General features: G+C 41.1%; 1 long non-coding RNA gene across 1 annotated transcript; it reads right to left on the reverse strand.

Moving 5' to 3' along the window:
* Positions 1 to 17,590: 17,590 nt before the first annotated feature.
* On the reverse strand, positions 17,591 to 30,881 carry LOC133275773 (uncharacterized). Its single transcript, XR_009745680.1, has 3 exons — positions 30,648 to 30,881; positions 17,974 to 18,223; positions 17,591 to 17,725 (listed from the first exon to the last, which is right to left on the reverse strand). It is a non-coding gene; the product is annotated as an uncharacterized LOC133275773 (long non-coding RNA).
* Positions 30,882 to 72,089: the final 41,208 nt, after the last annotated feature.

Raw genomic sequence — 72,089 nt, forward strand, 5'->3', positions numbered from 1 at the left:
TACAACAGTCTCACTTACTTTACATCAGCAAGTACTTTCAGCTCCAAGGACTGGCACAGAGAGAAGAGGAAACAGGCACCCTCAGAAGCATCTTCAAGCACCTTCATATAACATGTTCCTGTGATATGCCAAATCCCCAGGTCTTCATGGCCTGCAGAAATGGTTTCCCTTAAGCACAAAGGGCCATAATATCTACACCCCGTAGTCTGTCTGCTTTTGTCACTTGAATGGGCTTAATTTAAAAAAAAAACCAAACAAAAAACAAACCCAAACCCAAAACACATGAGTGTTATCTCCTTTTCCCCTCAGGTGAGGCAAACAAAGCCTGAGCTTCCTTGGCGGAGGCTGAAGGACAGGCGGTGCCAACCCCAGTTGGATACGTCTTGCCACCTCGCTGAGCAATACATCAAAGCTGACTGACCTGCTCAAGTTACTCCCAGAAAACTAAACTACCTTGTCCCTTTCTAAATACAATTGGGATGAAAAAGGTCTATCTGCCTGCCTTTGAAAGATTACAGTAAAAAATGGAAAATTGGCTCCTTTTATACTGCTTTTATTATTTGGCTAAACTGCTACATTTCTTCCAGTCCTGACTGTGAAGAACAAGCATTTGGTCAGTTAAAGAAGCATGGAGTTATCAGACCCTGTAACAAGAAAACATTAGAAAGCTGCTACTCTCAGTCCTAAGCATGAAGATTCAGATTGCAAAGTCAATGTGACCAAACACAGCCATGCGAGTAGATAGGAGGTATCTCACAAGGGGTTCACAAACTCACAGCTGTACAAATAAGCCTGGTATCTTCCACAAACACTTAACATCAGCAAAGTAACCACTACTTACTGTTTCATGTTGCCAGAAAACAACTGTACTCCCTGGCAACTCTCTAGAAATCCAGCATACCCCTTCTCAGGTGCTACAGCTCCATAAACTGCCTGACCTTTTCCTGCTGCAAGGTCTGTCCTTGCCCTGTGTCACTAAGCAAGCACCAGTGAGATTACTCAATCACTCTTGATCTTACGTTTTCACATTTTAAACAGTTTACTGATAGTACTTTTGCTGTTTCTTTGGAATAAGCACAATTTTTGTCCCCATTCTTCTTTTAGACAAATCATCCATACATGCTTGGGATGGTGCAGGAACTGAATGGGTTAACAGTTAAATAATGAGCATAAAATAATACAAAAAACATACACAATAAACTGGGTGTCCAGGCAGTGAAAATCAGCATGGTTTCATTACAATTAATGGGATTGAAAATTAAATCTTTTTCCAAATAACATAATAAATTCAAGAACACTGAAACATACACTAAAACTCTACGTTACCCATGTACAGCCCATGATCTTGTCCAGACAAAATTACACAAAATGAAAACACAATCCTATTGAAGTCAGCAGAGTAGTTTTTATTCTTTGTAACTGTTACTTACAATTTGCTTCTCTCCACTGACATGTATTTGGCCCTAGTATAAAATAAAAGCAAGAAATTATAGGTGGCATAAATGGGATCATGACTGAATACTCTGTATCGTGACTCAATCTCAAGGTAAGTGAGTGGGAAACTTTTTGCCTAACATTTAGGGACATTGCAGTAAAACTGACCTATAGAGTCACCAGGAAAGCTTTGTCTGACTTTACTGGAGCTCCCATTTGCTTATTTAATTTAGATCAATTAAAGTTATAGTAGGAAAAGGTTCAAGTCTTCAGCTGAACTTCATTTTTGTTTTAATTCATTAGAAGCTGAAATCCCTAAGCAAAACTCAGGACTTACTATGAAGGCAGGAAACAAACACTATTGATCTGGATTTTGCTGTGGTTAGGAGAACAAACAGGGACTATATGAAAACACAGATATGGATAATAATGCTCTTCTACATTAATGCATCATTTCAGTGCATTTCAGTTTATAGAAGACATTTATATGGACCTGTCATTAAAAATAGCCCTGTGGGTCATGCACTTGGCTACTTTGCCTTCTAGAAATATGCCAGTTAACTTAAATGACCCAGTTCTGGTCTAGTAAGTTCCTGGAGTCCCATGTATCCTTATACAAGTAAGCAGAGAGACTTGAGTCTGAGTGAAAAGGAAACAAACTGTTCTATAACCTGCTATAATGTGATATAATTATAATTAATTATAATTGTAATTGCAGTTGTTGTTTGATAGTGCCTGGTTGGAAGAAAGTCTAGTTATTCCACCCAAGCTGGTGAAGTTAGTGAGGGTTATTGTACCCATTGAATGCATCTGAGCATGATCAAGGATTAAAAGAATTTTATAAATTTTTTTTTCAGAAGTATTGATCAAACAACTGGGGTACGAAGTTTCTTCTAGGGACTCAGAAGACTAAACATTTTGCTGTTGGATTTCTCTTAGGAAGTGTGGGCCTAGTAACTCAGTTCACAAAGGTGAATTGTCTCCCTTTGATATGATATACCATAGGAAGAGAAAAACACAGAGGTGAAAGGTGTATCTCATATCTTTCCCTGAACTAACAGAAAAGTTCTAAGGAAAAATGTCCATGGGCACAAACCAATTAATTTATCATAAAAGAATCTGCATCTATCAAAGTGCTAACTGAAATGACTTTGGTAGTGCCTGTGCAATCCTCATTAGAGGATGCTCCACAGGAGACAGAAACTGGCTTATCAGTCAGTTTTGCCTCTGTGCAGATATGAACAGCCTCATGTCACAGATGATAGTGCATTTTTCATTTTTGACCAACGACCTTGCAGTATACTCGTTTAAATGGTGAAATGTATTTATCAATGTGCAGTACAGCCTAGATTAAAAGAACTGACATAAATATTATATATTACAGAAAGTTAACTATATCATGAAGTCATACAAATATGTAAAGATAAACTATTAACAAAAGAAATGGGAAAACTGCCATTATTGCTAATACATACTGCAGAACATGAGAATATACATGCATAGACATATCCTCTGTCAATATTGAAAGCCAAATCCTGAAGTGCTCCCAAAAAGGATCTTTAGGGGGTTTACAGAAGTGCACTGAAGCAGAATACAAGCCAAAATGTATTTTAGGCAAAAGGAAAAAGGAAAGCAACTAAGTTAGTTCATTATTTGAGCTGAACCCCATCTAGTATTTTAAATCTTTAATACTGGTAAACCCCCATTTCTGCACTAGTCCTCTTTCTGTATAGGCTGACACAGTGTTTTGTCACTGGCCACAGACTATTCATTCTGGGGTTTGATTTAAAGGCTGCACAACGTGCAAGGCAGTAGAGAACTGTTCTGCTAGAAGCTGACATTATACCAACCATCCCATAATGCCATAATTTACACTTGCAAGTCTTGGCAGTTTCTTATCACAGAGACAGAGTCCAGAAGAATGCTTTTTTTTTTTTTTTTTTTTTAATTCCCTAGTTTATTTACTTGGTTGATTTGTGAAAGAGTATCTTAGGATCTTTTTTTTTATAGGTATCTTTTGGCTTTGTACTGCAGCCACAGGTTAAGTGCTCCTTTAAAGCCTGAAAGATGGACATTTTTTACCTTGCTTGTTCCCTTAATGTAGGCTGCCCTTCTGATGCTCCTTTAGATTGCATTTCTGTCACAACTGACAGAAGGGTGTAAGAAGGAAAGAAAGCAGAAAGAACCCCGCAAACTGTTTCTTATTCTAAGTACTCCTATGTCACAAAGAAAATAATCACCATAGCTCCCAGTATGGGAAAACCTAAAATCCAAGACTTCTCTAAGATCCGCTAAATAAGAATTAGGGATAAGGATTTTCATGCAGTTTTAGAATTGAGACATAGGCAGAAATTATATGAACCAAATTGTTGTGGACTTCCTGTGATGCCTGATCCTTGATTCCTCATGTGACATGAAAACCTTTCATTCACTGAATCATAGAATAGTTGGAAAGGACCTTGAGATCATCAAGTTCCAACCCCCCTGCCATGGGCACGGACACCTCCCACTAAACCATGTCACCCAAGACTCCAGCCAGACAGGCCTTGAGCACCACCAGGGGTGGAGCATTCACAGCTTCCATGGGCAACCCATTCCAGTGCCTCACCACCCTCACAGTAAAGAACTTCTTCCTTATATCCAATCTAAACTTCCCCTGTTTAAGTCTGAACCTGTTATCCCTTGTCCTATCACTACAGTCCCTAAGGAAGAGTCCCTCTCCAGCATCCCTATAGGCCACCTTCAGATACTGGAAGGCTGCTATGAGGTCTCCAAGCAGCCTTCTCTTCTCCAGGCTGAACAGTCCCAACTTTCTCAGCCTGTCTTCATATGGGAGGTGCTCCAGTCCCCTGATCATCCTCATGGCCCTCCTGTGGACTTGTTCCAACAGTTCCATGTCCTTTTTATGTTGAGAACACCAGACCTGTACACAATACTCCAGGTGAGGTCTCACAAGAGCAGAATAGAGGGGCAGGATCACCTCCTTCGACCTGCTGGTCACGCTTCTTTTGATGCAGCCCAGGATACCGTAGGCTTTCTGGGCTGCAAGAGCACACTGAAGCTGGCTCATGTTCATTTTCTCATCAACCAATACCCCAAGTCCTTTTCCACAGGGCTGCTCTGAATCTCTTCTCTGCCCAACCTGTAGCTGTGCCTGGTGTTACCCTACCCAGGTGTAGGACCTTGCACTTGGCTTGGTTGAACTTCATAAGACTAGCATTGGCCCACCTCACAAGCATGTCGAGGTCCCTCTGGATGGCATTCCTTCCCTCCAGCATATCAACCAAACCACACAGCTTGGTGTCATCGGCAAACTTGCTGAGGGCACACTCAATCCCACTGTCCATGTCAGTGACAAAGATGTTAAACAAGACCGATCCCAACACTGATTCCTGAGGGACACCACTCGTCTCCAACTGAATGCTGAAGTTACCACAACTCTTTGCATGTGGCCATCCAGCCAATACTTTATCTACTGAGTGGTCCATCCATCAAATTTATGACTCTCTAATTTAGAGACAAGGATGTCATGGGGGACAGTGTTGAATGCTTTGCAGAAGTCCAGGTGGATGACATCAAGTCTTTTGCCCCTATCCATCAGTTCTGTAGCCCCATCATAGAAGGCCACAAGCTATACTTCAGCTATACTTCTTCATCTATACTTCTTTAGCTTACCCTTTAGCCAGTAAAGAACTGTGTGCTTCCAATTCCAGAATCATATCTTTCTTCCCTATTTTGAAGTCACCAAAAATATGCTGCAGGCCACAACTGCTTAATAGAGGTAATTCCATTAAGTACATAGGCAGAGGGGGGAAAAAAGCAAATAAAGGCATTTAATCTACAACTTGACACCTTTATAAATCGTCTTGAAAAAATGCTAATCACACTGGTTTATAACTCACTTGTCTCTCAGCTTATGACCTATTAAACATCATTATGTCCCCTAAAGTCTTTTCCAGTTTCTTATACTCTTCACTCTTCCCCCCCCAGCCCTCTGCCTGTTGTAATAGTACTCTTCTTGCTCCATCATTCTTTCTGAGACTCCTTCCTTTTTAGCTTTGGCAGAACACTGTTTTTTATTGTAGTTCCTGTGATCTGTGTCGGTGCTCAGAATGTCATCTTGTTTCTAAAAAGACATAGCAGCTTGAAAGTGAAGATTTCTGCTCACTGAATTATTAATGTAAATGATTTAGAATTTATCTATATAGGGACTGGAATCTCTTCTTTCCCTTTTCATTCAATATTCATGAAGGAACACAGGTGCCCAAATCCCTAAGATGTATCTTACTAAGCCAGAGGACACAGTACCTAAGACCTGATGATCAAGTCTCCCATTTGTGGGTTTAGATCTACGTTTGGGCACTACCTCTCACTGGAGACCACCTGAACAGGGCATAAACTGCTGGGCAACATCACTGTCACCTTTACAGCAGGAAGGGGGACTCTCTCACCAAGCTGTGTAACAGGCAGAGGAACAACAGGACGTGTTTAGCAGACCAGATCTAATGTATGCTGCTGCTGTCTTCGGAACACCCCTGTCAGCTAGAGGAGTATCTGCTTCCTCAGCACTTGCAGAAGTTGACAAAGTGAAGTGATGGGGAGGCAGCGGCAGGAAATGACGTAAAAGGAGATACAATGGGGGGCGGGTACCTCTGACGACTGATTCAATATACAAACCTGATGTGAGGAAGTGCAGTTCCTTCATTCCAATTCTAACACATTAACTTTGAAGCAAAGAGAGGCAGGCTCATACGAGAGTAAAATTAAAATAAGAGGTTAGGAAGAGATTATCCCTATTAAGCCACGGACTGGATCTTGTAGAGCTTTCTTAGTACCAAAACATTTGTTTCTCTGATAAGTATGAAAATACACAATGCAAAAAGCAGCTGTTACTTACCTTTAAATGTGGCAAAATAGTTTAAATAAAGGGCAAAATCCTGTCCATTCCTTTTATTGCATTAGAAAAAAACAGTGTGAACAGGCACAAGATGAGAGCAGACAGAAACAATAAAATCAGAAATAAAGATGGCGTTTTATTGTGCTTGGGTGGATGGTGAATTATACTTCTGAACAATATTTCACCAACTCAGTGTGTCCTGGTTTGATGGTAAGTAACCCCTTCTGTAATTGTTGTTGAGCCTTTGCCAAGTAGTGCAAGAAAATGTAACAGTAATAATGACCGGTGTAAAACTCTTCCAATGACCATGTAAAGACCAAGACTGAGGTATCTAATAGTGCTGTAATGATTGCATAAAGAATTACAGCCCATTAACGACTATCCTGGGACACACCGCATACCATCAATAAAATAAGCCACATGACAGCCTTTTCTGAGTGCCGACAAATGAGTGACAGAGGCAAAGGTCAAGAGTATTTTGTAGAGTAAGAGATTTTCTGGGCATAAGAGTATTAGATCATTTAGACTCACCACCTGTATAACACACAGCAAACAACCTTACAGCATGGCCCTGGAATGCATCCAGGTATCTTGCGTTAAGTATATGCATAGCCAACGAGGCACCAAGTCCTGCTTTGAAGTCACTGAGAGAGAGAAAACCTGACGTTTCCTTTGGTATGGTGTTTCAGTGATAACATCTGTGCAGTCTTGCCTCTGAACTTATTCGGAAATTTCTAAGGATCTCTGTGTCTCTCTTTATGCAGTTATATACTTCAGGAAATATGCCAGAATGACTAGACACATTTAGACCTTATCAAAGGGGAAGAGCCAGGGGGAACAGGAATGTTAATTGTTAAAAAGAAACACCGATACTTACTTCAGAATTCATTTGTCTTGGAGAGATCAGTCTTTAGAAGGTGACACATCATCCCTGGGAAAATGTTCTACCAAAAACAACAAAAAAAAACTAAAACAAGAAAAGTGACTATTTTGGTATAGATGCTTGAAGGGATATAGTGAGGACATTTTCCAAATCAGGCAGGCAAGGGCTCTGAGTTTTCTACAGTCCCACCCTAGATTGCTTTTCTAGTCTGTGAACTACAGCAACCTCCCAGAGAAGCAAGAAGCTGTTTTGCCATTGGCTAAGGCAAGGGATCCCAGTTCCCATAAGAAACAAGCTGCAATGCAGGATGGGACCCACTGTCTCCTTCAGCATCATCAGGTGAAGGTGCTTTCCCTCCATCATAGGGCGTGCTCCATTTCAAAAGCCAAGACAAATTCCTTGTAGTGGGGAAAAGAATGTGAAATTATTAATATAAGACACCAAATAGCCTATAATTAAATATATGTCTAATTAAATGCATATTCACTTACAGAAACACACAAATCTGACAATAATGAAAATTCAAAGAATAAAAATTAGGAAATAGTTTAGAAATTCAGGGAAAATTCTGCACACAAAAATTACAATCACACACAAAGATGAGTGATATCACACTAAAGTCTGTACCATTGCAAGACCAAATTTCATAGTATTTTGTCAGTTCTCTGGCCCTTGGGGGAGGAGGAGGGTAATGTCTGCATTGCCACTCTTCTCCCTAGCACAAGTACATGCACAGTGGGCTAAATGGACTCTACCTGTTCTGGACCCCAAGAGACTTGCAGGAAGAAAATGGGAATTATTTAATAGCCTGACTGCCAGTAACAAATATGCCTGGATCCCAACTTCTCACAGAGTATCACTGCTTCCTTGCTTATAGTTAATGAGTTTTCCCCTTGCGAAGATCTCCCAAGGATATGGAACACAAAAGAGGGAAGTTAGTAAGCTCTCTGCTCTGCCCACAGTTGACAGGTTTTCAACCTTGCTCCCCTTTGCTTTTTTTCTAATAGAGAGCAGCATATGGCCACTTGTTCAAAGTCACCAGGAGTCCCAGCAACTGTGGTGTTATTAGTCATTTAATAACGCTGATGTATATCATGGGCAAAGTGGGGGAGTTTTGGTGTTGATGTGCTTAATCTTCAGAGAACTAATTAAGACTCCCTAGAAAATGGCTTTCTAAAGTATTACTTAATAGAGGGGAAAAAAGGAGAAAAAAGAAGAAAGAAAGAACCCCCCCCCCCCCCCCCCCCCGTTGAAAACTGCAATAATCAGATTAGCTCCTGTGATATTCACATACATTCAGAATGCAAAAAAAGGGAAAACTATTGCAAATAGAGAGTCTGGGTGATTGGATTGTCCTAGGACATACATCTAAATCCTAGATTATGCACAAGAGACAGTGAAATGAGACTGTCAGCCCCATTCTTATATCATAAATAACAAATTAACATTTTTCTTCCTATTAATTTCTTTAGAAAATAGTTTTCCAGACAGAAAGTAAAATCAATTTTGGTTAATAACAACAGAATATAGAAACTGGACAGACCACAGCTTTCCTCTTACTGCTGGGCTACAGAATGTACAGAACAGAAAGATGACAGAAAAAATCATCACATACACTTAAATCTTTAGCTTTTCATAGACTCATAGAATAGTTAGGGCTGGAAAGGACCTTAAGATAATGAAGTTTCAACACCCCTGCCAAGTTTCAACACTAAACCATGCCAACCCGGCCTTGAACACTGCAAGGGATGGAGCATTCACAGGTTCCTTGGGCAACCCATTCCAGTGTCTCATCACCCTTACAGTAAAGAACTTCTTCCTTATATCCAATCTAAACTTCCCTTGTTTAAGTTTGAACCCATTACCCCTTGTCCTATCACTACAATCCCTGATGGTGAGTCCCTCCCCAGCATCCTTATAGGCCCCCTTCAGATACGTTTGTCTAGAAACATCCTTCATGGCCCCACCATTTCAATCCACAGAAATACTCCTGTCTTGAATGGGCTCTCTTCAACCTAAGCTGCTCTTGGGACACCTGGTTTTCCACTTCTAGTGTCAACACTAAGTACCCTTTTTAAGGAAAAAAAAACAAATGTATCAATATAACCTTCACACACATATGCACACGCACATATTTTGTAAATATACTGAAGATCCATATGGAAATATGAAACAACAAAAGAAAATTATTTGTAGAGAGAGACATGCTACACTATGACATTTTATACAATCTTGATTGACAATCAAGGAACCATTGCTAACTATGCCATGTCACCTCAGTGTCCACAAATCCAGCCCAGTAGCTCTATGCAGCAAAAAAGTCTAGCTTTCAAAAGGTTAGCCACCAAATGCCCTCTACAAGCCTAAGCTGAGAAGTGTTCACAGAAACCAAAGATTTAAACATTGTGCTGAACTTCTAAACACCACCTGAACTTCAATTAAAGCTTATCAGAATCAGAATGACTGTTGGATTTGCTTGCACACAGGAGTAAATCACAGATGACGAATGCTCCAACATGCAGACTGATAACTTGATTTGCTTGGACAGTTTCTCCGTAATAGCACTCTATAAAAAAGTTTTTTTTTGCCAAAGCACCATAATGTATTGTCATAACTGAGAAAAAATTAAGGACAGCTTTACCTGCAACAACGTCCAGGAGAGCTACCTTTTAGCTAGCTAATAACATTAAGTAATTGTGATAAAGCTCTATAAATATGTTTATCCACAACAGGGATTTGAATGTTTATTCATCAATTGGGATCCTGTCACAAATTACTCAATGTTCCAAGAGCCAAGTCAATAGCCGGATCATTGGTAATAGTAAAGAGACCTCCTGGTTGTGGAAGGATGCACTCCTGACAATGATGAGCCATCTGACTTTGTCCTGGGCTAGATCAGACTGTAAAAAGTACATTTAAGAGAGAACTTCCAGAACTAGAGCCAGCTCTTATCTCAGGGTTTGTATTGTATTACTAAAAAAAAAAAAAAGTAATTATTGTAATTAATTATCACCCATGAACAATCATTAAGGATAATAATTTAGGTAAGTTACATTTCACTGATTTCAAATTTTTTCACAAACAAAGAGTGAAGTAAGGCTTATTGTAAATATGGTTAATTGACCAGATTTAAAAGGGAAAACTAGAAAGTGTTTGCTCATAGACACCAGGTAGTATATGAGCAATATGTTCAATTCAGCACTCTGCTCACTGATTCCTTTCAAATCAAGTATAAGGCAGGTTTGATGGAAAATAGTTAATTTTATGTATAACACAATATTTAACATTAAGGCAGAACATAAGACTCCTTGTGGTTATTAAACTATCAGAAAAAAAAAAAAAAAACCAACCCAAATTTGACTGAGGTCTAGTGAAATGGTAGAGTTTGATAATTTTGAAATATCTGATTCTTAGGAAGAGGACAGATTTTGAAACTGGAACTTAGATGTTCTGAATCTAATATACAGAAACTCTTTCATATAAAAATATGCTAACAGAAGTACACACTAAAGTATTTAGCTGCATATATCTGTGAACTGTTATACTGCATTTAATGCATATTTAACAGACAGACACAGCATGTTTTGTTACTGTACACCTCCATTTGAAGCAGGAAATCTCATTTGACCTGTCTCCTGCCTAACACAGTTGCATCCTAATGGTGTCAAAATGTGAAACAAAACAAGGATGAGTAAGAGAAGAAATAAAAATAAACACTGTTTGAAATACCCCTGCAACATATGGACATTGCCTTCAGCTTCTTGATTATTTTCTTGTTGGGGAACACAACATGATGAAAATTTTATTTGGACCATGTCTTACTCTTGAGCTTAGTGAATAATCTGAAATTTAGAATAAAATTTCCCAAGCTGGGAAGATGTTTTGTATCGATTTTTAATACCTGTCCTTTGGTGAAGTTAAACCTTGGGAGCTCATTGTGATTAGACATATAAAGTTTCCTTGTCTTGAACATCAGTGCCATTATACTTTGTATATTATTTGTAAGTTAGAGAAGTAAGAAAAGAACCATTCCAAGGGAGCAAAATTCCAGTTTAAGTATAGGTTTGTGAACAGTCACTTAGTTATATGAATTATACAGAAGTCATGGATACTCTGAGTGTAAATCCAGGTGGGACCGTACCACTAATTTATGAATGTGTGGCACTACTGAGAGAAGAAAAAACAAACCTAGAGAGCTGACAGCCTTGTAAAAGTGTTCCCGTAGTGGCATAAGCTTTTAGCAAATAAATAAATCATACCCCATTTTTTTGTAAATTGACCTGTAAGTTACTGGCAGCAAATCAATAGGATACAAATGAAAACCAATAATACAATAGCAATGCTGTGTATTATCTTGGGCCACAGATGCAAACTTACAAAACAATCGATGTGATAAAGAACCAGTGCTGCTACTCTTTTACAAAGAAATGACAAAATAACATACTGATTTCAAAATGTGGTGGCTGTAAAAAAAGCCCAAACCTCTGTGCCAAAGAAAAGATAAACACAAATATAAAACATCTCCTTGTTTGTTTGTTGCTTTTCCCCCTAGACTTCCATTAATTTGAACTGGAATTAAAGGGAGCAATGGTTGGTTGGTTGGTTGGTTGGTTGGTTGGTTGGTTGGTTGGTGAAAAAGCAAGCAAGCTCATGTACCATCCATTTTAGCATTAGGCCAAGAAGCTCACTTGCATATAACAGAAATATGAATACTGGTAGTTTCCATTAATTATTTATGTGCACTTATTTTATTTAGTACTTAAATTTAACTGCTACCTCCCTCCATTTTTCTTATAGCTGTTGAGCTTATTTGCAGCACAGCATTTGTTAATGAAAATAATTTTTTATTTGTTAATTCGAGCAAAGATGGTGCTTTGAAAGAGGCTTGTCCTCCACCTGCAAAGGCTTGCCTCATTTATAGAATGGACATGGTGAAGTAGGTAGGAAGCTACAGGTAGAAGAAGGTCCTGGGAGAGGAGAAGGGAGAAGGAGCTGGTGAGGAGCTGGGTAGCTGTGCCTTCAGGACTGCCTGTCAGAGACCTGGATAAATTGCTACAAACATTCTGTGAATTAAGGACGAAAACTCCTGAAGGCAGAGGTATAGGATTATGGTATGGCTTCATTACTAAAAGAAAATAAGACTGGCCATAAGCTTCACTGAATGAAATCTAGAATTAGTAAATTAGTTTTCTGTGTTTACCCCAACTGTGGTATGAAATAGAAAATTAAGAGCAGGAAAAGGAAGTGGAAACTCCAGAGAAGAGGGAGAAGAGTGGCTACAGAACCTGCCTGCTGATGAGGAAGCACAGAGATTGCCGTCACCGGCACATCCCCAGGAGCATCAGCTGTGGCTGCGAGTCCCACAACTGCAGGCCCTGAGGGCAAAACACCAGAGGCTGATGGGCACACAGTCAAGTGTAGGAGGATTACCTGCATCTCTGAATTAATCCATTCAGCCATTCCGTGATACACATTCATACACACAGGAGTAAAGGACATTCTGTTTGAAAGCTTCCAGAAAAGAAAGGTTACAGTGCAAGCTGAGTGTCTGCATCTGTAGCTGAAAACAAACATCCTCACATGCTGCTATTTTACAGGCACCATGTGTGACAGCAAACTGAAGCCTAAGAGGCAATACTTTACAATGCCAGGTTCATGGCTGGTATATGCACAAGCCAACAGAGTCAATGCTAAGGCCAAGAACTACAAGGTAACTGATTAAGCATTAATCACTAATGTCCTTTATTCATCCCTGTGGGTTTGCAAGGTCCTTTTCAGACAAGCACAGAAGGAAAGACTTCACAATGGCAATTTTAATAATTAAATGAGTCATTAAGGTCAGACAAAGGAAGAGAGAACGAAGGCAGAATTGAAAGTGGAGTTGTAAACCTAAGTAAGGGCAACATTTATGTGAAACAGTCTGGTCATTACAGCTTGTTTTCTTGCAAGCACAAGGTAAGCAGTTGTCTTGTACATCAGACTTAGTATCTACCCACAGCCACCTTATTGTGCAAGATTTTGATAAATAAGTGCATGAAAAGATGGTGGCAACTTGTGCATTCCCACAACCATGTAAAATAACTTCCACGATCAATGCAACTTAGCAGTTACCCTTCGATCTCACTTATATTTTCATTTTAGATTTCTAAATGCAGAGTGAAAATAAAATGCTTTCTTGAGAGGCAGCCAAAATCTACAGTTTTCAAATTTCAGTTCATGCTCTATTACAACTTCATGCAAGTTCTCAGCTTAAAAATTTCCACAAGTGCTTAAAGGTGCATTTAAAGTCATTTATCTCCATATGGAAGCATTGTTGCAGGAATTTTAAAAGTGATTCCAATATGAATCCACAGTTCATGGTTATGAGCACCAATCAGAGATCCTCACACAGCTCCAGCCCCAAGACAGGCTATAGGGTGACATGGGACAGTCACCTCTTTCTACCATTAAAATCATGTGCATTTAATATACATGTGCATTTAATATACTGTAACCTTGAAATAAAGGATGAAAATCTCACTAGCTGTGAAGACTTAATTTCTGCAGCTTAATAGCGAATGGAGATGTTGAAAATTATTGCTAGAAGACTGTATCTGTCAGGGTATGGTGTGATATTCGCATCTTAATTCTGGTTTGCATGGATTTTTTGTTCTTTTTTTTTTAATGGTGTCTGCATTTTAAATGTCATTTGTCGCAAATCAGCACCACCTCAAAATTAAAAAAAAAGTCACTTTGGGAGTGGTTTAAAAAAATAAATCAAAGCTCTTCATGGAAATAAGATAAAGTTTTTCAGACAGCTGCATTTACCACCTGTTTGCAGCACTGCAGGAAAGAAACACGTTTTTTTCCAGATGTGTCAAACTGATTTTTGCATTTATTCATTCCTTCTGGTCTCTAAGTGTGCTGTCATTGGAAAACTTGAAGGGATAAGTATGAGGAGGTGGAAATACCTCACTGTGAGATTACCTCTGCCTGCTACTCTATGCAGACAGAATAAACAAACCCATACTGCTGTCAGGAATACACTGTGATGTCGAAGAGGAGTAGCATGAAATGCTTTCTGTACCCTGTCTGACACCAACACATTTAACAAGAGTAACCAGATGCCCCTGAAGCACCTGCTGAAACCCCAGTTGTTTTTTGCTGCCCTTTTGATGCAGACAAACTTGCCCACAGCTTCCTGGGATAGAGGGTTGGTTTGGATGGTGCGTGGCTGAATATGCTTTACTCTGTTTGAGCTTAAAGTCCATCACCATTGTTTTGCCTGATGAAGGAAGAGATTAATGTCTTACCCAACCAGAAGCTTCTGGCATGTGCACCACCAACTGCTGCAAATATGGAAAAGAAAGAAGAAAGGTATCCATTTCCCCTTCTAATTGTGTAAATCCCTCCTGGCAGTGTGACACACTCAGCATTGCTGGGGTTTGCCTGTGGACTTGAAATAGTGAAAGAAAAAGAAAATCTTCCAGTAGAAATGACACAGTTTCAATTCAAAACAAAACAGAAAAATGCATGATATAAATATTATTTTCTAAAGTCAGAGCTAGTTATTACCTTGCTATGCTATATCAGACCTATATTTACGCAAAGACGAAAAGACCAACTCTCATTTGCTGTAAAACTAAACCATATTCTGTTTTCTGTTTCCAAGTAGGCTGGAAAGTATTCTTACATAGTATTTATCATTTCTTTTATTTTTTTCTCTGTTTTTTTTTTTGTTTTTAACTGCTGTGCTCATTTCTGTATGACTCATGTTCCCTAACAGCAGCCTAAGCTCAATGAAACAGGCAGTGTCAAACACTACACTGCCCTAATAGAGAAGAAATACAGTTTTGAAATCATAGAATCATAGAATATTTAGGATTGGAAAGGACCTTATCTTTCATAGCATGCATAATTATCAGCACCTAATTGCTACAGCTGAGGTATCCATGACTATCTCAACAGTCTGGTATAATGCTTTGAGTCAAGTGGAACAGTTTCTTATTTTTGATTTTTTGTACTCAGGTGTTAATATCAAAAGTTTATTTAGGCATAATATTAGGCATAATGTGAAGCAAAACAGTGTCAATTCAAACAAAACACCTAAAACCAAGGAAAGGCAGGGGAAAATTAAAAAAAAAGACATGTAAAAACCAGCTTGGAGTGAAAGATTTGGAAGTAGTCCTCAGCCACCTCAATTTCTGGAGAAGTCTCAAGAATATAAGGATAAAAGTATTACATATGTAAACAAAACAAAACTACAAAAAAAACCCCAACCAGATAAAAACCCCAAACTGCTGCCTGTTCTAGTTAAGTAGTATGGAAGGCAACATTTTCTTCCTTTTCATCTTTGGTTAGCTACTGATAAAGTTGGGAAATCTGGAAAGACTACACATTAGGCCAAATCACTTTCAAAGTAGAACCTATCCTAAAAATAAATGAAATGGCTTTATGGTATCTTCTGTGTAGGAAAAATGGGAATATCTTAATTGGATTTTCAGACCTCTACACTTAGGAATCAGCATTTACATCTTGCCTTTAGGACAGCAATTTAATCTCTTTCAGACATCATAGATGGACAACAGCTTGCAATGGCCACAGGTTATTTGGCACTGAAATCCAGTAATGACAGTGTTAAATTGTACCTCAGAGTCATTTTCATAATAATGAGTCCTGGAGTGCTTTGAAAATGTTTTCCAAAGGTAGGAGGAGACAATTCTCCCTTCAAGAATCATTCATCGAGTCTTGCATGCATCAGGTCATTATCAATGAGGTGTCTCATCACAGACTATGTGATGAATCTCCTATGGAGAGCTGAGAACTTTTAGTTGAGCTTCAAAACAGTAAAGTTCATTTGAAGTATAGTTCATCAGCCTCAAAATTGTGAGATTGTGGAGAAAAATCATCATCTTTGTATTAAGACAATAGAAAGGGGAAGGGCAGGGGAAGACATTTTCTGAAAACATTTTATGTTTTGTTCTCAAACATACTTAAGCACCACTACTGTGACCTAGTGCTGCATAGATGAAACAGAAGTGCTATACAAAAATCATAGTCTGAAATGAAGACCCAGAAGAAGAGCTAAAGGCTGTGTCTCCTTTCATTTAAGTGATTTCTAGAGCTACTCAGAACAGACACTTAATCCGCAATGTAAACCTGCAGGGAACATTATTTATCTTTAACAATACTTGAAGGCTAATGTAATGCAAACTGAGCATTTTGTCTTTTTGTTGCATGGGGGAGGAAGAGCAGCCAGATTAAATTGCTTTCAGTAGATACAAAGAGATAGTTTAAAGAGGTGGTACAGCTGCCATTCCTTTGCATGATTCAAGTATCCCATTTGTTCTCTTTAATGAAAGAAAACTTACAGTATACAATGAAAGATGACAGAAATATGGTCACTTAGTATTGGGGCTGATATTTTGATTAGGTTTGTTTGATGTACCTAAAGTAGGTATTTCATTGTGGTGGACATGTATGAAGTAATAGCTAAAAGGACCCACTGTATATGTGCAATAATAGGGGACTTTGCTGTTTAAGGGTGATTTTATCCCACACTAAGTGTTCATGGTCATAAAGAGACTTTGCATACCTTCATAGTTACCATGTTAGACATTTTCCATCATTCTTGATAAAAAAAATATTAATAAACAATGAACCTGAGCTCTAAATAATCTCATCACTGCTTTCAGGAAACGGAGCAAGAGGTGGTTCTCATTATATTGTCAAACTTAGAAAAATACATTTTAATGAGTCTGTTTTAAGCTTTAGAACTACTGTCCTTCTCTAACTGGCTTCTGCCACTCCCTCTCATGGTATTTCTGTGCTGAGGTCACAGATGCCTTAGCAATGTTAAAATATATTATGTAGCTAGGCCTGAAATATATGTTGCCTGTACTTAGAATAAGTTTAATTTTTAAAGCTGCAGGAACGCATGATTAAAGTAGCTGTCATAGATTTCTGAATAATCTTTCTGATGGAAAATTAAATTAAAAACACCAATTGGGAAAAATTCCAGCTTCAAATAATTTGCTTCTAATCAAGGAGCTAGACATTGTTTTATTAGTGCTGGCACCTCACTGTCTCCAGCATAAGCCCTGGCAATTTCTAAAATAATGAATCACCTCACAACACTCCCTCAAGCAACTTGGGAAAACACAGGTCCAGCTGATCACTAAGTAGGCCAGGATCGTTAGCACAAGGAAGCAAATTACCCACCAGGAGAAGAAGAAAACATTGACTTGCTACATACAACTCTTGATCATACCATTTAGCCTCAAAGCAGTTCCCTCTGCCTGTTCCGTGGTGCTGTCACACCAATTTATGAATCCAAAACTCCAGAAAAGCATGTCCCAGCTTGCAACCCCTGGGCACCGATGCTGTGCTGCTCCACTTGTCCTTGCTGCTGATGGCTCCGTTGGGGTATGTACAACCAAGATGGCATATTCAGCTAGAAGTGCTTGTTCCTCTGGCTACTTTTAAGCCTGGTAGTTAGTTTTCCTTCTGATATTCCTAAACCACGGCCTTTCCTAAAAGTAAAGAGAGGAAAGGTTTGGATTTAGGCTCACACCCACCACTTGCATTTCTTGATGTTGTCCAGGTCTTAATATAAACTATCTTTCCCTCTGCTTATTATGAAACTTCCTTCCAGGAACACTTTCTATGCTATTTACCTCTTTATTTTGCACTTTGCTGACTTCAGCCTTTCTAGTGAGTTAGACAAAAGTTATTTATCCTCACATTCAAGGCTCATTATAAATTACTCCCTACTTACTACCTCTCTTTACAATGAAGAGATGGAATTTCTTCTCTGGTTAGCAAGTGGTGCCAGTTTCAAGAGCCCATGTATTATGCTGCTATGTGCTGCTGACCATTTATTTTCTGTGCTTTGGTTGTCCTCTGTGTCTTTGGCAGACAGAAATGGACAGTTGGTAACAGGAGCCAGTGCTGAGGCAGTAAACCCCCTGGAGTGGACACAATCTCTTGTCACAGGCTGGAGACATGATTTGTACAAAGTATCCACAATCCTTCCAAGTTAATGCTGCACAAAGAAATAACAGGGAAAGGAAGGAGAATAGTGAACATGTGATATGTACAAATTTTCTGAATAATATTATTCTACATAAAAAGTTACTCCAGTGACATTATGCACTGATAAATAACAAAAATAGGGACAACAGAGTAAAATTGGAAGTAGGGAGAGCTGCAAAATGTGTGTCTAACCTGGAGGGGGACTGCATTGTGAAAGCACCTAATATCCACAGTATATTATGCTATTAGTGTATTTAAGGTAACCATGGTCTGACTTGCAGCTTCCTCAGGCAACAGGAGTCCTTCTATTAATTTCAGTGTGCTTTGGAAGAAGCCGTGAGAACTTCTGCATTTGTTTGCTTTGAGGAGTTTTGAGAATGACACATTACAACTTAAAAGACAAACCAAGATGTTTTCTCCAAATGTTTGACAGCCATCAGTTTCATAGGAGCCTGAGAGCAGAGCTCAAATTAACTCACTTGATATAGTGTCTCAAGCTGAGACTTTCTAAGCTACTAATGCAAAAGATGAATTCTCAAACACCAGCCAGAGGTGACAAGATAAGAAGCCCAGCACACCATGTATAATATATAAATGGATCCATCTGTCAGCAGTTACTTTATAAGTGAATTGCTCTCCATTATGATAGAAACAGCATTTAATGAAATATGATTTTAAAGAACCACATAGAGGAAGAAAATGTGCAAAGTAAATTCCTGATATAATGAAAATTTGAGAGAGTGATAGATTCTGCTATTATAATTGGCAAACAGAACAGAGGGGTTTGATAGAGGTGACAGTAGAACAACATTGGCGGTATCATTTGGCTGGGATAGCAATCTTCTAATCCTGTGTCCAGCCTGTCTTCAGAGGTAATTTTCAAGGTACACATTCAGATGAGTAACAGTGGTGTTAGATGACAATTCCACTGACAGCTGCAAAGAAATGTTCATTCAATTGCCTTCTTGCCACATGAGAAGGGACCTGTCATGTATCAAATGGAGGAACAGGTGTCGATGAAAAACTGGAGTTTAGGTATGCTGTATTTAAATCCTTCATATAGCCCACATTCAGTCCCTTCTCTTGTGACAGGAATTCAATAAACCCATATTAAGAGACAGGCAAAAATTTTACTCTTTTTTTCTTTTTTCCTTCAGTATTTATTGCCTCAGTCATCACGAGAGAGCAATTGGGAGAGCGAGCTCCAGCTGAGAATGGAAGCTGTGGATATACCTGGCTGTGAGAGCTGTACAGATCTCAAACAAGCAAGGGCCATGATATTGAGGAGCAAAATCTAACACACCCTTGGGATTGGAAATACTCAAATCACAGGTGTATCTATTCTGTATGATCTCATGACAGGTTGGAATTAAGGTTACTTAGATGTCTCGCCTGTGATATTCCACGTTATAACAGACATATTTGTAAATATGTCTTAACTTACGTTACTTAGGAACTTGCTAGGATCCTGTGTGGAGAATAATCAGAATGCTTACATCATGTATTCTATCATGAATTAATGATACTATCCTCCCTGACCTAGTTTCAGCGTCATACATTTCTTGCCTTGGTATGAGAGAGAAGGGGTTGCACAGGTAGCCCCTCACCTGCTGAACACAGGTCTGAGGGAGCATGATATGTTTTTATGGGCCATCTCTTAGCTCTTCCCATCGCCTGGCTGGTGAAGGCACACTGTATTTTTTAGGAAAAGCAGACACCAGTCTTCTAGCCTCAGGACAGGATTTATCAATGCCAAATTTAAAATTATTAGAAATACCATTGCTTTCACAAATACACAAATATTGAATTAATTACTACATCTATGTGAGATCAGCTGAATTACGAGTAGCATTTCAGTGACTGATTTATGTTGGAGTTTCACATTTACAATTTATCACAGTATCACAGTGTGCTAGAGATTGGAAGGGACCTCAAAAGATCATCTAGTCCAATCCCCCTGCCGGAGCAGGAACACCTAGATAATGTTACACAGGAATGTGTCCAGGCGGGTTTTGAATGTCTCCAGGGAAGGAGACTCCACAACCTCCCTGGGCAGCCTGTTCCAGTGTTCCGTCACCCTCACTGAGAAGAAGTTTCTTCTCAAGTTTAAGTGGAACCTCTTGTGCTCCAGTTTGTACCCATTACCTCTTGTCCTATCATTGTTTGCCACTGAGTAGAGCCTGGCTCCATCTTCGTGACACTCCCCCTTTATATATTTATATACACTAATAAGGTCACCCCTCAGTCTCCTCTTCTCTAGAGACCCAGCTCCCTCAGTCTTTCCTCATAAGGGAGATGCTCCACTCCCTTAATCATTTTAGTTGCCCTGCACTGGACTCTCTCCAGCAGCTCCCTGTCCTTCTTGAACTGAGGGGCCCAGAACTGGACACAATATTCCAGATGGGGTCTCACCAGGGCAGAGTAGAGGGGAAGGAGGACCTCTCTCGACCTACTAACCATCGCCCTTCTAATACACCCCACGATGCCATTGGCCTTCTTGGCCAGTGTTGGCTCATGGTCATCCTGTCATCCACTAGGACCCCCAGGTCCCTCTTCCCCTACACTGCTCTCTAACAGGTCATTCCCCAACCTATACTGGAACGTGGGGTTGTTCCTGCCCAGATGCAGGACTCTATACTTTCCCTTGTTATATTTCATCAAGTTATTCCCTGCCCAACTCTCCAGCCTGTCCAGGTCTCGCTGGATGGCAGCACAGCCTTCTGGTGTGTCAGTCACTCCTCCCAGCTTAGTGTCATCAGCAAACTTGCTGATAGTACACTCAATTCCCTCATCTAAATCGTTGATGAATATATTAAATAATACTGGTCCCAGTACTGACCCTTGAGGCACTCCACTAGTTACAGGCCTCCAACTAGACTCCGCCCCACAGACTACAACTCTCTGGCTTTTCTCCTTCAGCCAGTTCACAGTCCACCTCACTACCTGATCATCCAGTCCACACTTCCTCAATTTAGCTGTGAGGATGCTGTGGGAGACTGTGTCAAATGCTTTGCTGAAGTCAAGGTAGACCACATCCACCGCTCTGCCATCATTCATCCACCGTGTTATTTCCTCATAAAAGGCTAAGAGATTGGTCAAACATTATTTCCCCTTGGTGAAGCCATGTTGACTGCCCCTCATAACCCTCTTATCCTTGATATGCCTTAAGATGGCACCAAGGATAAGGTGTTCCATCACTTTCCCAGGGATGGAGGTGAGGCTGACCGGTCTATAGTTACCCGGGTCCTCCTTCTTGCCCTTTTTGAAGACTGGAGTGACATTTGCTTTCCTCCAGTCCTCAGGCACCTCTCCCGTTTCCCAAGACTTGGTAAAGATGATGGAGAGTGGTCTAGCAATGACTTCCGCCAGTTCCCTCAGCACCCGCGGGTGCATCCCATCTGGACCCATGGATTTATGGGTGTCCAGATTGCTCAACTGATCTCTAACCCATTCCTCATCGACTAAGGCAAACCGCTCCGTTGACCTGACTTCATCTGAGGTCTCAGGGGTACAGGGCTCTTCAGGACTGCCTGCAGCAGAGTAGACAGAGACAAAGAAGGCATTCAGTAACTCTGCCATCTCTGTATCTTCTGTCACCAGGGCACCCATCCCGTTCATCAGTGGGCCTACATTGCCTCTGGTGTTAGTTTTATCTGCCATGTATTTGAAAAAGCTCTTTTTGCTGTCCTTGAACCTTCTCACCAGGTTTAATTCTAAGGAGGCCTTAGTCATCCTAGCTGCCTTCCTACATCCTCTAGCAGCAGCCTTGTGTTCCTCCCAAGTGGCCAGCCCCTCCTTCCATGAGGAGCTGTAAACTCTCCTCTTCCACTTGAGCATACCCAGCAATTCCCTATTTAGCCACGCAGGTCTCCTGGCCCTCTTCCTTGACTTCCTACGTGTTGGGATGCTCCGATCTTGAGCTCAGAAAAAGCAGTCCTTGAATGCTAACCAATTATCTTGGGCCCCTTCACCTTCAAACAGCCTTGCCCATGGGATTTCCCCTAGCAATTGCTTGAAAAGGCCAAAGTTTGCCCTGCTAAAGTCCAGGGTTGCAATTCTACTTGCTATTCTACTGGTCCTACCACACAAGATCCTGAATTCCACCATCTTGTGGTCACTGCAACCAAGGCAGCCCTCAACTCTTACTGCTTCGACCAGATCTTCCTTGTTAGTGAGGATGAGACCCAGCAGCGCTCCTCTCCTGGTTGGCTCATCCACCATTTGCAGGAGGAAGTTATCATCCATACACTGGAGGAACCTCCTGGACTGTGGCTGGGTTGCCGAGTGGTCCTTCCAGCAAACATCAGGGAAGTTAAAATCCCCCACGATGACCATGGCCTGTGACTGTGAGGCCGCTCTCAGTTGCCTGTAGAAGGCCTCGACAACTTCCTCACCCTGATCTGGTGGTCTGTAACAGACACCTACAACAGTATCCCCCCTGCCAGCCTGCCCCTTAATTCTCACCCACAGACTCTCAACTCGCTCGTCATCTGTCCCTGGACAGAACTCAGTGCATTGTAGCTGATTTATATTTGCCAATGAACCAGGCTTAGGTATGACATGAAAGATATTGCTTTTAGTCAGCAAATGTTTTCTACTTTTCTTTTGGTTCTTGGGAATACTGTACACCAAACTATATATTTCCCATATGAAATAGCTTTCCTGAAACATCTGCTGCCAGAAAGTTTGTCTGGAACTTGCAATGATGGATGAATTTTTGACAGGTAATTGCAATTCAGATCAGATGCACACAGATTTAGTACCTAGAAGCTCCCAGTTTATTAAAACCAGCATTGATTTATAAGCATCCCCCTCTCTTTTCGCCACTATTCAGAAATTAATCACTTGGGTATGATGTTCAGGGCTCATCCAGCTGCTCATAATATGAAATACATCAGTTTATCCTAAGTTTAACTATCTCACAGCATTTCTGAGGAACCTATCACCACAGTATCTAGTCACCATCAAAACCGACATGCACAATTAGAGTAAGCCTTTCATGAAACCTGAAAGAAATTCTAGAACTCATATTAGTTACATAGTTTCAATTATTCAGGCTTACTAAAGCAAATTAAACGTCACCACTATCAATCACACCTAAGAAAATGATGGTTATCTTTTTCTTAGACAATAGCTGGAAAGGCACTACTGTTTTGGTTGCTGTCAGTACTTTTTTTGTAGCATGTAACATATTCACTGAATAGACATATACCACCCAGATAGATAGATAGATAGATAGATAGGTTATAGACACACTGCAGGTTAAGATTTTTCTAAATTGTCACTAAATATGTGTAACTAATATGGTGCCATTAACAATGGCAAAATGGAAGGTCTCCATCCAGTCAGGACAATTTAATGAACCACATTAATAGTCTTATTTGGATGAAGTGGGATGGTTTATACTTGCTTTGGGTTCCTAAAGCAATAGATACGGATTTGTTGTGTTTGGGTTTTTTCTCCCACATTGATTTAGCAGAGATTTTCAAATTCCATTAATATAATTTTGCTCTTTAAAAACTTCCAATCTAACTTCTAGCAGCGCAGCTCATTACAGTTGAGTTTTTCTGAAGTTGAGGTAAATGATATCTCCCATTCTCTCTTTATCCACAAATCCAGTCATTTTATCATGGAAGCACCCAGGTCACGTGAGATTTAGCCCTGCCACTGTTCCTGGTCAGCTGCTCCTTCATGGGCCTAGAAGTGTGTCCCCAGGTGATTGACTTCATGACTTTTTCAAGGACTCAAGTGAGGCTGACTGGGCTGTAGTTTCCTGGGGTTTGGCCTTTTAAGATGATGGGTGGCCTTTTCTGAAGATGAGGGACAGTTTGTTGAACATCTGACATTTTGTAGCTTGTTTTACAGCCTTAATAGTTGATCTACCCAGTCTTTCTTTCAAAGTAACTACACCTCCTTCCTATCAATTCCATGTGGAGCCAAACTGGAATGAGTGCTAGGTATTTGATTTGGGAACCAAGACACCTCCTCAGTGCTCTCAGAAGATACAGCACACAAAGGGAGGACCCATGGGGACCAGGTATTTGTACTACGTAGAGATATGTGCCCTAATACAGCTGGCTCAGACTGTGTCAGCTTTAGACAAAGAAAAGTTGCATTAATCTCATTATATTCTAGACAGAAAGGACAGATCACACCCAGATGTCAGTTTTAATTAAATTCATATCATTTTGAATTATGTTATTGGCATACACTGCTTCCACCAGTTCATAGTGAAGGAAGCAAAGATTCACTGTAGGTATTTCACCCAGTTCTGGCTGTTTCCTGGCAGACTACCATCAAACCTTTTTGAAAGTTAGATGTTCATTTTCTTTGCAACTAATACCTGTTCTAATAAGAGTTCTGCATGGACGACATTCCGTGACCTTCAGCTATTTTTCTAAACAGAGACTAAACAGAATTAGGCAAGTGTGGGACATGATTGGAAAAGAGCCACAGAAGGTTGAAGGTGCTGAGGTAAAATGAACATGGCAAAATCAGACGTTAAGGCATTTCTATTTGATTTAATCCAGAACTGGCATTACAATTATTCCAGAATAAGTGACACTAAGACAAGAACGGTGGAAAGCAACAGATGATATCCTCACTTGAATGCAAACTAAAAATACACCAATGCCAGTATCTGGTCAGAGATCCCCATAGGCTCCCTCCAGCAGCAGGCACAAGCAGATGTCAAAAGGCTACTCCACCTGCAGTTTGCAGTTACTTCCAGATCAACAGGATGTTCTCATCCAGTTGTAATTTGGTGCGCTTACTGTCAAAGGTAAGTACAATTTGGATCATGTGAACATAACTGCCTGCTCCAATTTGTCATTTAAACTCTATTTTTGATGCTGGTCTTGCCCTAAAACCATTTAATGTTCCTTTTATTATTCCATGTGCTAGTACCTGCACTACAAGAAGAAACCTAAAAACATGTATACTTCTGTAGAGGTATCATCACCTCTTGCTGAAAACAAGAGGCTTGTTTTAACAACTCTCAAACTGGCTTAGCTGTTTTCCTGAAGGGAGTGACCACTGCATGTATGTTCTTCATATACATGCAACAATAAACTACAAAAGCACTAATGCCTGTAGTTTATACCATACTCTTACAAGAATAGCTATTCTTGCATTTAGAAAGCATCTTTTAAAAGATTTATAATGAGTTTGTGCTTCTAGAGGCATAGAATAATTAGAGGTCTAGAAAAAGTGAGTGATCTTGAAAGAAATTAAGTTTTTAAATCCAGATTAGACAAGAGTGAGGAAGTGATGTGACAGCCTGTTATGTGACATACATGAAAAGTAGCTCTAAAAAAGAAAAAGGCAAACAGTTATTCTTCATGCCCATGGTGAACGGGAAGAAACATTAGAAGGGTGTAAATCCCAGTGGAGGAGATGGATGTTAAACATATTGGACAATCCCAGAGGAATCACACGGGCCATTATTAACTAAACACGAGACCAACATTTGTTCTCAGGGCTGGTACAAAATAAAGCAGCTGTGATTCAGGGCATTTCAGATCAGCTGCTGCTCAGCAGTCAGGTGCATCTGACTGCACTGAAGTTTTAGTGGAGCATGGCCAAAGGGAGAAATCTCTCCCACTGCTGCAAAAAGTATTTTTCTCCTTTTGGAGTGACTGACCTGTGGAAAGTGCAGAGGTGCACAGCACTGTGCAAAATCTTTATTTCCCTACTGATGAATCCGTCCCTTCAGTCGCTGCTAGAGCAAAAGGTAGATAGAAAATACACCTCTGTACCCCATTCATGTGTCTAAGTTCTTGGCCTGACTACTTGAGCCCTGTGGTTTGTGGTTTCTTATAACTGACTCACTTGTCTGTGCCATTATGAAAGAAATACAGTCTTGTAAACTGTGATCCATCTGAAGTTACTGGAAGAAGAGAGTAAGGAGTAATATTTGTAACAATATTAATGCATCCCTTAATTACACGGGCTGCTGTGAAGAAATCATTCTTCTGCCAGGATTTTCAGTTACGAATGCTCATCAATCTTGCAATGACTTTAAATATAATATGCAGATTCTCTCTTGCTTATAAATAGTGGTTTAAATTTTTAGTAAGCTAATAATTTAGAGAAAAAAGGGTACAGTGTTTCTGACAGGGCTGATTAGAGAACATCAGAACGAAAATAAACCTCTGTTTTTAAAAAAATGCCTTATAGTGAGTGAAGATTTATAGAGGTGTTCTGTTGATTAATGAAAACAAGATATGAAAATTAATTTCTGGAAGCCACTCAGTGATGAAATATATAATGCATTTGTCTGTAAGATAAATATGTACATTGGTTAATTAGAGAAGATACATGGTGGAAAAAAATAAAAGGAAATTCTTCTTATGAAAAAAACAGCTGATTACAAAACCAACAGGAAATGAAATGTGTCTACTGAATAACTAAATTTTTGCTAAACCAGAAACCTTCAATGTTAATAACGAACTTCATATGTAACTCCAATATCTAATGATAGACGCATACTATTGAATATCTGAAATGTACCACTCTCTTTGTTCTAGCCTGTTTTCAGACAGATGGTGTTGGGCATGTCAACCAACTGCCCAAAGGAATCAGAAGGAAAGGATGTGGGATGAAGAGCTGGAGAAACTCCCTTTGCTGCAAAACACCCCCAAATGTGGGAAAAGGGCAGCTGTTTCCCAAAGAGGATCATTTCAGAGCACCAGAATTCAAGTTTATTCTGGAACCAGACTATGGCAGTAATTGAACAGTGGCAATCAGCCCCTAATCAGAAAGAGATTAAAATAAAACTCACCTGGTGCCATCCTTATTGTCGTGGTTTAAACCCAGTACCACGCAGCTCCTCCCCCCTTCTTCCCCCCCACCCTGCTACCGGAGGGATGGGGAGGAGAATAGAAAGAATGTAACTCCCATGGGTTGAGATAAGAACAGTCCAGTAACTAAGGTATAACACAGATCACTACCGCTACCACCAATAATAATAATGATAAGGGAAATAACAAGGGAAGAGAATACAACCACTCACCACCTGCCGACTGATACCCGGCCTCACTGAGCAGTGATCTATCCCTTCCGGGTAACTGCCTCCAGTTCTAAATCCTGGGCATGACATGCTGTGGTATGGAATACCTCTTTGGCTAGCCTGGGTCAGGTGTCCTGTCTCTGCTTCCTCCCGGCTTCCCCTCCTCCCTTGCAGAGCATGAGACTCAGAAAGTCCTTGGTCAGAGTAAACATTACTTAGCAACAACTAAAAACATCGGTGTTATCAACGTTGTCCTCAGGCTGAAAGTCAAAACCACAGCACTGCACCAGCTACTAAGAAGGAGAAAAATGACTGCTACTGCTGAACCCAGGACATCTATGCACCTCGCTGTGGCAGGGATGTATTGCAAGTTTAACCATGATTAATTCAATATTAAAAATAAATATTAATGCCACTGTCTACCCTAAATGCTGCCTATAATACAAACCAAAACATAAAGACAGTGAAAGACCTATGAAACCTTAAAAATGTACAATTAGAAGTGAATTTAAGTCCATAAGCCAACTGATGAACAGCTACATTTTTATCATACATTTAAAGTTTTTGTGGCTTCTTGCACAGCAGGCACAGAGAGGTGTTGGGGGTGTTCGCTGTTTTGTGGCTTTTGGGGGGGGGGGGTTAGTTAACAGAATCTGTCAATCTAAGGAACATTTTTTAGAAAAAGCAGTTTAGCTTCAACACTGTAGCAGTAATAAATGAGGCTTTTCAAAAATAGGAGTGCCTACATGTGTTGATGAGACAATATGTGAACACTGGTGAACAAATATAATCTGGCTGAGAAGTCTAAATTTCATCTTGTCCTTACATGTAAGTTATTTGCATTTCTACAGATGTGTTGATTTTACATGCCTTATGGACAAGAAAATAGAAATGTTAAAAAACAGCTTTTCCCTATTTGTGTTTAAAATAAAAATACTCAGTTGTTCTGTCAGGTTCAGAAACTTGAAGCAATTGATGCTCTTTGAATAAAAATATCAGGGTGCAAATCATCAAACTTAAAATCTAAAATTTCTCTAGTCCTTTTGCAAAAATAGAACCAGATTGTGAATTAGGTTCAGGCATAAATCCCTGAGAGACAAGGGCTTTGAAAACTGTAGCTGTCCCTGAAACGTAAGAGTTCCAAACACATTCTCTAAGTTTCAGCTTTGCTAAAAAAAGAGGTAGTAGGCCTATCTATGTTTTTTAATTTTCTAGACATATCAAGGATGAGGGGGTCATTAAGAGCAGCCAACATGGCTTTAGCAAGGGGAAGTCATGTTTGACCAACCTTATAGCCTTCTATGAGCAAGTAACTAGGTGGATGGATGATGGTAGAGCGGTAGATGTGGTTTTTCTTGATTTCAGTAAGGCATTTGATACTGTCTCCCACAGCATCCTCATAGATAAGCTAAGGAAGTGTGGGCTTGATGGTAGGTAGTGAGGTGGATCAAGAACTGGTTGGAAGGAAGAAGGCAGAGAGTTGTGGTCAATGAGGCAGAATCTAGCTGGAGGTCTGTGACTAGTGGAGTCCCTCAGGGGTCGGTGCTGGCACCAGTGCTGTTTAATATTTTCATCAACAACCTGGATGAGGGAACTGAGTGTACCCTCAGCAAGTTTGCTGATGATACTAAACTGGGAGGAGTGGCTGACACACCAGAAGGCTGTGTTGCCATTCAGCGAGACCTGGACAGGTTGGAGAGTTGGGCGGAGAGGAACTTGATGAAATTCAACAAGGGCAAGTGTAGAGTCTTGCATCTGGGGAAGAACAACCCCATGTACCAGTACAGGTTGGGGGCTGACCTGCTGGACAGTAGTGAAGGGGAAAGGGACCTGGGGGTCCTGGTGGATAGGAGGATGACCATGAGCCAGCAATGTGCCCTTGTGGGCAAGAAGGCCAATGGCATCCTAGGGTGCATTAGAAAGGGTGTGGTTAGTAGGTCAAGAAAGATTCTCCTCCCCCTCTACTCTGCCTTGGTGAAGCTGCATCTGGAATACTGTGTCCAGTTCTGGGCCCCACAGTTCAAGAAGGACAGGGAATTGCTTGAAAGAGTCCAGCGCAGAGCTACAAAGATGATTAAGGGAATGGAACATCTCTCTTATGAGGAGAGGCTGAGGGAGCTGGGTCTCTTTAGCTTGGAGAAGAGGAGACTGAGGGGTGACCTCATCAATGTTTACAAATATGTAAAGGGTGAGCGTCAGGATGATGGAGCTAGGTTTTTTTCAGTGATGTCCAGTGATAGGACAAGGGGCAATGGGTGTAAACTGGAGCATAGGAGGTTCCATGTGAACATCAGGAAAAATTTCTTTACTGTGAGAGTGACAGATCACTAGAACAGGTTGCCCAGGGGGGTTGTGGAGTCTCCTACGTTGGAGATATTCAAGGCCCGCCTGGACAGTTCCTGTGCGATGTACTCTAGGTTACCCTGCTCTTGCAGGAGGGTTGGACTAGATGATCTTTTGAGGTCCCTTCCAACCCTTAGGATTCTGTGATTCTGTGAATGAAGACCGTGTCACAGCTCAGAATTGGCACATTTTCCGATTATTTTTTTGTTATTGTTCTACTGGGATCAGTAGAATGCATGATGTTCAAAAGATTTTTTTGCTTTCCAGATATCTTTTCTCCATTTTCTTTTCTACCCCATAAGAAAAGAGACAAAAAGAGATACAGCAATAGAGAGGTTACTGCTTTGTGACATACAAAATAAAGAGGGAAACAAAGAAAGAAAACAAGAAAATTTCTAAAGGTAATAAGAAAAACAAGGAAAATAGGTGTTATAAATTTCTGTGAAGCAGAAGCAGCTATGATTATTTAAAGTTTCTAATTTTAACAACTCATAGTAAAAACCTCTATATTGCTTTGTTTTCATATACATACCTTTTTTACCATGTTAGGATGGGATATAAAAACATGTAGTGCTAGCCAGAACTACAGAACAGCAAAGCAGCTGCATTACACCTTTATTTTTAAGTGAAGAAATACGATATATTTGAAGTATATAATCCCTCTTCTTTTCAGGAAAATCCCCAGTGGCAGAGGTGGTGGAAAAGCACGGGTGGACAAGACCTCATCCTGCCTGCTGGCCTCATGTAAGCTGCTGGGAAACCCCTGTAGCCTCTGTGAAGCCATGCCTGAAGCTCTGTCCTGGTTCAGCTCCATACCCTCTGGGAGCACACAGCAGCTGGTGGGTAACACAGAAGCTTAAAATCCTTCAGGTCCGTCCATCTTTAGTTAGAAACTTCATTAATCCTCACAATGTTATGCTATTTTCTGTTGTGGTTCTTGCACTTGACACAGCTGGGTGGTTGACACAGCACATCTGCATCCCACTTGCTGTTAGACATACACTTCTGCTATGGATCCTGGTTCTCCATCAGTGAGAGCCCACCCATACATCCCACAGGTGTAAGACACCCAGCACTCACCCCAGTCTAGAAATCTGAACTCACACCACAATCCTGCAGATCAGTGAAGCCGAGAAGAATAATTTTCAGTAATCTTCAGGTAAGATGTTTGCATGAAAATATTTCACAATTATAATATGATCCTATGCGCTCTAAGACAAGATGCTTATGTTTTTCATTTTGTTGTCTCTACTGTTTTTCACACATATTATACTCAAAACACTGTCTGAGGTGGACACCATCTTGTTGATACAGATATATACAGTGCCAAAGAGAAGGACATCCACATTTATTCTGGGGATCAGTGGATACTAATATCTAGCGGGTAACAGATGACATATTTTTTGCTATTCTTCCCATATTAGATAATAGTCCAGTGAATAGTAGTGAATAATAATAATCCAGTCTTTAGATATTATCTTAGAGCCACCCTGGAAAGCTGTCTGAGGACTAACCTGGTGAGGGAGAGCAACCTGCTGACTCCCCGTTTCTCTCAAGAGCTGCGCACAAATCCATACTATGAATATCCATGGTCATGTTACTTTCAGCATAAGAATTCATAAATTGAAGTTACGTATTATTTTCACCTTTCTACTCTGTTGACATCACATTCTCCCCACTTTGCTCCCTTGTTTGGCTCTTCAGATCAGTGGTCTTTGTTTGACCTCTCCCTCAACCACCTCCCTCCTGCACTGCCCTTTTTAGCTGGAGATTATTTCCCCTTAATTTGATCCACCATGTCCATTTTGTAAAGTTCACATTCAACTAACCTGCTTTCTTTTAAAATCATGACAGATTGTTCTCCTGCACAGTTGTTTACTTGTGATTTCATCCGTATCTTGACCTCTTCTGTCTCTGAGTCTCAGGTGTTAGTGATCGTAGCATCAAATCCACTTAAGAATAGCTCCAAGCAAGTTACTCCACTTCTCCTAGAGAAAAAAACTTGTTGTATGACTACTCCTACATAAATCTGATAAGAAAGGTCAGAAGTGTAGGGCCCAAATGCACAAGAATTAGAATTATGAATTTCTCATAATTAGAATTTGCTGGTGTCCTGGGTTTAGCAGTAGCAGTCAGTTTTTCTCCTTCTTGGTAGCTGGTGCCCCGCTGTGTTTTGACTTCCAGCCTGGGAACAGTGCTGGTGATACCGATGTTTTCGGTTGTTGCTAAGTGATGTTTACCCTGACCAAGGACTTTGTGAGGCTCATGCTCTGCCAGGGAGGAGGGGAAGCTGGGAGGAAGCAGAGACGGGGCGCCTGACCCAGGCTAGCCAAAGAGGTATTCCATACCACAGCACGTCATGCCCGGGGTGGGGGGTAAGTGGGAGTTACCCAGAAGGACAGGGGCTTCTGGGTCAGACTCATTTCTCGGTGGGTGGAATTGTATTCTCTTCCCTTGTTATTTTCCCTTATCATTGTTGTCGTTGGTGGTAGCGGTGGTGATTTGTGTTGTACATTGGTTGCTGGAATGTTCTTGCCTCAACCCGTAGGAGTTGCACTCTTTCATTCCTCCTCCCCATCCCTCCAGGAGCGGGGAAGGGGAGAGCCCCGGGGGGCGAGCCTTGATTGCTTTCAGCCCAGCACCACTCACTGGGAGTGAGTGAACAAGCTGTTTGGCTAGGGTTTAAACCACAACAGCTGGTCAGCTGTGATTGGTTTGTAGCTCCTTCCATGCTTCTTAATAGTGAGGACAAAGAGGCCGGGCCTTTCTAATTACACAAAGCTATGTTTGTTATGCAAAATAGTTTGCGCTCATTATTTCATGTTTTTTTACTATGTTAACTCACGTACTCCAAGAACACTGTACTTTTCAATATGCCTTGCTGACACTCTCTGGCTTATATGGCAATTTATCATCACAGCTGGGCTCTCAGTTCAATACAATGTTTTAAGACATGCCAGAGTCCTAGAGAAGCCTGGAGTAAGAGTTAATATCATGTGCAAATACAGATTTAAATTTAAATGGCATGCTTTTTTTTTTTGCCACTGTGGGCCCTTGCATCCTACCATGCTATTGGAATCATTAACAATCACTGCCCAGAATGACACTCTGTAATTGCACCCTCATTTCTGTTTCTTATCTTATTCTTTACCTGGAAGCACTAGATCACTGCTTGGTCAGGCTGGGTATCGTTCGGTGGGTTGTGAGTGGTTGTATTCTCTTCCCTTGTTATTTCCCTTATCATTATTATTATTGGTGGTAGCAGCAGTGGTTTGTGTTATACCTTAGTTACTGGACTGTTCTTATCTCAACCCATGGGAGTTCTCCTCCCCATCCCTCTGGGAATGGGAGGAGGAAGGCAGGGGGAGTGAGAGAGAGACTACATGGCTGGGCTTAAACCGCGACAATTATTTTAAAGCTGTAAGCCCCCAAAAAATCCATCTGATGTCGTTCTTTCAAAAGCTGTTCTTTCCTCTACTATTACAAATGCTGTTATTTTGAGCAGAATAGTTCACAGAGGTCTGACGGCTATTCAAAGGGGACTAGAAACTGGAGGTTTAGCAGCCAGGCAAAAATATTTGACCAAACATAATAAAAATAGCTAAAGGTATTACACGTTAATGAGAAAACTAATCAACTTCAGATAACCTGTGAAATCATAATAGATGCAAAGGAATTCAAAGACTGTTAATCACAGGCAGCTAAAACCACTACAATTTACTGCTTACATTTGGGTAAAAAAACCCAAAACAACTACAGCACCTGTTCTCTACTGAAAGTTTACAGAAAAATAGCTAAAGGTATTAATTCTCTTGATAGGAACAAACCTCACTTGGTCCATGAAATAAAATACTGAGTTTGGCTTCTATGACTCTCACTCCTGCTGCAAGTAGAACAATTTGTGTAGAGTGAAACTTCTCGAGGACCTGCTGTCCATTTCCACACCTGGCAACATGAAGAAAGATTAGTTCCGTGTGTTGGTTCAAATAAGAAAGAGGCATACAGTCTCAAACTGTGTGAATAACACAGACCAGTTAATCACCCTTTTATTCTCTACAGTTTAAGACCTTCAACTAAAAGGGGTCATTAAATACACCTGTATTTAATATGAACTGATGAGATATTGTTGATGAAAACGCAAACAGAAAAAAGAATTGCTGTTCAATTAAGTCCTCAGAGACAGAATTAAACCCAATAAGAATAATCATTTTCACAGGAAATCAGCTCTATATTGTATAAAAAACTTTGCCAAAGCAATTAAGAAGCTGGGAAACTCAGGTTCAAAACTGTGCACAGGTTTCTGGTGGTATTTGCCTTCAAGGTAAAGGTGTTCCTATGGTCAGTGAGGACTGACTGCAAAGAAGAGAACAGGGGATAAAACATCCAAAAGTGAATTAATATAAGAACTTTGGACAGTTTCAATATGAAATTCCTGTACTTTTTGCTTTGTGACACGTATTTAAATGATTGATACTGCATGGTACTTGAACTCCAGTGTGCACTGGTATGGCACAAACCAGAGCATCACATTCTTTCACAGAATTAGTTAACTGAAGACTTCCAGAATCTGATGTTGGCTTGCTCCGTATTCTTTAAAGGCTGCTGATCTCCCATTTCAGTTGGTTATGACGTGTGTCTTGACAGTCTCACCAATGGACTTTGGCATTAAGTCCTAAATGAGAAAGATTTAAGCCTAGATTTAAGAAGAATGGTTTGTATGACAAGGAAGAAAACTTAACCAAGGATTGCAAATGTCATTTGTATATCCCTAATTCTATTTTAAATATCAAGTTCCCTTCCAATTCTTACTCAACTGTGAAGTGATTTTTTTCAAATAGAAATAAATAATTTAACAAGTATTCTTAACGAGAAGAGAATTCAATGTCTATTGAGAAGTCTGGGATATAATATTGCAAACGTGATTTACAGAACATAGGTTATCTAATAAAACCTCATTACAAAAAAAAGTGACAGTATTAGAAGGGAGGGGGATGGATCATTTCTTGTAAGGAAGTGATGCATTACTGATTCTATTGATGTTAAAAAAAAAAAATCAGTATTTTTCTTATTTTGCCTTCATCCTAGGCTGGTAAGTTAATATTACTGTCTTTGTTCTACCTGTGCTGCCTCTTCACAACTAATATTGAAGAACACCCCATTTCCCTTTTAATTTGTTCCCACTTAGGTGCCACCATGCAGTGGAGATCAGTACATGGGTGACAACAGTGCCTATGCTGGTTAGATTCAATGAGGAGGCAGGATATTAATCCTAGCCAATCATGAAGACAGTTCAATACATGTGCCATTTAAGCAGATTATATGGGTCTGGATGATTTTCTACTTGTACAGAGTTCTTCACTTGCTCCGATGCCTAAAGCGAGACAAGATGGTAGGAGCAGAGCCAGCTCTGCTTCAGTAAAGGTAATGAATATGGGAGTGTGACAGAGGTTCAGTGTCACGACTTTTGGTTTGAAATATGAAATGGACTATAGATCACCAAAATACAAATACTAATCTCAGATAAGGTGAAAAAAATACTCTTGTTTCAGTCTTTCCTCAGTGGTGGGTCTCATTTTACATATGATGATAACAAATACCTGCTAAGCTGTCAATAACCTGTGTCTGTGAACCAGATCCTGCCAAGAGTTCCCCACTGCTGTAGCCAAAGGTCTTAAAAGACTTACACAAAAAAGTACCAGCAAGTGTGGAAAAATTTAATTGCCCTACCTTACACATTTGTGTATTTAACAAAGGTCTGACTTTCTCCCACATTTTTAAAAGGTGCCGTACACAGAAGCTGGGAGCGTACTGCTTACATTTCACAAGCCAGCAGCTAGGGTATTGAGTAAAGCAGGCATGAAATGGTATTTGCAGAAAAAACAAATAGAACTAAGAAAGGTAATATGGTTTTATGTAATATCTAATAAGAAACCCCAAGCAAACGTACACACACACAAAAAAAACAACAGAGGTAAATTTACTGCAATTGGAAACGTTAGAAATATTAGAAAAAATACATAGGATGCTAAGGGGATATATGATGTCATTTTAGGTCCCTCACCCAGCTCATTCTTTGTCTTTCACAAAACAGTCACATCCTACATTTGGAAGGTCAGGAAAAAAAAACCACCATACATTTGAACCATCTCCTGTTTCTTCTCCCATCTTATTGTTTTCTGCAGTGACGTGATGAATGATCAGAAGCCTGAAAACTGAACTCAGATTTCATAATCAGAATTATAATGGGAAAGAATTACTGGGTAATCTCAGGAGAAGCTGCTTGTTTATTTTTTGTTGTTTTTTTTTCTTTGCACCCAAATCCCTGGAAAGCTGAACCTAAAAGAGGACCAGATGTTTCCTGTGACTAGATATAGAAGGAAGGAAGGAATGAAGCAGAGAACATGGGTTGATGGCAAGAGGATTACAAATAAATGGTGAAGACAAATGGTTGAATGCTACTTGAGATCGGGGAAAGCTGCATATTTTTTGTCTTTAATAAAGATTTTTTCCCTTTAAGAAAGAACCTGTAAGTCTAGTTTGATTTTTCTTTCACACTATAGCATTGTTCACCAGGCAAGTATTTCTCCTCTAATAAAAATTAATACGTGCTAAATCTCCAGTGATTGAAGTTAAATATCATACATTACAATCAATGCACCACCCCCCACTCAATAATGTCACTGAAATCAAACTTCCACATTTCATATTAAACTTGATTTAAATAGTCATCAACAGCATACGGTAATGCTAAATCAAGATGAGTCACTGCATAAAACCCATTTCTTTTCACACAGAGGAAAGATTAAACACCTATTTAGTGATAAAATCATGAGGATAACTTAACCATCAAGTTTAAACAAAGTCCAAATACATTGGAGATGCACAGCTGAGCAAGATAAGACCAGCAGGTGGTTCAAAGGACTGTGTATGGGGAAATACTCCAAAATGGGGATACTGTCAAAGATCCAACTGGAAAGGGGATGGATCATTCCTTTATACACAGGTCTGAGCACAAGGTGTTGCACAGCCATATCGTTTGCAGAAGTTTATGACGACATTGTGGGTTACACTTACAGAAATGTTGGCACAACCCCAAGTGTTTTTCCTGTTCCAATCAACTATGCCAGACTGTTAAAGATGATCTGCAGTAAGCCACTTCCCTAAGCAGGTGTGTGGGATAGGATCAAGATGTGACTTCTCCCCCTTATGTTCCTTTTTACTTTGAGAAGAGTTGCTGTAGCTACCAAAATGCTGAAGAAGAGAAGCTTCTAAAGGGCAAAATGCTTGGAGCTCATGAATTACAGAGAATGACATTGACTTTCCCAGTCATTGGAAAATTATGATCATACTGAGGTGGAGGAAGCTGAAAGGAAACTCCTTGTTGCTATCAACCTATCAAAGCAGTGACAGCACCAGTAGGAGAAAAACATTAACATGTTGCTAAATTTTGAAACTAAAATTTGATCTAAAAACTCCAACAACAATAAGCAACCGCCTAAATCTGACAAATAACAGGAAGCAGTATTTTTCCTGTCCCCCAGGTTTTGGTGCCCTGGGAGCAGATTCCTGGGTTGATCCTCTCCTATTTGTGCACCAGGGGCTCCCAGGTTTGGTCTGTTGCATCCTTTTTCTTACCAGGGCAGTCCTTGTCTGAGGCGTCAGCACCTGACTGCAGCCAGTCAGCAGTATATGTCAGTATTATATGCCTGAGCATCTGCCCTTTCCACCCTTCAAGGAGTTTACAAAAAGCTGTAAATGAAGAACTATGAGCTCCAGACCTACTGAAAGACTTGAGATGAAGCCAGCATTTCTTGCTTCCTTTCTTACCTCATTCCACCAGAGCCATATGTTTTGCTTTTTTTTTCTCCTATTTTGGTATAATTGTGATTATAACTGGGCTTTGATAATCCAAAGAGCACATAATCCACAAGTATTCTATAGTTCCTATTTCTTCAGATTTTGTGTCATCTAGGTTTGAAAAATATTCACATATTGCTTCCACATATTTTCTTTTATCCTGACAATTCCTGATTAATGACAACTCAAACTTCTCTGCGCTGGCCCACAAAGTGCTCTCCCTGATCATTTAACATCGATTCTGTTATGGAGTAACAGTGTAAATATGGTAAGCGATTTATGAAAGTCTCCAGTAGGTTATTCATCTTTTCTCCTAGATTTTTAACCACAGTACTAGCTATAACATTAAAACATTTGATAAATTACCAGACTATAACCAAGTCTAGAAACCTTACTACTATGAGGAGTCAACAATGTCTTCTCAGTACCGACGTGGGGGCATGGAGGATGGAGCAAACCATACATCTTTGGGCTTCACAGCTACCTGAGTCAGCTTGCTGGGAAGAGGAAAAGGAAATCCAAGGAATCTCTTATGCTGGCTCTGCAGCCACAGAAAGCAGACCAGAGTCCTCATTTTGATAATTGCCATCAATTTTCTCCTGAAGAAGTAAATACTGGTAGTCTGAAGGTCTTGACATAGAAGTCTAGAATATGAGATCAAAGGCCTTTCACTTGTCCTAGCAATTTTTAAGTTGCACAGTTCCTCTTCCTCTTGTTCGGTGATTTTTAAGAATCCTGCATAGACTAAACCAATCACTTCAGACTGCCTCCACATCAAATCAGTGTGACCTGAGGACAGGAAGTGCTGCTGCTCTTCCTTGACCCCCTCCCCAGATCTTCAGATCTCCAAGAGCTCAAGTGATATATTAAAAAAGCCAAATCCTATAATCAGTATAATCCCACAGAAAGATTCCTAAAGCTTTTCTAACAATTCCTGAGTTCAAGTGGAAAGACATAAAATCCACTGTATTCAGATGCTAAAACCTACATTATTTGATAAATAGGGATTTAGTTCCAATTAAACAGATGATTAAAGAAGAGAAAGCTCAGAGAATAATCAGCACTATTTATACTAATGCTGCTAGTTTAATTATCAGTTTTGCAACCTTCAAAATTCAGATGAAGAACCATAAAATCTAGAGATGAAAAATCACTATGTAGAAACTGTGGATTGTCATTATCCAAGATAACATGTCAACACCAATTGCTCCTGGTGATGGTTCGTCTTTTGTGCCTGTTCTGGTCGCTGAAGGGAAAAAGCTGCTCATCTCTCCCACACTCCTCAGCCCATTGAGCTGTGGCCACAGGACATTCATCTGTTTATACCATCCTCTCTCTAGCTACAGGGGATATCATGCTCCGGGAAAATTCACATTACACCAAAAGGTACTTCCATTCCCTAGTTTCACACTTCAGATACCTACGAGACGTCCTAGCAGAAAAAGTGAGAAGTAGAAGTCCATAACACATCAGCCCATAACACATCACAGGAATATTATAGTATGCCAGACACATAAAATATCTGCAGTAACCTAAAAGGACAAATAATATTAACCTAATATAGGTATTCAAACCTTTATCTATGCGCTCAAAGAATTCATGTGACAGACTGCTTTTGTTTATGAAGCCATTTTTCAAGAGCATATAAAGTTCTCTCTCACTACACACTAGTAAAATAAACTATAAAAATAATTTTACGGTGACATAAAAACTACAAATCATAAAGACAGAAACCCATGGATGTATCTTTGCCTAACATGCTGTCCTTGAGTCCTCCTCTTATGCTCATATAGCAAATACTCTCAAAAAACTGTGATTTTACATATTAGCTGTAAAGTGATGTTTGACATAATGGATGAGTAAATAAAACTGGTTCATCTCTAACTGCATTTCAACACTAGTTTTATGTCATCCTTGCCCCGCAAGTTTAAGGAGTATTCCTACAGTAGTTCAAAGTAGTTTTTGTGATTTAATTTTGTATTTATGTCTTTACTTAGCTGCAAGAGGTTTTTCCAATAAATAAAGAGAGTGGCTATGAATCTTACATTACAGCTGTAAATTCCTGCAGCAGGATACATTTTTAGTGATGCAAAGGCTGGTGCTCCTGGGCTCCTTCATGATAAATATATCAATGTCGTCTCAAGCTCCTAGTGGAAATATGGCTTCAATTTTTTTCTTAAAAACATGGATCAATCATTGTTGCCCTTGCCTATTCTTTTCTGTCGAATGCTTCAAATGAGCTGGAGCATGTAAAAAGTTTGAAAAGTACTTTGGCTACACATCTAACAATCCTATTGAATAACATTTAACTTTGACGCAGCTCTTGCTCACTTTCTTTGAGATAGACAAGGAGCTGATCCACACTTCAAGATTATTGTGATTAATGACAATCCAACAAATTCTATTTATAAAGTAGTGTAATGCCTGAAGAATACCCTGCAATCAGGACCTAACAGCCTCCTGTGCCATTGTGCCCTGTGTAATATATTCCATATCTAGTGTCTGAGCAGTAGATACAGGGCAGAGAAGAGCTACAGGCTTAAGCAACAAATTAACTTATTCTTCAATCTAAATTAATACTAATTTTGTGCTTGGACAACAATATCATTAAGAACATTTTGCAGAATTATTTCAGAAACTTTCTCTTTTAGTGCACTTACTAGAAACATTTGTTCTGTGCTCAATGAATTTATTCATTCTTGTTTTAGATGAGTAATTCTTCCTTACCAAAAAAAAAAAAAAAAAAGGCAATTCCAGGTGAAGGAGACCTGGAAAGCCAGCAAGAATCACACACTTAATTCTTTAATGTGGTATTCAGGTCTGGCTCACTAGTAATGATGGAGAGGTGACATATTTTCTGATTTCTAAGTCTCTTGTCAGAGTTGTATCAACCCTTGCAGGTGGATTACAACGTAACTCTTCAAATTGAAGAAGCTCGTGACTCACTGAAAGGAAATTGAAAAGGAGAGAAAGACAGGAAGAATGAGCTTCCCCTCGTGAAGTTTGCTACTTCAGCTTTTTTGTCAGTGACACATTCACGTCTCCTTGGAATGTAACATGTGGGAGTGGCTTTGATTCTTTCCTCCTTAATGATCTGTTCAGTTAGCAACTTTGTCATGGAAGAATGACACTACCATCTTGTTAATACTCACCTTATGGAAGAGATATTCTTTGAATGAAATCATCAGTTATGTTCCTTAAACTACCTTAAGGAAAAGTCTATTTTATGACCAGGTATACTAAAAAATTGTAACATTTCAAGTTATAGTACTGCACAGCTGAAGCCACCACAATTTATAACCCATCAGTGATTGCCTGGAGAGCCTCGAAGACCTCAGAAATTGACCAAGCCTATTTGCAAAGCAGTATTATTGATATCATTAATATTTGCTTTGGCAAGTAAATACTGCATTTTTGTCAAGAAACCCCAGACTGATTCCTTTCTTTCAACTCATTAAAAAAACCCTACAGCGCTGTGAGTAGAAATGAGTGTCTATGCTTGGATGTGATCACAAAAGCCTGCCTGAACTGCAAATTAACCATCTTCTGAATGAGAACCCCCAACTCAAGAATCAGGTCATGTGGAGTCTGGATTAATAAATGTGATGCCTGGCACAGGAGAACTGCACCCTCTGAGAGCAAGGACCCTGTGTCCACATGTGTGGAGACAGTGTTCTCACAGGAGAATGCATAATTGGTACATAAACTGAATAATCCTGAAAGATACAGCAAGGCCATGAGAAGCCCAAAGAAGCTTAAGCAAGCAAGATAAGAAGAAGCTGGAATTCACTGAGTTAATGAGAACTGTGCACTGTTGGCAAGCTTTCGAGGTCAAGTTCTCACACCTGTGCTTAACCAATTACATGTTAATCACTAAGGGTCTTCAAGACATGTATCCAATAATAATATGCCAAACCACTGTAAGTGCATGTAAGAAATAGTATATAAGGAGTTAAGGCTTTGTAATAAATTTGGCAATCGCTCGATCACATCGATCATCTCTGCGTTATCCGTGACTCCCGCGTCAATACACATGTGCCAGGACCTCTATTGCTACTGGCTTCACTCACAATCTGCTCATCAGCCACCAGATGAGACAGCTATTGAGATAGACTGTACAGCTAGATCAGAGACAAGTCTTTTGGAGGTAATGAGGACAAATTACTGACTTCCTCCTTGAATAATTCTACTGAAATGAGTGGTTTTCCATCTCAATATGAGTGCGTGTATGCACCAAACCCACCTGAAATTATGCTCATGTACAAAATCCTTCTCAATCATGTCACCTCAAAGTTTCATCAAAGGCGGTCTGTGTGGGACTCAAGCTAATAAATAGCACAGCTTACAAGGAGAGGGAACACTACTTTCTACAAAAAAGAAATTATTATGTCTCCTTAAATAAGTTGTCTATGATACATTAGTGAAGCAATTCATGTAAGGAAGATTATAATTCTCAAAAGTAATTTGTTTAAGCATCATTGTGATGCACAGAAAGGAAAAAAGAAAAAAACAACCAAAAAAAACCCAGTCAAAACCAAACCAAATGCTGTGACAGAAAGCACTACCAGGGATGTTGGCAGGCCTATACCACACCTGAGTCCAAAGGAACAGCAGCTGCTGGGTAGTGATTTCCGCTGGGAAACAAGGCTAATGCTTCCTCCAGTATTCAACAGGAGAAGCCAGATGCCAACAGAGAGCCCAATGCCTGGCTCATCAGGAGAGTAGGAGCCTCTCCTGAGCCTCCACCCCAGTAGACCTTGCAGAAATGTCTCTTTCCTGTTTGATCCCAAGTTAAGGCTCCAGCCACAGTCAAGGATCTGCATCTAGCAACACAAAAGCAGTTGTGACTTTACCTGTGCAGCATTGCACAGTACCAAAGCAGTGTGTGGGGACTCAATCTGGTCTCTGAGTGTGTCCCTTGTGTGTGCTTGTCCCTCCAGCAAACATGAGTATTTCAGGCTCTTTCATTATTACTCCTGGCTCAGCAGCAGAGGGATACAATGATGTAAACCATCAAAAAATGTCAGCAGCAAGTTGCAGAAAGCAAATAGAGGCTTTGCAGCACCTGAAGCCTCTGCAGGTTTCCAACATGCCAGCAGAGGTGAAGCTTTGGAAAGGAAAACCAAGACTTTTGATACCTTGCCTGGTCTCAGCCAGCCTTGTACAGCCCGAGCTGCCCCTATTCATGCTGCAGCACCAGATGCTAATATCTAGCACAGGTGCCTGGCATTTTTTAATGTGAAAACATGCCAGAGGTGGCTGTGATCATCAGCTAATGGGACAGCAAAAGCCCCATCTGCAGTCTTTCATGGCTCTCCATCACGGGCTTTTACTAAAGTTTTGTTCCACTCATTGGTCTCAGAATGTTAATACTCTATTGGTTAAGCGTGGCATAACTTGAATAATATAACGTAAGCGATAAGGAATTCCAGTTCCAGGCTGTTTATAGGCTAACCAGAAATGTGGCTAAAACAACTCAGATTAGCAAAAAGCATACTAAAAATCATAGGCTGTGTGTGTGTATTTTATGAATAATAAATAAATAAATTAATGGCATGCACTTCTTGGTGTGAACTGCTTGCCTGCTTCTAGCTGCTAACTAGCGGATGTTCCCATCTGAACCTGCTGTTTTTCACATATCGCCCTTATCCAGCTAATAATATAAATGAACCACCAGAATACAGTAATCGATAACTGAAATGTTAGTTAATTAGCAGCTACCCTACACATTATGTTGCAATAAGTACAGCCAGAGAAGTAAGATAACTTTGGAAATCCAGACAGGTATGTCTGTCTTCATACAAAGGAGAACATGAATACTCAATAACTAAAATTTAAAAGATGAGGAATTTTCAGTTTATCTGTACTTTTGATTTTGATAATACAAAAAATGGGAGATAATATTCCTCATTAATCCACATCAAATGTCTAATATTTTTGGCAGGCTGTTCTCATATGGAGCCACAAAATGTCTACCCAGCCCATTTCCAGGGACCGGATCCCCCAGCTGCAGGAGAGCAGGATTACACAAAAGACAGCCTCAGAATTGGTTTTGAAAATAACCAGATTTTGAATGCTGAGGAAAGAACAGATAATAATTGAATATCTATTAGAAGATGCTCTCAGAGAACAAACACAGATATGCCAGTGGCACATGTTGTTAATGCATAAACATAAATGCCAGCTTGTAAAGAAAATTAACATTCATATCCCCAAGTGGCTACGATTCAATGAGATGTTTGTGTTGAGATATTAGCACAGCCAGGTGAAGAGACAGACTCTGACAGGTGAAGCACACAAATTTCAGATGCTGGCTCTGACCTGGCAGTTTGAGGCCATGAGCTCTTACTGGGAAAGGTCCAAAATGCAGCTGCCATGGTTACAGCTCATCCTCTCCCCGCAAGGGGATGACTTCTTTTCTGTGTGAGGTACCACTATGGGAAATGCACAGACAAGATGCAAAATGCGTCCTCTCTTTCCTAAACCCATGCTCTTCAGTGTAAAGCAAAGCAAGCGCATACAGACACCTGACCACACTGCTGCCTCCTGGCCAGGACTGACCAAAGCTCATTTTAGCACTATAACATTTCTTTTCAAAGGATCAAGCCATAAAAAGAAATTCATTATACATTATACATTAAATAACATCTATATTCCAATAGCAAAACGAACAGCAGCAGAACGTCCCCCCAAAACTTGGCAAGAACATGTTGCCTTCTGCTTTTCTTGTCTCTATCCTCCTTCTCCCTTTGACTGACTTTCCCTTCTTTCTTTTCATCTGTCTCTCTCCACCCTTGCATGTTAGCTATTTTCTTGTGTTGTTAGAGAACTTATTTCAGGCAGTTTAAAAGCTCTTGGAGGCATATGAAAGGGTGAAAAACTGTACTAGGAGCCAGGAGTTGCATCTTTATATTAGACCCGACCCTTAGCCAGAGGGTTAGCAGATGGGCATGTGTTGCCAGAACACATTTTGAATTTAAACAAAATTACACTGGCTCTTGCCAGGCTGCTGCAGTAGCACAGTGACCTCAGGAGCCATTTCTACCTATGCACAGTGGTCAACGGTGAGATGTGCTAAGGTTTAATTTACTTGATTTAAAACCTCTCTGTAAGAGATGTGAGTAATAGAGATCTAAAAAATATTAAAATAGTTCTCATTTTCCCTAACCTCCTTTCCTGCAATTCTTTTCACCTGTTTTTTATTGTTCTGGCTTTTGAATAGCTCTAAGACGTATGTTTTTTAAGTATTTCTATCTAACAGAAGCCTCTGGCCTTTGCTTTTGAAGACAAATATATAGCTGTAAATAGCAAAATAATGAAAAGCAACCCCCAAAGCATTTCTGTGTCAGTTGGCTCCAACTATAAATACGAAGTAAGAGGCTTGCATGGGAAAAAGTCTCAAGAATATGGCTTCCAATGGAGAAGCGGTAGCTGTGCCGACACCTTTAGGTTTTGGATTTTAGAGACTCGTGAATAATTTAAACTAAAAGCAGACTTAAGACACCACTCTGCTTTGGACTGGGTAGCATACCACTTGTGGGTGCTTTAAAGCCTGTGGTTACTGTCCCTTGCAGATAGACCTTTATGGAGGAGTTTGCTGAAGCGAGGTATGACTTTGATACATGGGATTTCTGTCATGAGGGAGACCTTTCAGGGCTGTCTTTCCATCCAGTGCTAGTAAAGGGTTTTCTTGCTTAGTTTCAGATGGGAGGCTCCTGATTCTCCCTTGGGGAGACCTCTGCTCAAGCTAATGGACTGCCCTGTCAGAAAGAGCTGGGTTTAATGCGCTTCACTGCCTGTGCCTGAGGCCAATTTCTTTTTCTGACTTAAGAGCTAACAGTGCAATCTGCACACATTTGTTTGCATTGATCTTTCACACTGAAATCTGTGACTTGCTCTGTCAGCTTCCACTCTTTGGAAGAAGCTCACAATAAACTGCAGATGCACTGCACCACTGCAAAAAGCTTTCAAATCGCCTCTGGGTCCAAGAGGTGACATTCACTCTATGGTTTTGCCCTACCACAGCATCTGCAGAAATATTCCAAATTTTGTTTTCAGCAGGGAACTCTTTCCAGAAAGGACCTGGCCTTCCAGGAAATCCCTCCATGCCTTTTCTAGCCAACAATGCCATCACACAGATGTACCATATCCTGATGGCTTGCTCTGTGCTGCATGCAGCCATGCTCCACATCAAGGCAGCCTGCAAATGTCTTTCCCCAAAATAACCATTGAGTCATCAATATGAGGATGATAATAAATCAAGAAGTGCAGTCAGGGGCCTAGTCTCAACTTCAGAATGCATTTTACATCACTCAAAACCATAGTGTCAGCAGAGACAGAAGTCACTCTCTTCATTGAGAGGTCAGAGTTCAAGTATCTTAACTTCAAATTTTAAATTATCATCGTAAAGCATGTTTTTACTATTTTGTGCATTCCAGAATGTAATGACCTTTTCTTTACGGACTGAATGAATACTCTAGGTGGCAAAGGCTGGCTTTTGCTAGCAGAAGCAGACTCTATAAGCCATTGTGTTGTTAATTTTGCAATTATCTTTGCATCCTTAATATTACTTAGCTGTTTCTTTTCTTTATTTGTACCTTATTCTGCTTGATTCTGTTTCACTTTGAAACTCCATTAATGTTGGGGATTTAATGCATTTTTTTTCATGCTGTGCAAAATGCTGATGGAATCTTTGTGCAGACTGTGGTGAGAGAACAAGGTTATGCTTATCCTCCCCTTTGTACTGTATCTCTAGAAATCCATGCACATGCTCTGTAGTCACACAATCTGCACAGAATCATGAAGAAATAATTTTGTTTTATTCACTACAAAAGCACTTTTTTTAAAGATGAGTCTTTATAATTGTTCTTTTAAAAGTCTGTGTATGCATAATGCATTGCTTTTAAAAGGAACTTGAATGATTTGCTCCAATTATACATACCTTAACACTCAGGCTGCTCTTTCGCTCAAAGGTGAAACCATCTACAGTGAAATCAGAGGTCTGTATTCGATCTGAATTTAGAAGGGAAAGTATTTCATTTACTGAGGGCAGTGGTCAAAGGGCCCCATCTGCAGTCTGTACCAGTCATCCAATTACTCTGTTTCTGGTATTTTCAAGGATGTGAAACCCATCTGGACTTTTTATGATCCAAATCCACCCAATCCTTGATCTATAAAGGCAGAGAAGAAAGAGTGAGCTCCCATTCCCCCCCCTCTAGACACACTTCTATTAATTCAAGCTGCTTTCTATCTGCTATCTTGGCTTCTCAACAGCCTATGGCAAGGATCAGCAACTATCAAAATTAAATGGCTATTGACTAAAAGTATTCAGAAATATTTTTATGTAAGAAAGAACCATGTACATTCAGTGCATTCCAGCCAGCCAGCCATGCAGCTGCTCCTGATTCACACACAAGTAGCAGCTGGACATTAAGGCATAGTTGTGATATCCCTATATTGTCCATATGCCCACTTTGAGAAGCTTGAGAGACCTCTGTCTTTGAAACAATAAATAAAAGTAATTAAATAAAGCAGCCAAATACTAAAACAGCTGTCGAGTCAGTCTATTTGCTTATTATGCTCTGCATTACTACAAATTCACTTTGCAGTCAGGACACATAGGGTTAGAATAATTTTGTGCCATTACATGTTCCCTGCCACTAAAAGTAACATGGTGATGATCTTCAATAAACAAATCTCTCTTTGCTCTCAAAGTTTGTGTGCACTCTGAATGCATTTGTGACATCAGATTTTCACTGGGGATATGAAAAATAAAAAAGCTAAAATGCCACTTTCCTGAAAACCCAAGAAACAAAGCTGGACATCTTTTTGAAACACTCTATGACTGGGGAAAAAAATTATGTTCTTAGAATATGCAGTACAAATTGGGAAGTCAGTAAAAGAGAACTTTCAAACTGAGACTGTCTCTAGTTACCATTCTTTTGAGCTCTTCCTCCAGAGGATGTTCTCAAGCCAAAATTTAGAAGGTGTGTGACAAAAGCAGGAGGTAGAAATGAAGCAGAAGAATCACAAGAAAGAGCTCATGGAAGAAACTTTCTGTAAAATAAGAAGGACCCTGGGCTATGTTAGAATCTCTTTATCTCTTTTTTTCCTCTTTAATTCTCTAGTATTTAGACAATAATTTCTATTCCCCTTCTTTTGAATCAATGTAACATGCAAACTATATTTGGGTGTGGGTAGGCTGAGAAGGATAATTGTATATTACAACAATCAAAAAACTTCTGATGGGTGAAACACATCCTTCCCATCTCCAGCCCTGCCCATCACTGTGTTAGGACTCCTTGGAAATAGCTCTCCAACATCATAGTTCTGACAGGAATTAAATAAGGTTTCCATAAGGCCTCAATGATGCAGTCAGAAATATTTGTCATATTCAGTGTGTTTGAGTAAAGTAGTTGAGTCCATTACCTTTACTTTCCCAGGTGCTTTTGGATTATGTGCGTGAAAAGAGCAACATTTGCTTCCAGCTGCAGCTCTAAAGAACAACAAAATCATTTCTGAGGAAAACTCATACCTATACATCCCCTAACTGCCTTTTTATTCTGTGTATGCCTCCTTTCCGGAAGTGAAAACACCTGTAAGAGAAACAAGTAGCAATTACCTTTTCTGCAGCAAAGCCCCGCCTCATCCTTCAAAACCGTATTGTCATTTGCTCCTATACTGTATACTGTTGGTTTAATAGTTAGGTAAACATTGCAGTGCCTGGATACTACAGAAAAGTGTATTTTTAAAGTGCACTCCATAACAGAAGACAGTAATAACACCCGGAAATGCCTTTAAGGAAAGCCAGGCCCTATTAAGCTCTCCTGGCTTCAGGTACAATTACTGCTTCATCAGAAACTGGCTCTGACACCAGTGAAAAAGGCATCCCAATTCTTTAAATAAGATCACTATGCAGGACTGTTGCTTTTGCTTCAATTGAACTGACCAGGGAGAAAATCCCATATAGGAGAATCTCTGTGAAACAGGTAAACTAATGGTTTATAAAATATCAGCTCTAACAGCTACAGTTACTATTTCTATTAAAGATTGTCAATACTTCTATCATAGATGAGCTGGAGAGAAATCAGGATTTAATGTTTAATTATATTTAGACCTGCATGCCTAAATATAAGAAAGAAATGCTCACTAAATGGGAAGTTTTCCTTAACTCCAGTGGAGCCAGGCTTTTCAGAGTATCAACTGCATGTACATCACTAAAAATAACATTAACGATTTACAGTGCAGTTTAAAAATAATTAGAAGCAGGCACAGTGTCCAAGTTACATGCTCATACTAAGAAAAGACTGAGAAAAATCATGCAAAGCTTTAAGGCTTTAAAACCTGAGAGGAGAAAAATAAAATAAGCATGGGGTGCGGTCTAAATCAAAGCAATCTGTATTTTCCATTAAAGCCATTGTGAAATTGGTCATTTTGCAAAGGTCTTGATTGAAAACCATGTGAAAGTTAATGGTTTTGACTTGGATGATCTTCATCACTCAAATAAGAAACAGGGAGAAAGCAGACCCACAAAAACAGAACTTGGAAAAAAAAAATAGTACCACAAAACCATGACATCAAAGAAACAATGCAATTAGCTCTAGAAAACCTTATAAATTGCTTTGTACCAACAACTAGAGGGAGATGCAACAATGCAGATTCTCATTATAATTTCAGCACTGTATCTTTTTTTTCAAACAGCATATAGGTCATATTTTACCAATATTGTTTCAATATGCTGGAGGCTTTATTATCTAGCCTTTACACTTGATATTTTTCTAGTTCTTTAAATAAAAAGCAATAGACGTGTACTAAAGACTTCGTTTTTAATGTGGCTGATATGAAGGTTAATTAGCACGTTCGTATCTGCCAAAAAAGCCAATGTCTTTTCTATTCTTAATTCTGGGTTCTTCTGTGGTTTGTTTAACTAAATTTGTTGATAAAATTCTTGACAAAAAAATAAGCAGGAAAACAATAGTTTAGGTTAAGTTTTTCAAAGGCAATTAATAGTGCCCTTTAAACTAAGGAAGGATAAATATAATTTTCTAGGTTGTTGGTTTGTTTTTTTTTTTTTCAGTAATGGTATCCTTAAAATTTTAGCATTTCTTTTAATACGAATAGTCAGGAGAGAACAAGGAGCTGGCATGGCCCAAAATACCTTCCTTTCTTCTTCTCTTCTAAAGCAAAAGGCAGAAAATAAAAATTATGGAGATACTGAAAAACAGGAGTTCATAATTTAGAAGGCTGCTGACAACCTCTTACAGTGCTCTCTTTCAGAAGCTATGATTTCAAGAGTGAGCAAAGTGGATCATGAACACTACTGATAAGTGAAAATTAGGAGATGAAGAACACTTCAGAGTGTTTAAGTGTGGTAGGTGTGATTACAGCAATCAAACTTATACCCCTTTTTGCTACACATTATCTTGAACAGCAAGGATAAAAAAGAAAAAAAGAAAAAAGGAAAAAAAACCCACAAAAAGCTAGATGATCCTAAATGTTGCAGTATGCATAAATGTTAGCAACGGTCCTGAAGTAGCCTACACAGCAGCTGACCTAGAAGGTAACATGGTATTTATCTTGTTTTGTACCTTTAATGAAAGAGATTCCTGCTGCCTCTTCAGGAGAAGTTTCACTCTTATTTTATGGTCTGAAGTTATCGTTTGTTGATTTTGCGTTGTGGACTAACCTGTTTCTCCAAACATATCTATGAAAAAAAAAAGAAACCCAAACAAAAGCTTCACCTTTAGTTATAACACTGGGGCATTGACAAGGATGTTTGTATATGTAATTCACTGGCATGGAAGGACTTGGTGTATATTATCACATATGGCCAGTACAGCAGTGTAGTGGCGTTTGTCGTAATATCTGAATCTGGTCTCATGACCAAGAATATAGTCTCAGTTGCTCCAGGGAGTGAACATTACCTAGGCACTTATATAGAAGTTGCAGTTTTATCTCTTCTGCCAAGCTATTTTTGACTACTTAGGATGTTTTCTCCTCTCCCCACGTTAACTTCATATGCAATTTCAGAGCAGATGTTTGTGCCCTTCAGCCTTGTTAGGCAATTGCTCTGCAGTTTGGGGCCATGGCCCATGCCAAGGGCTCCAGGGTGAAGCTGGCAGTAAACAGTATCGCCTCTCTCCTCTCTTGTGAAAATCGTCTCCTTGCTGAAGATGCAACATCTCCAAGGACCATTGCATAAACCTCACTACCTTCCCTACAAAGTGCAAAACACCTCCATAAATATACAGTGACACAAACAATAAAAACTCTGACGAAGTCATCTGCAACAAGATGTCTTATTTCAGCAGAGGACAATAGAATAAACAACAGGTGATAAACGTTAGGTCATTCTCATCTTAACCCAGTGTAACTCCATGCTGCTGCCAAACATGAATCCTCTCTTCCTTCTGTCAGCTGAATCAGCAAACTCATACCAATTCACTGGGGAGCTGCCAACGGACAAAGAAGGGGTTCAACAATATATAAAGTGTGATATATTAAAGGCACTAGAAAACAAAGAAAGAAACAAAAAACCCACCCTAGTATTAATAGTAGTACCCAATGCAGGGTAAAAATGTAAATAAAACAACTTCATGTGTTTTTAATCCTAATACTTAGGAATAAGTTGAGCATCAATGCCCACATGCCTTGTCCACTATCCTGTAAGCTGAAAGGTTGTAGCACTAAAATAAAATTTAACAGCAAATAATTAGGACAAAAACTAGGGACCCGGAAGTTGTAATGCAAAAATACAAATTAAATGAAAAACAGTCTTGTGCAGTTAGGAAGCAACTAAACATCTTTCTCCACTTGTTCCAGGCGTTGAAGGGAAACCAGCACAGACACGTGAAACTCTCAACTGAAGATGTGTACTTCAAGCACAGAATTGGCAGCTAGCTTCTTTGCAACAGAATCAAAGATTTTAAGACCCAGAGGGATTAATGATATTGACTGATTTGACCTTCCATATAACAGAGGCCAGAAAATGTCATGCAATAATTCTTAAGTCAAATCTAAGTCAAAACTTTTAGGCTAAAGTAGGACATATATTCATATAATCATAGAATCATAGAACAGTTAGGGTTGGAAAGGACCTTAAGATCATCTAGTTCCAACCCCCCTGCCGTGGGCAGGGACACCTTATGCTAAACCATATCACCCAAGGCCTCGTCCAACCTGGTCTTGAAAACCACCAGGGATGTAGCATTCACAACCTCCCTGGGCAACCGATTCCAGTGCCTCACCACCCTAACAGGAAAGAATTTCCTCCTTATATCCAATCTAAACTTCCCCGGTTTAAGTTTTAATTCATTGCCCCTTGTCCTATCACCACAGTCCCTAAGGAAGAGTCCCTCCCCAGCATCTCTATAGGCCCCCTTCAGATACTGAAGGCTGCTATGAGGTCTCCACGCAGCCTTCTCTTCTCCAGATTGAACAGTCCCAACTTTCTCAGCCTATCTTCATATGGGAGGTGCTCCAGTCCCCTGATCATCCTCGTGGCCCTTCTCTGGACTTGTTCCAACAGTTCCATGTCCTTTTTATGTTGAAGACACCAGAACTGCACACAATACTCCAGGTGAGGAGGTATCCAGACCCAGCTTTCAAGATTTGAAAAAATGGACTGTTCATTGCTAGCCCCATAAAATTTGATCTACCTGCCCTTATTGCTGAAAATTTGATCTACCTGCCCTTATTGCTGAGAAGGTTTGGGTAATACCCAGTTGCAATAGCTCTTTCTTCAGCAGAGGTCGACCCCACACAGATTGCTCTCAGTGCCCATCGTATTGGCTGTGATTCTGGAAAGCACTCCTTTTTTCAATAGGGCTTCACTTGCTGGCTGTTCCTTGTACATTGGGCTGTTCTGTTCCCTGCCAGGGTTATGAGCTGCTGATGAGGCCTGAGTGCTCCCTTCAAATAATCTTGTAATGTTAGCAGCAGAGAGAATAAAGATCCTGCCCTTGTGTAATCAGAAATCTGTATTTACCAATGCGAAAGTTTAGGAGCTTACATTTCAAAAATCTTGTGTGTAGGACTTATTCCTAGGACTAAGTACAAATGCAAAGCAAAACCAGTGGGGCTTCTGCAGACTCTAAGCAAGTGCTCCCACCCAGCAAATAAGCAAATAAAATAATTTCAGTAATTTCCATAATAACAATAATAATGTAATAGAAATTCCTCCTATGTTTCCTTTTCCCCAAAATATTAAATTTTGCCCCTTCAATGTTCTCTTGGTCAATGAAACAGCAATCAAAACTCTATTCTTCTTGCTCATTTAACTTCCTTTCCCCCCTCCATGTGAAAGCATGCAGTACGCTCTGTGCTTGATGGTTTTTGGACTTTCTCTCTAAAGCCAAAAGCTTTCACGCTCAGCTTAAATCTTGATCTAGCAAGAAACTGAGGCTGAAATTCTCTAAGACCGCTACCTGTGCTGCTGCTCCTGCTGCTGGGCTTGGACAAAGCCCTTTTCTCTTCTTGCTATTGCTTTTGAGGTCTCCCCCTGGCTATCTTCTCTTCCACAGGCTGCCCTCACAGGATACTGGGGGCTTCTGCTCATGCCTCTATTCCCTGTTCAAAGAGAGACATTTCTGACTCTCTATACCAGACAAATGAAAAATCAGTGTTTCAGCCATGATAAGGAATAAAGGCATAGCTGGTCAAGCAACTGTTTGGATAGAAATCCCTCAATCTTCTCTCATTATACCCTTTACCATTCCCAGCAGTTTTCTGACTGTTTTCACCCCAACTCACCTGCAGGCAGGAAATTCACTTTTCCAACCCATTTTAACTGAAACTAATACAAACAGAGTAAAGAGGTGGATGAGAAACTTTTCGAAATACTGTATTTTTTCCTTTCCTCCCTGGAAAACAGGAGCAGTGCGAATAGGACACAGCAAGGCAATCAGCATTATTGAAATTCGCATGTTTATTTTCTTCTACAGGATAGCAAGAGCTTTTGGGGTTCTGGGGGAACATATTAACTCCTGTGCAAGTAGCATTTACTGTGCAGCTCTCTGGCTTTTTTGAATTGGAGTGTTTTGGGAGAAGCTCTATTAAAAGCTAACTTTGTAGCTCTCACAAAATTTCCCTTAGAGGCAGACCAAGCACAGCAAGCAGCGATGTTTTTTAACTTATGCTTTAGGAATTCCTACAGGTTTATCTGTGGCGTATCAAAGATGGACTCCAGTTCTGGTGAAATCTGAAGACTTCTATTGCGTGTCTCGCTTCTCTTTTATAGTCTACTAAGCGCTAAACAGTAATTTTCCACTCCTCTTATTTCCTTGTCATCCTGATTCAGCAAAACCACTAAGGGTTACAAATATTTACATTGTTTGGTCTGTTCTTGAGTTGCACATCCTGCTTTATCTTGCATAAAGTTATTAAACTTCTTGGAGAATAAAAACATGCTACTATGTAATGACTTAAAAGTGGCAGTCATTTCAAGTATGAAGGACTGATTTCATACATGCGACTGAAACATAATTAAACCAGCATGCAGCTGAGTGGAAACTACAGAAAATTTGGCCTTCTATACCATTAGAACACCTCTTCAATCGATTTTATTTGGCACATCCATAAACCAGTTACCTCTTGGCAATGGCACAGACTCAAAAAAATTATAATGTAATACTTAGCCTGAAAGTAAAGGGGGACAGTCTAGTGAAATCAGTGATTTCTAGATTTTATTTCTTTGTAATATTCTGCTGTTCTAGGAACATTAGGAGGACCATATGACTAAGTAAAATTTTGCTCATGCATGCCTTAGTGCATAAAAGCAATTGCAGAAAAAATCCTTATACCAGACTGATCTGCAGGTTATCTGCATATGTCAGGTGTTTAACAGTAAATTTTATAATAGGAAAGGCTTAGAAAACGTATAACATTTTCTCTTTGAGACAGTTCTCAGGAATATTCTCTGTTTAAACCAGCTGGAACACTGATACCAGTGTTAGCAAGGATAATACAGATAGGACATAATATAGAAAGGATAAAAAAATTACCATATATTTCAAACCAAAACAAAACACAAAACCAAATGAGCAAAAATGGTATAGTCACTGAAGCATCCTACTACTAAAGAAGCAGCCCTCCCTAGTGCCCTTTTGTGTGTCATGGATTTTCTGTGTCCCCATCAATTCATTTTCTGTTGGTATTATGCTTATCTTAGTACCAGTCTGTCATTGTCAATTAGGAACTCAGGAGATCTTCAGGTTCTCTTAAGTGGTCATTTGGCCATCAGGTAACATCAGAACATCATTACCGTACCATTTATCAGATTTTCTTCTTTAGCTTTTACTAACTTGCCCAGCTCCTGAGTTGTCTGGACATTTATGAATATAACATGTTAATTGTATTTCTAATGATATACATGTTGCTGTCAGAGACTGAACCGAAATCAGAGCCCACTGTCCAAAAACTGGTGTGAGAAGTTGAGGTCCACTATCTCATAGATGGGTGTGAGGAGCTGAGATAAGACTCCACCTTCCATTGTCTCAAGGATTGGTGTTAGGAACCAATTATATCAAGGATTGCTGACAGGCACCCTAAATTGAAGATTTGGCTGCAAGACCAGTGAAATTGGATGCACATGATCCACCAAGGATGTGCAGTATGTGACATTAAGAACAGAAGTACTCCCCCTAACACATAACAAAGGGGAAATAGTTAATCACTAGGAGGCCACCCACCACTAAGATGACTACGGACCCTCAGGATGCCACTGGATGGGCGTGACTATCTCTCTCTGCACTCTGAATGCTTGCTCAATTTCTATCCTTTCTTCTTGCTCTAATAATAATCTTTTCATCTTTTTATAATAAACAAACTGACCAATTGCAATACTTGACCTCGTTTGCGTCTTAATTTCACTCTGGGGATCACAAACAGAATATTTCCAACACTGGGTTTTATCTAGTCAGACCTTGACATTTGCCTATGTACAACCTACACAATTTATTTTTACAACATATGCAGGTACCATTTTTGCTGTCTGTATGAAGCTGACTATGAAATCCTATACAAATGACTATTAAACAACATTTAAATAAAGGTGTAACTGCTCAATGCATTTATTCAAACAATAGTCCATTTGCAGCTTCTTAGTAACCGACTTTTAAAATAAAGTTCAGATCTATTTTGCTTCTTGATACCTTTCTGAATGATTAATTTTAAATTTTTCATCCATGCATCTGAACTGCAGAAAACCTGGGCATCATTCAGAGTTTAACGAGTTCCTCTCTGTCCTTATTCGTGTGAAAGCTCTGTAAGGAATGGAGATGAATTATTATTTGGAATCAGCCTTGAGTTCCCACTACAGTTGTGCCTTGTCTCTCAGAGCACCCTGTAATGTATGCTTTAAAGGATGTAAGAATAGGGCTTAGAGAAGAAGTTTCCTTCTTCATCCCACCAGTGCTGCTTGTCATTATTTTTCTCTGCTCACATGATTGTAGCCACTTTCTAAATGGCATTTTCCTCATGAAGAAATTACTCCCCCTTTATAAAGTCCCTTCATTATACCCAAGGAACAAAACTGTGCTCTCAAAGGATTACCCAAACACACTAGGGAAATGTTGTGAAAGGAACATACACATTACTTTTGATTCATCTGCTCTGCGAGCAGCCACCAACACTAAATGCTCTTGAAACAGTTCATTGGTGGGGGAGAGGGAAATAAAATCAAACTACACAGAAAACCCCACATTACAAAGCAGAAAAACTCTTAGCTGGGCACTGCTTCCCTCACCTGTCTTCTGAGACTTCATCGGTGTTCATGGGGTAAAAAAAGGAGGCAGTATTGAAGAAAAACATTTCTTTTAAGGAGGAGAGTTTTGCAGGAGTCCTGAATGTGGTGAGAAAATCAAAATATGCATTAAAATGCAAGTCAGTTACATGAAGGGTGTGCACGGATTTTGCCTTTTCGGTTTGCTTTCTTTCTGCTTCCCTATGTCCATAAAATAATTTCTTTCTTCAACTCTTCCTCTCTCTCACTTGGCACTTCCATCCTGCAAGCCAGCTCCTGTTTTGTTTTGTTTTGTTTTTTTTTGTATGCTTTTACCTGCCTTTCTTCTCTCTTTCTCTCTCTGTTCCCTTTCACACCAAGTCCAGAAAAGGACATTGCACAAGTAACAGTTGAGCGCCAGCAGGCTTGTCCCCAGTGCCACCTCTGGTTACTGTCTTGCAGAGAGTTAAACCTCTGAAAGTGTTCAAGTGTAGAAGAGAATAATGCAAAAGTAAGGGTAATTTTTAATAAGTCAGTTGAAGACTTTGGTGTGAATCACAGCAGAGCACTGTGCACACCTCATGACCCTAGTTACACTATTATTCCTCTAGGCATTTACAAATTTGTACAGGCTGCAGCCATCCAAAAGGCGTTGCAGAGCCTTTGAGAAATACCTTTCAGCAGGCTCAGGGACCGCAGGATGTATTGGCCCAGCGTTCCTTGAGCCAGCACATGCAGCCATGCTGAGCCCTGTGCGCATCAGGCTTTACAGCGAGCAGCTTGACCAGCGATTCAGTCAGCAAGTTTATGAAGTGCTTCACTTTCCTCAGAAGCCACCAGGGACACTCAAATCCTGTCTAAATGCCTAGCTCTCTTCTCTGCTGCTACCATTTTGAGGGCTGAGTTATATTTTGCATAAGTCTCTCTGGAAGCAAAATCTCCCATATCTGCTACTTCAGCTCAGCCCAGATTTGGTCACTTTTCTACCTACCTTATTCTTGCACTTTTGTGAAGGAAAACTAGAGAGTGAGGATAGTGGATATGTCTGTCTATTGCTGAAATACATGTGCAGGTGACCAGAGACAATTCAGGGCTTCTCTTCCCTGTGGAGAAGGACACAGTGCACCTTGTGCCACTGAATATCTCATGGATTTAACTAGCAAGTCTCATTAACACATGACTTCAAAGATGACACAACTCACTACCAATGAGTTGGCAATACCAAGAGATAATCAGGATCTGGGACACCAGAATGTATCAGTGACAGCCTTCCCAAATTTCTCTGGTTTAGCCCAGAGAGGCCAAGTTTTAAAATCCATAAGGAAGAAAAAGAGGAAGAAAAAGTTAAAAAGAAAGAAATTTCTGTGTTTCCCCTAGTCACACACCTTCAATCGAAGGGAAAGATTTTAGCACACATGCATGCTTCTAATAGCAAGCTCTTTTGCCGTCTGATCAAGGGGCAGTGCAGTCACAAGCACAAGCAGTTCACACTCCCCAAATACAGCATCTCTGCCTCTTAGGGCAGGACTAGGATAAGGAAGCTACCTGGAAATCACATGCTGAGGTCACCTTGTCTTCAGCAGCTACTTTCACATTCTATAAAAGAAGGCTCCTGGCTATCAGGGATTTGGGCCAACATGTACATTTGGTTTTTGCCTGCAGTAATAGATAATACACAAATCCAGCTCTTGGCCAAATCTTCCACACTGAACAAACTTGACAGGGGAACCAGTGGTGCAGAAAGAATGCAAATCGGGATGCCAGTTTGTTTTCCAGTCAGTTCTGCACATAACTAGAATCTAATCCGGTTATGGGAAATATTCAAAATCTTGTTGTAAGGTTTAAACGTATGTAAATTGCCATTGTGATTTTTTAAAAGTAAACTAGAATACAGCAAATCCATCTCATTTCATTACTCTCTGCAGCAGAGAAGAAAATTCAGTTGCCAAGAGCAAATTAAAAATATTAATACTAGCAACACATATTTTACAAATGCATTCTACTTCTTAAAATATAAGGCCCCTGGATGCTATAGAAGCCAATAAATTACTGCACAGGCTCTACACAAAGTATCTCAGCACAAAGTAGGTGATTTGCTCATATGTAAAAACCAGAAATGGTGCCACTTCAAACCTGATTATGCTGCTATCGGTGTGTTCTACGTTTCTAATGAAAATTTTAGAAGCAATCATTGATGACTATGCAGAATTCATGTCTGCTGCCAGAGCTGTCAGTTTACATAAACACCTAGTGGGGAAACTAATATTATTAATGGCTTCAGCTCCTCTGTACCCTGAAGCTGCCTTTGGCTGTGAAGACGAGCTAAGGAGGAGCCCCAGGATCTCTGCCCTGCTCCCTTGCCAGCTTGTGACATATCTTTCAGAAGGGTGCCATGAACAGACATGAGAGCATGTCTGCATCTCCTATCACTGTTTTTAAAAGCAAACTTGTTTTCCAGCAAATGAAAACTAAATGGCTGTATAGCCAAAATCGCACTATGCTATTTAAACTGCCTTTGATATATTTTTCTGCATTGCCCTCACTTCACATTTCCCCAGTTCTTGTCCAATACATGCAGAAGCCAGTAGCTCCACTAGTACCTCTCAGGCTCCTTATGTTACAATCTGATATAGGATCCTACACTACACTATTAAACAATGCAAATTATTAGCAGTCGAGTTAATATTCAAGAAACTGAGAAATTACTCTGATAATTGATATTGTCAAATATGTAGAATAAATAACAACACTCACCTTCTTGAACTGTATATTTCTCAGAAGCAGAATATACACCATGGCAGAAAGGAGCTTTGTTTTGAGAAGTGGTACTCAAGTATAGTCGATGTGACCGTTGTGGACTACAGGTAAGCCTCCTCGTTTGTATAGCAAACTCCATCTGTTTTTGACAATCATAAATTGAAAGGTTACAGAGTTTAAACCATTTCCCAGTTACAATATGCCTACCAGGCAGCAACAGCTGGGCAATAAACTTTCAGCCATAAATGTTTCTGAAAATGGCAAGTTCATGGCCAAAGCCGTAACTACAGTAACATCAACTGATGTCCAAAATGCAATCTAGCTACATAGATCCCTTTAACATGAAACAGTATCTTACATTGCAAGGTACTTAGCAGCAGCCTTCAGGTTAAATAAGATGGGTTAAGGTCAGGTGGGATGGCTCTGAAAGGCTTCCTCCAGTCAACCTGAGATTTGTGGCCTCCTCCGAGCATCCAGTGTTCCCTGATTTCATTCCTGTTCTATCGAACACTCTCAATATCACTTTAGACTGGGTATCGAAATCACTTAGCAGCAATAAGAAAGAGAAGTGCTGCAGAATCGAATCCCATTTTGCTCAGCACACATCTCTGAAGTGTGTGAAATGAAATGCAGTGTGAAATGAAACCTAATGTCTCCCATAGCAATCCCATCTTCTTTGCTTTTTTGTTTTTCTAGGAGCATTATGATACACTAAATCTATTTGGACACACAATGCTGCACTGGTTGTACCACAGATTTCAAGAAGAGATTTCCAAACTTATGTAGCCATTGCAGGAGGTTGCCATACAGCCACCACACTCTCACAGAAAAATCCATTAATAAAGATAAAAAGAGACAATGTAGACACCTTATTGTGCTGGTTTTGGCTGGGATAGAGTTAATTTTCTTCACAGTAGCTAGTATGGGGCTGTTTGGGATTTTTGCTGGAAACAGTGTTGGTACTTCAGAGATGCTTTAGTTACTGCTGCACAGCACTTACACAGAGTCAAGGCCTTTTCTGCTTCTCTGTCCCCATTGGATTCTTAATTACTTCAATTTGATCTACAGAGAAGATGTCAGTAATGAAGTTACTGTTACCTGTGACCCACTTATGTTAGGTCTCATGGTAGCAGGAAAGAGAAAATGTGACTGAAGCTCTGCAGTTTCATTCAGTGCCCTCTTTTGGCATGTGAGCTCTATGATGGCATAGACACTACAGAAAATGTGACCAGTTGAAATCCAAAGGCCTTGACTTTTATGAAGAAAACAGAGCAACTGCTATGGGTCTGTGCTATCTGGGACGCAAGCTCTCAGTACTGCCACATGCTCCCTGATTTTCATAGTCTTGTTTTACTGTTCTTTCTGATGCCCTCTCTTTCTCTCCAACCACATCTTCTCTACCATAGCACTAGAAGTTTTCCTGAAATAATGTAGAAGGCAGGTGATTGATATGCAGAGCCAACTGATAAATTTGCAGGGCAAATAAGGATGCATGCCCCAAGAAGGAGTTTTAGGAGAGGATTACTGTGTTGCCAATTACTGAAAACAGATGTGGCTCACAGAGATTGGGTGGAAAGCTCATCTGATTGTTCTTGCCCAAGTTTAGATGATGGCTAGTCAACAAAATGAGATGCCCAAGAGACTGTGAAACTAAACCCTCTGGAAACATGTCCAAAGAATAAACCAAGTGTAAGGCAATACTGTACAATAAATCAACTGATCCTCTTAACGGTAACAGAGTCAGATATGCATACAACGATTCTACTTAAACCATCTGAGAAGCTTGTCAAAGATATTCTATTAAAACAATACACAGAATTCTTTGTATCAAATCCAAGGAAATAGCCTCTAGTTTTCCTCAAGTGTAATAATGCTATTTCTTTTTGTATTAATGAAGACAGCAGTCTCTTTGGCTAGCTGCCTATTACAGTATCTTGTTTTTTTAACTCCTCACTACTATTTCTGGAGGGCACTAGTTTCAAAAACATCATGAAGGAAGGATCTGCCATGTTAAGTCCTTCATGCAGTTTATCAAAATAACAGACTGACTAGTTCTGAAGTAAAAACTAAATCTCTGCCCTAGTTATCTTGAGTGGTGAATAGGAAAATACAAGCTAAAGATGAATGCTATTTTAAATATCTATCTACCCAACAGAATACAACAGAATGAATTTATTGCCTATTACAAAGTAATTAGCTATTTCATGTCTGAGAACAAATACCATGTCTGTAGTACTTCTATTAGCTCTGAAACCACACTGACTTTCAGGTAGAAGTTCTTTTGTGATAGCGGGTACTAATCTGTTCAATAGTATTCTTGCAAGGACATTTCCAGCAACAGAGAGCAGAGTTATACCTCGGTAGGTTGAGCAGCCTGACTTTACACCTTTTTTCTTATACAGAGTGATGATGATTGTGTCACAAAAACCTGACGGTAATTTATCTTGTTCCCAACAGTGCACAACTAGCTTGTGAAATTTAGCATGAAGTGCTTGGTCTCCATGCCTCCAGATTTTGGGTGGGATTCCGTCAACCCCAGCTACCTTGCCAGTTTTCACCTGCTGTATAGACTTAACAGTCTCTCCCATGGTAGGGGCTATATCCAATTTGTTTTTCACCAGGTGTTGTAAAATATGCTGGATTCCTGCACCTTGGACTACATGGTTAGCACTAAAGAGTGTTTGAAAATGTTCAGACCAATGATTCAGGATGGAGATTTTATCGCTAAGAAGCATTTGGCCATCTGCACTAAGTAAGGGGCTTTGAACCTGGTATGTGAGTCCATACACTGCTTTCAGAGCCTCATAGAATCCTCTGTGGTAACCCAAATCTGCACATAGTTGAGTCTTTTCTGGTACGTTGAGCCACCACTTGTTCTGGATGTCTCAAAGTTTCTATTGGAGTTTACTGCATGCAAGACAAAAGGCTGCTTTTCTTACATGGCAAAATGGCTGAGCGAGGTGTGCTTGATGGGCAGATCTCTTCTTTGTCAGCAATTCCTGGACCTTCTGATTGTTATTGTCAAACCAGCCTTTGTTTTAATTTAAGGAGAACCCAAAGGATTCTTTGGAGGACCGTAGGATGCTATTTTTAATATGTTGCCAAAGCACTTCAGGAGAAGAATCTATAGGATTCAAGCCTAGTTTGAAGGTTAGCCTGAAAGCTCTTCCTCACTGTGGCTATTTGAAGATTATTAACCTTGAGCCTCCTCCTTGGAATGCTGCACCTCAGGTTTGGGCTTAAAGTGGAGGTTAAGTTTGCAGCGCACAAGGTAGTGGTCTGTTTGACATTCTGCACTAGGCATCACATGGGTGTGACAGACATCATGAACATTTCTCTAGCTCACTAAGACACAATCAGTAAGGTGCCAATGTTTAGATCGAGGATGCATCCAGGTTGTCTTCAGGCTGCCTTTCTGCTGGAAAATAGTATTGGTGATGGTAAGCTGCTGCTCTGCACAAAACTCTGGCAAGAGTTGTCTGTTATCATTGCAGCTACCAACACTGTGCTTGCCTAGTACTCCTTTCCAGGCTTCAAAGTTCTTACCTACTCAGGCATTGAAGTCACCAAGGATTATGATCTTATCATCTATAGGAACCTTTTGGGTGAGGCAATGCAGGTCAGTGGAGAATTTATCTTTTTCTGCAGGGTCAGCCTGCAGAGTTGGAGCATATATGCTGAAAGGAACAACGTGTTGCTTATTGTATAGTGGAAGGCGTAAGGAGATAATATGATCGGAATGACCTATCAGCAAATTTTCAAGTATAGAGACGATGGAGTTTTTAATCATGAAGTCAACTCCAGAAAGACGACTTTCAGTTTTGGATTTGCCTGACCAGTAGAGTTTATAGCCAGCACCATGTTCTTTAAGGCTACCTTCCTCATGAAGGTGAACTTCACTGACAGCAGCAATATTGATGTTGAGTTGTGACAGTTTGTGGGCAATTAGCGCAGAACAGGACACCCACTGACCTCTGTATCAAGCATGGCTCTGATGTTCCAACATGCGAGTGTCAATCTGGACATACCTTTGGAGGCTGGTGTATGCCTTTGTCTCTGTCTTTGATCGACCGCAACAGAAGATGCCCGTTGGCCGTGTCTAGCCAATCAGGTGGAGGGGGAGACGAGCTTTGGTTAGGCCACCTTTTCTAGGCCTCTCTCCATATGGAGCAAGCAGTGCCCTCCTTGAAAAAAAGGCTGCTTGGTCATTCAGGATGTTTTCAAACAAGACTGTGATCTCCTGAGTCAATCTCAAGTGACCAATGCCCTGAACTGCCTGCATGCAGGGTTGGGTCTGCAGCTTCCAGTGCTCCTTATCACCTGCCGTGTCATCCCTCGCCTGTTGCTACAGGGCTTTGCAAAGGTGAGTAAACACTTCGGGCCTGCGCAGTGGATTTTTTAGGTGAGGCACGGCGTGTGCGGAACTGGCCTCATGGCTCTATGTAACTTTTGTTGACCTCACCAAAACTTTTGACACTGTGAGCAGAAAAGGCCTGTGGCTGATCTTGGAACAACTAGGTTGTCCCCTCAAGTTCCTCAAAATCACAGAATCACAGAATCCCAAGGGTTGGAAGGGACCTCAAAAGATCATCTAGTCCAACCCTCCTGCAAGAGCAGGGTAACCTAGTGTACGTCACAAAGGAACTTGTCCAGGCAGGCCTTGACTATCTCCAACGTAGGAGACTCCACAACCCCCCTGGGCAACCTGTTCCAGTGGTCTGTCACTCTCACAGTAATTTTTCCTGATGTTCACATGGAACCTCCTATGCTCCAGTTTACACCCATGGCCTCTTGTCCTATCACTGGACATCACTGAAAAAAAAACTAGTTCCATCATCCTGACACTCACCCTTTACATATTTGTAAACATTGATGAGGTCACCCCTCAGTCTCCTCTTCTCCAAGCTAAAGAGACCCAGCTCCCTCAGCCTCTCCTCATAAGAGAGATGTTCCACTCCCTTAATCATCTTTGTGGCTCTGCGCTGGACTCTTTCAAGAATTCCCTGTCCTTGAACTGAGGGGCCCAGAACTGGACACAATAATCCAGATGCAGCCTCACCAAAGCAGAGTAGAGGGGGAGGAGAACCACTCTTGACCTACTAACCACACCCTTTCTAATGCACCCTGGGATGTCATTGGCCTTCTTGGCCACAAGGGCACATTGCTGGCTCATGGTCATCCTCCTATCCACCAGGACCCCCAGGTCCCTTTCCCCTTCACTACTGTCCAGCAGGTCAGCCCCCAACCTGTACTGGTACATGGGGTTGTTCTTCCCCAGATGCAAGACTCTACACTTGCCCTTGTTGAATTTCATCAAGTTTCTCCCCGCCCAACTCTCCAACCTGTCCAGGTCTCGTTGAATGGCAACACAGCCTTCTGGTGTGTCAGCCACTCCTCCCAGTTTAGTATCATCAGCAAACTTGCTGAGGGTACACTCAGTTCCCTCATCCAGGTCGTTGATGAAAATATTAAACAGCACTGGTGCCAGCACCGACCCCTGAGGGACTCCACTAGTCACAGACCTCCAGCTAGATTCTGCCCCATTGACCACAACTCTCTGCCTTCTTCCTTTCAACCAGTTCTTGATCCACCTCACTACCTATCATCAAGCCCACACTTCCTTAGCTTATCTATGAGGATGCTGTGGGAGACAATGCCTTACTGAAATCAAGAAAAACCACATCTACCGCTCTACCATCATCCATCCACCTAGTTACTTGCTCATAGAAGGCTATAAGGTTGGTCAAACATGACTTCCCCTTGGTAAAACCATGTTGGCTGCTCATAATGACCCCCTCATCCTTGATATGTCTAGAGATGGTGTCAAGAATAAGTTGTTCCATCACCTTTCCAGGGATAGAGGTGAGGCTGACCGGTCTATAATTACCCAGGTCCTCCTTCTTGCCCTTCTTATAGACTGGCATGACATTTGCCATCCTCCAATCCTCAGGCACCTCTCCTATTTCCTATGACTTACCAAAGATGATGGAGAGTGGCCCAGCAATGACCTCTGCCAGCTCCCTCAGCACCCATGGGTGTATTCCATCCTGACCCATCGATTGCTTAACTGATCCTTAACCCAATCCTCATCTACCAAAGCAAACTCCTCCTTTATCCTGACTCCTTCTGGAGTTATAGGAATCTGGGTCCCCTGGGGAGAGTCTGCAGGAGTAGAGACAAAGGCAAAGAAAGCATTCAACACCTCTGCCTTCTTTATATCCTCTGCCTCCAGGGGACCCACCTCGTTCAGCAGTGGTCCTATATTGCCTTTTGTGTTAGTTTTATTTGCTATGTATTTGAAGAAGCCCTTTCTATTGTCCTTAACCTGATTTGCAAGATTAAGTTCCAAGGAGGCCTTAGCTGTCCTAATTGCCTCCCTACATTCTCTAACAACTTTCTTATATTCCTCCCAAGTGGCCAGCCCCTCCTTCCATAATCCATAGATTCTCTTTTTCCGCATGAGTTTGCCCAGCTGTTCCTTGTTTAACCATGCTGGTCTCCTGGCTCCCCTACTTGACTTCCTACCCATTGGAACACTCTGATCCTGAGCTTGGAAGAAGTGGTCCTTGAATGCTGACCAACTATCTTGAGCCCCTTTACCACCTAGTACCCTTTGCCATGAGACTTCCCTTAGCAATTGATTGAAGAGGCCAAAGTTTGCCCTTCGGAAATCCAGAATTGTGGCCTTGCTAGGTATTCTATTCCTCCCACACAGGATCCTGAACTCCACCATCTCATGGTCACTGGAGTCAAGGCTGCCATTGACCATCACCACTTCAACCAGACCCTCCTTGTCAGTGAGTACTAGATCCAGCAGCGCTCCTCTCCTAATTGGTTTGTCCACCATTTGTGTTAAGAAGTTATCATCAATGCACAGGAGGAACCTCCTAGACTGTGAATGATTGGCTGTGTAAATCTTCCAGCACATATCGGGGTAGTTAAAATCCCCCATGAGGACCAAGACATGTAGTCGTGAGGCTGCTTTCAGTTGCCCGTAGAAAGCCTCATCAACTCCTTCGTCCTGATCATAGACCCCCACAACTGCATCACCCATACCAGCCTGTCCCTTAATTCATACCCACAGACTTTCCACTTGCTCCTTATCTGCCCCTGGACAGAGCTCAATACATTGTAGTCTCTCTCTCACATAAAGAGCAATTCCATCACCTCGCTTTGCTGATCTATCTTTCCTAAAAAGGACATAGCCATCCATTACCACATTCCAGTCATGTGAGCTGTCCCACCATGTCTCTGTAATTGCCACCATATCATAACCTTCAGACTGCACAGAGACTTCCACCTCCTGTTTATTCCCCATGCTGAGGGCATTGGTGTACAGGCATTTCAGGGAGCGAGCAGAGCAGGCTAGTGGCACCCTTGGGAGGTGGGAGGCCTTCTGGTCTTCATTCATACTAGAACATTGCCCCACTAGCTCAAACCCAGCTACAACCCCCTTGCACTTTGAATCTAACCTAAAGCTCTGTGAGCGAGCTCTACTAACTCTTGCCCTGGTACCCTTTTTCCCATGCAGCACAGGGTCTAAACAACTATACTTTCCCTCAAATGAAACAATAGATTGAGAGTCCTCCCTAGTCCACCATCCTTCAAGCCCTAGCATGTTTCTCTTGGGCTTGTCCCTAACAGGCACAGTTATCTCCCCTTCCCCCTTCATATCTAGTTTAAAGCCCTGGAAATGAGCCCTGCTAACTCCTGCCCCAAAAACCTTTTCCCCTCTGGGACTGGTGTATCCCACCTGCCACTAGCAAACCAGATGTCTCATATAGCAGCCCATGATTGAAAAACCCAAAACCCTGCCTTTGACACCAGTCACGTAGCCATACATTAATCTGCAGACTCTTCCTATTTATCTGGACTATGATCTGGTGGCAATTACAGAGACGTGGTGGGACAGCTCACATGACTGGAATATAGTCATGGAGGGCTATGTCCTTTTCAGGAAAGACAGGCCAGCCAGGCGGGGTGGTGGGGTTGCTCTTTATGTGCGGGAGGAACTACAATGCACCGAGTTCTGTCCAGGGACAGATGACGAGCGAGTTGAGAGTCTGTGGGTGAGAATTAAGGGGCAGGCTGGCAGGGGGGATACTGTTGTAGGTGTCTGTTACAGACCACCAGATCAGGGTGAGGAAGTTGTCGAGGCCTTCTACAGGCAACTGAGAGCGGCCTCACAGTCACAGGCCGTGGTCGTCGTGGGGGATTTTAACTTCCCTGATGTTTGCTGGAAGGACCACTCGGCAACCCAGCCGCAGTCCAGGAGGTTCCTCCAGTGTATGGATGATAACTTCCTCCTGCAAATGGTGGATGAGCCAACCAGGAGAGGAGCGCTGCTGGATCTCATCCTCACTAACAAGGAGGATCTGGTTGAAGCAGTAAGGGTCGAGGGCTGCCTTGGTTGCAGCGACCACGAGATGGTGGAGTTCAGGATCTTGTGTGGTAGGACTAGTAGAATAGCAAGTAGAATTGCAACCCTGGACTTTAGCAGGGCAAACTTTGGCCTTTTCAAGCAATTGCTAGGGGAAATCCCATGGGCAAGGCTGCTTGAAGGTAAAGGGGCCCAAGATAGTTGGTTGACATTGAAGGATTGCTTTTTCCGTGCTCAAGATCGGAGCATCCCGACACGTAGGAAGTCAAGGAAGAGGGCCAAGAGACCTGCGTGGCTAAATAGGAAATTGCTGGGTATGCTCAGGTGGAAGAGGAGAGTTTACAGGTCATGGAAGGAGGGGCTGGCCACTTGGGAGGAACACAAGGCTGCTGCTAGAGGATGTAGGAAGGCAGCTAGGAGGACTAAGGCCTCCTTAGAATTAAACCTGGTGAGAAGGGTCAAGGACAGCAAAAAGAGCTTTTTCAAATACATGGCAGATAAAACTAACACCAGAGGCAATGTAGGCCCACTGATGAACGGGATGGGTGCCCTGGTGACAGAAGATACAGAGATGGCAGAGTTACTGAATGCCTTCTTTGTCTCTGTCTACTCTGCTGCAGGCAGTCCTGAAGAGCCCTGTACCCCTGAGACCTTAGATGAAGTCAGGTCGACGGAGCGGTTTGCCTTAGTCGATGAGGAATGGGTTAGAGACCAGTTGAGCAATCTGGACATCCATAAATCCATGGGTGCAGATGGGATGCACCCGCGGGTGCTGAGGGAACTGGCGGAAGTCATTGCTAGACCACTCTCCATCATCTTTACCAAGTCTTGGGAAACGGGAGAGGTGCCTGAGGACTGGAGGAAAGCAAATGTCACTCCAGTCTTCAAAAAGGGCAAGAAGGAGGACCCGGGTAACTATAGACCGGTCAGCCTCACCTCCATCCCTGGGAAAGTGATGGAACACCTTATCCTTGGTGCCATCTTAAGGCATATCAAGGATAAGAGGGTTATGAGGGGCAGTCAACATGGCATCACCAGGGGGAAATCATGCTTGACCAATGTCTTAGACTTTTATGAGGAAATAACACGGTGGATGGATGATGGCAGAGCAGTGGATGTGGTCTACCTTGACTTTAGCAAAGCATTTGACACAGTCTCCCACAGCATCCTCACGGCTAAATTGAGGAAGTGTGGACTGGATGATCAGGTAGTGAGGTGGACTGTGAACTGGCTGAAGGAGAGAAGCCAGAGAGTTGTAGTCTATGGGGCGGAGTCTAGTTGGAGGCCTGTAACTAGTGGAGTGCCGCAAGGGTCAGTACTGGGACCGATATTATTTAATATATTCATCAATGATTTAGATGAGGGAATTGAGTGTACTATCAGCAAGTTTGCTGATGACACTAAGCTGGGAGGAGTGGCTGACACGCCAGAAGGCTGTGCTGCTATCCAGCGAGACCTGGACAGGCTGGAGAGTTGGGCAGGGAGTAACTTGATGAAATATAACAAGGGAAAGTGTAGAGTCCTGCATCTGGGCAGGAACAACCCCACGTTCCAGTATAGGTTGGGGAATGACCTGTTAGAGAGCAGTGTAGGGGAGAGGGACCTGGGGGTCCTAGTGGATGACAGGATGACCATGAGCCAACACTGTGCCCTTGTGGCTAAGAAGGCCAATGGCATCGTGGGGTGTATTAGAAGGGCGGTGGTTAGTAGGTTGAGAGAGGTCCTCCTTCCCCTCTACTCTGCCCTGGTGAGACCCCATCTGGAATATTGCGTCCAGTTCTGGGCCCCTCAGTTCAAGAAGGACAGGGAGCTGCTGGAGAGAGTCCAGCGCAGGGCAACGAAGATGATTAAGGGAGTGGAGCATCTCCCTTATGAGGAAAGACTGAGGGAGCTGGGTCTCTATAGTTTGGAGAAGAGGAGACTGAGGGGTGACCTTATTAGTGTCTATAAATATATAAAGGGGGAGTGTCACGAGGATGGAGCCAGGCTCTACTCAGTGGCAAACAATGATAGGACAAGGGGTAATATGTACAAACTGGAACACAAGAGGTTCCACTTAAACTTGAGAAGAAACTTCTTCTCAGTGAGGGTGACGGAACACTGGAACAGGCTGCCCAGGGAGGTTGTGGAGTCTCCTTCCCTGGAGACATTCAAAACCCGCCTGGACGCATTCCTGTGTAACATTATCTAGGTGTTCCTGCTCCGGCAGGGGGATTGGACTAGATGATCTTTCGAGGTCCCTTCCAATCTCTAGCATACTGTGATACTGTGATACTGTGTGATCTCTTCACCCTTGCTTGTAACAGGTATGGAGGCAAACACCACTTGCTTTCCAGACCCTCTAACCAGCCGTCCCAGGGCCCTGAAGTCTCTCTTCATTGCCCTTGCCCTCCTTGTAATAATTTCATCACTGCCAACCTGAAAAACCAGCAGCGGATAGTAGTCAGAGGGCTGCACCAGACCAGAGAGTTTCCTTTTAACATCTCCAATCCGAGCCCCAGGTAGGCAGCAGACTTCCCTGTGGGATGGATCTGGTTGACAAATGGGCCCTTCTGTTCCCCTCAGAAGGGAGTCACCCACCACAATTACTCTTCTTTTCTTCTTGGTTGAGGAAGTTCTAAGGCATGGGGGTGAGTGACAAGCCCTAGGTGACTCACTAGATAGATCTACCCCTCCATCTCCATTTACCTGGCCCTGTAGTTCCAAGACCTCGTACCTGTTATTCCAGGGCAACTGGGAGGGAGAAAGGGTGTCGTGGTTTAAAACCAGGCACAGCTCCTTCACTCACTGTCCCCACCTCTTCTTGCCCTCCCCCTACTCCCAGAGGGACGGAGAGGAGAATCAAAAAGAATGCAACTCTCACGGGTTGAGATAAGAACAGTTTAGTAACTAAGGTATAACACAAATCACTACTGCTACCACCAATAATAACAATGATAAAGGAAATAACAAGGGAAGAGAACACAAGACCTCACTACCAGCCTACCGATAACTTGCCCCCCCCAGCCCGAACAAGCACCAACAGATGCCTCCTCCAACCCTGCAGTGCTAGCCCTTCCGGCTAACTCTGTTACATCCTGGGCATGACATGCTGTGGTATGGAATACCTCTTTGGCTAGCTAGGGTCAGATGTCCTGTCTCTGCTTTTTTTAACCACTCACAGCTGGTGCCGCTCCTCCTGGCTCCGCCCCCGGTGAGTCAGCTCCTCGCATGAGCTGAGCTGCTGGCTCCTGGGCAAGTCCTGCCGAGGACTTGAGGCTCCCTCTTCAGTGGCTTTTGTCGCTCTGAGGTGAGGTTTCTGGATGCTGATGTCCCCCCACCCTGCTCCGGTGTTGCAGGTGTCCTCTCTCAAGCTACTCACCCCAGCAATTGACTCCAGCAATGATTATACTTTTACATGAGGATCAGCGTGGCCAAGTCAGATATGGCGATGCACTCTCTGAGCCCTTCCCAAAAACCAGTGGTGTGAAAGAAGGTTGCTTTCTCACACCAACTGTATTCACAATCTTCTTCAGCTTGATGCTCCAAAGGGCTACGGTAGACCTCAACAGACAAAATGGCATTTACATTTGATATTGTACCGATGGGAGCCTATTCAAGCTAAGGCAACTGAAGGCCCACACTAACACCCTAAATCACCTTGCCCATGAACTGCTTTTTGCTCTTGTCCACACAGAAGCAGCTCTGCAGCGCTTAACATCTTGCTTTGCGGAGACAGCTGACCTTTTTGGGCTGGAAGTGAGCTTGAAGAAGTCAGTAGTTCTCTACCAACCTGCACCACAAGAAGATTATCATCATCCCCACATTACTATTGGTGAATCAGAGCTTAAGTCAGTTCAGCAGTTCAGCTATCTGGGAAGCATTATTTCCTCGGATGCCACAATCAACAAAGAGATAACAGAATAGCGAAGGCATATAGAGTCTTCGGAAAACTCCATAGAAGAGTCTGGTGCAATAAACACCTGAAGAAAAGTACAAAGATTAGTGTCTATACAGCCATTGCACTGTCTACTCTTTCATATGGGTCTGAATCATGGGTTATCTACCGCCATCACCTGTGACTCCTCAAACGCTTTCATCACCGCTGCCTCTGTACAATTCTAAACATCCATTGGACTGACGTGTCAAATGTTACTGTCCTCGAACAGGCAGGGGTCACCAGTATCGAGGCCATATTGCTGAAATTGCAGCTGTTCTGGGCAGGGCACGTCTCCAGGATGAAGGATAACTGCCTCCCTAAGATTGTGTTTTACAGTGAACTCGCCACTGGCTGCTGCAAGAGAAGTGCCCCAGAGAGGAGATATAAGGACTCCCTGAAACAATACTTCAGCCTTGGCCATATTGACTACCATCAGTGGTCCACCCTGGCCTCCAATCGAGAGACTTGGAGACACACCATACATGATCCTGTTGTCTCCTTTGAGAACACATGTAGAATTAGTCTCAAGGAGAAAAGACAATGTAGAAAGAATCGTGCTTAGCCTATACCACTCAAGGAGACCTTTCGCTGTGCTTTTTGTAACCGGATTTGCCTATCCCACATAGGCCTTTTTAGTCATCAGCATGCTTGTAGTAAGAGTGGGTAAAGCCCTTCCCAAATCTTTGTTTGCAAAGTCAAGCCATCAGCTATTTCATGGTAGGATCAGGATGTACGTTTTCTTCATGTAACTTTCAAATGGAACATGACAACCAGTGCTAGACCAGAATATGAAACTATTGCTTCATTGAACAGCATTTTATGGTGTGGAGTAAGATAACATTTGGCATGAACAAAGCTGTAACATTCCGTCCTTTTAT

Source organism: Pezoporus flaviventris, unplaced genomic scaffold, assembly GCF_033815535.1.
Source record: "Pezoporus flaviventris isolate CSIRO_AGI_PZ_B2104156 unplaced genomic scaffold, CSIRO_AGI_Pfla_v1 ptg000002l, whole genome shotgun sequence".
Lineage (NCBI taxonomy): Eukaryota > Metazoa > Chordata > Aves > Psittaciformes > Psittacidae > Pezoporus > Pezoporus flaviventris.